Consider the following 71637-nt stretch of genomic DNA (forward strand, 5'->3'; position numbering starts at 1 on the left):
GTCCCAGTCCAGCCCTCTACCATGGGTAGGCTAACTAAGGCCCGGGGGGGCCAGATCCGGCCCAATCGCCTTCTAAATCCAGCCCACAGACAGTCCAGGAATCTGTGTTTTTACATGAATAAAATATGTCCTTTTATTTGAAATTCATCCCTGGGTTACTTGTGGGGCCTGCCTGGTGTTTTTACATGAGTAGAATGTGTGCTTTTATTTAAAATGCATCTCTGGGTGATTTGTGGGGCACAGGAATTTGTTCATTCCTTCCCCAAAATATAGTCCGGCCCCCCACAAGGTCTGAGGGACAGTGGACCGGCCCTCTGTTGAAATAGTTTGCTGACCCCCCTGCGCTAACCACTAGGCCACGCTGGCTGGGAGCTGTAGCCCAAAGCACCAGGAGGGCTCTAGGTTGGCGATGGCGGGGTGACGTCTCCACATTGGGGGGGGGAAGCGGGGGATGGAGGAAAGGGAACGGAGCCCAGGTTTTCCTCCTGTCACCCGAATCGTCCCGTTCTTCCACATCCCCTAGTCGGTGGGCGCTGCCAAGTTCCTTCTGCAAAGAGCAGTCTGGCACCCTGCCCTTCCTTCGACCTTGAAGTAGCCCTGATGGAGAGGCCGCTTTTGCAGGGACAGGAGGAAAACGAGCCTGGTTTTCATTTTATTCCGCCTCGTCTCGTTCTGTTTCTCGCACGCTCGGCCCGCCTTGCAAGGTTGTTGTGTCGAGCTTTTTGGAGGGAAATAATAACCAACAACAACAATTCGTACCCCTGCCCATCTGGCTGGGCAGCTTCCAACATATATAAGAACATCATAAAACTTCCCTATATATATAATTTCTGCAGTTTGCTAAAGTTTGGAGTCGCTTGGGGAGATAAGAACAAGCTTTGTTCCCAAGAGCTAAGCTATGGTGCGATAAATAAGCAATATCATGTCAGAAAAGGCCATTTTGCACGCGAGTGGTCTTATTTTTTATTATAATAATAATAATAATAATAATAATAATAATAATAATAATTTATACCCCGCCCATCTGGCTGAGTCTCCCCAGCCACTCTGGGCGGCTTCCAACAAAGTATTAAAATACAGTGGTCTGTTAAACATTTAAAGCTTCCCTAAACAGGGCTGCCTTCAGGTGTCTTCTGAAGACATCTTATTTAATGTTGTTATTATCGGTGCAAAATGCAAATACAAAAAGAGTCTGGAGGATCCCTAAATATTGCGGTTTTGTGTGTTTTACTGCAGTTAAAGCCCATCTTTTTCTCCAAGGTGTTCAAAGTTGCATTTAAATCCCTAAATAGCGGGTTGCTCTGAGAGAGGCAGCGACTGTCAAGTGGGACATTCGAACCCAGGTCTCTCCCAGGTCCTAGCAAGGCACTCTAACCACCCTGTCACACCAAGGACCACAACGCTTTGTAACACACAGACACACACCCAACTTTTAAAAAAGCAAACAGGCCCTACACAATTCAGACCCCTCTCCCCTTACTCTAAGGTTGCCTGTGGGGCTGGTTTACGCATTCAAAAGCATTTCTGTACAGCTTAATATTAATACACAGTTCTGTGGGTTTGCAACAGGGAGGGAAACTAAGGTGAAAACAGTTAAAAGAGCATTATTCTTTTTTAGCAAAAAGATAAAATAGGAACAGGTTTAAAATGATATCAGAGCTTTAATGAGGGTGAAAGAGGAGAGCGCAAAATATGGTCTGAAGCTCAACGTCAAAAAAACTAAGATCATGGCCACTGGGCCCATCACCTCCTGGCAAATAGAAGGGGAAGAAATGGAGGCAGTGAGAGATTTTACTTTCTTGGGCTCCATGATCACTGCAGATGGTGACAGCAGCCACGAAATTAAAAGACGCCTGCTTCTTGGGAGGAAAGCAATGACAAACCTAGACAGCATCTTAAAAAGTAGAGACATCACCTTGCCAACAAACGTCTGTATAGTTAAAGCTATGGATTTCCTAGTAGTGATGTATGGAAGTGAGAGCTGGACCATAAAGAAGGCTGATCGCCCAAGAATGGATGCTTTTGAATTCTGGTTCTGGAGGAGACTCTTGAGAGTCCCATGGACTGCAAGAAGATCAAACCTCTCCATTCGGAAGGAAATCAGCCCTGAGTGCTCACTGGAAGGACAGATCCTGAAGCTGAGGCTCCAAGACTTTGGCCACCTCATGAGAAAGAAGACTCCCTGGAAAAGACCCTGATGTTGGGAAAGATGGAGGGCACAAGGAGAAGGGGATGACAGAGGACAAGATGGTGGGACAGTGTTCTCAAAGCTACGAAAGTGAGTTTGACCAAACTGCGGGGGGCAGTGGAAGACAGGAGTGCCTGGTGTGCTCTGGTCCAGGGGGTCACGAAGAGGCGGACATGACTAAACGACTCAACAACAACAATTTGCTTTCTGGCCAATTTGCCCCTCTCCCCATCCCCCCAAAGTTGTGCCTCGGATCTTCTCATTGCCCCCCCCCCCCGGAAAAAACAAAAACACCCACCGCCCAGGCTACACTGGAGAAAACAGACGATAGCAGGAGGCAATGGGAGTATTTATAGTCCTGCTATAAATACAGTATGGTGCCTCTCTTTGCAGAGACCACAGGCCAGTGGGAAGGGGGGGCGCTTGAGAGATGCTGTCTAAAGCCCCCCCCTCCCTCCACAAAGGCCAGATAATCCCACCCCACCCCAAGGAAAATCCCATAAGCCGCTGCTCTTCCTCTGTCCTTGTAGAAGGATTAGTCGGGGTTAACGCTTTCAGCCCTGGAAGTTGGGGAGGCTGCACGGGCAGAGAGACATTTTGGGTGGGGTCTTTTTTTGGGGGTAGGGTGGGGGTTTGGGGACATGCGTGGTGGAGCCATGTGCAGCCATGATGTGCCCCTGTGGGTTTGCCTTTGTTACTGGAGAAATCTGAGGGCTCCTTTGGACGAAAAACAAGGACACCAGCCAGGAATACCAGAGCAAAACAGCAGCCAGTAGGCTTGGTCTTTACTGAAGACTGTCATGACAGGACTCCCACCTGCCACCAGGTGGAACAAGATGGAAGCCCCAAACAAAAGAGAACCCAAACTTTTATTAGCTGCTGATCCCCATGTTACACCCCCAAACTACATCACTCATACATCACAGTTACATCATGAAAGGGGAGGTCTGGCGGCAGTAATCTGAGCATCCTGGACCCTGCCCCATGGTTCCCCTTGCCCTCCACCAAACACCCCTCAAGTGTAACAAAAAAAGATCTTTACATTTCCCTGTTTCCCAGCCACGTTAATCACACCCTTTTGTCTTCATCTGGGTTTGTTCTTTCTGGAATGGCTACCTGTCTGGCACTCAGGTATCAGGAGGCCAGGGATTATCTCTCAGGCAGAGGAGCTGCTGAGGATCTGAGCTCACATTTCTATATGAATTTCTGAAGTTTTCCCAGTGAGCCAGTACAGAGATCCATTGATCAGTGAATTCTTACATTTGGTATTCTGCAGCAGAGGCCCTTTGAATAGATAGAAAGAAACTGCGATGAAGTGTTTTGTGGGGACAAATCACAAAAGCGCTAGTGCTGGTTTTGATAGTGGGGTGCACGTGCATGATATCTGATGGAGGAGAAGCCCCCCCCCCAACCTATACATAAATTCCTGCAACACCTTTTTGCAGAGATTTTTTTATTTCATTTAATAACGCACAGAATCAGTGCTCCCCCCCCCAAAAAAAATGTTTAAGAGTACTTTCATTTTCCTGCTCATATTGAAATACTGACCCTCAGTGACATGGGTAGGCAAACTAAGGCCCCGGGGCCGGATCCGGTCCAATCGCCTTCTCAATCCGGCCCACAGACATTCTGGGAATCAGCGTGTTTTTACATGAGTAGAATGTGTCCTTTTATTTAAAATGCATCTCTGGGTTATTTGTGGGGCCTGCCTGGCGTTTTTAAATGAACACATCTCTGGGTTATTTGTGGGGCTTGAGAATTCGTTCATTTCCCCCCCGCAAAATATAGTCTGGCCCCCGACAAGGTCTGAGGGACAGTGGACCGGCCTCCTGCTGAAAAAGTTTGCTCAATGAGGCCAAACTTAGATTCACAAATGTTTGGGGGTATGCGTCCCCCTGCGTCGCCCCCCCCCCGAAAAAAAGCACAGCAGAGAACAGTTATAACAGGTGGAAATTAAGAGATCGTAGCATCAGGTTGCAAGGGGCGACGTGGGTCATCTAGTCTAACCCCCTGAAATGGAGGAAATTTTGTGCTCTACTAACTGAGCTATCCTTCTGGAAAAGCGAAAATGTGAAACAGTTGCTCATGGGTTCATAGAACAAATGTCCCAGGGAATAATATTGGCATTTCTGATCGTCAAATGTAGTTTCACGTTTGCCCGGCTTGTGAGGAGGGCAGTCTGAAAATGATGGTTCTGTTGCTTAAGAAATAATCAATAATCAATCTATAAGGCCACGGCCATTTGGTTTTTTTGTAACTTAGCAACCCACAAACATAGTATTAGGATAATAGAATAGTGCACATATCAACAATACAAATATAAAGGAATGTCCAATCGTATAAAGAGAGAATTATTGTCTTGTCAAATTATTATCTAGTCATGATCTCAAATTATGTGTGATTTTCTCCATTATTGCTCTATACCAGAATGAGTGGCGCCAAGGGCTCGGTGTACGATTTCCAGCTGTTTTGGGTTGAGCTGCAATTATTATTTGAGCCGGCAAGATAAGCGTAATACCATTTATTTTGACAACGCATCAACATTGCCATCGTCCAAAATCTTCAGCGGAATTCATTTTGGACAGCAGACAGACGTTCCTCTGGTAATACTTCTCGCTTTCTGTCAGAATTGAATCCCCAAAATCTCGCGCCGACTTAAAGGTAAAGGTAAAGGGACCCCTGACCATTAGGTCCAGTCGTGGCCGACTCTGGCCGAGGGAGCCGGTGTACAGCTTCCAGGTCATGTGGCCAGCAGGACTAAGCCACTTCTGGCGAACCAGAGCAGCACACGGAAACGCCGTTTACCTTCCTGCCGGAGTGGTACCTATTTATCTACTTGCACTTTGAGGTGCTTTCGAACTGCTAGGTTGGCAGGAGCAGGGACCGAGCGACGGGAGCTCACCCCGGCGCGGGGATTCGAACCACCGACCTTCTGATCGGCAAGTCCTAGGCTCTGCGGTAATATGACTCAATACCTTGAGGAGCAGCAGGGCAGGCATCTATAGCACAGGCGCTGCTTATAACACAGCAGCAGCAATGAGTGTAAGCTCCACCAGGTGAATTTCAGCCTGTTGGTTAGCATCGGAGCAGGAGAGGCGACACCGGTGATAGCCATACTGTTTCTCCGGTGAAAGAGTTGGGAACATTCTGTGCTGAAAGCCTTGACGACACCCCCAGCCACAACCCCCCCCTCCCCGAGCGGTCTTGCTCCTTCCATTCACAAAAGCCTGGCGGTTCCTGGGCCAGGTGCCAGGAGAGAGAGAGAGAAAGAGACTGATTCTGCAAGGATTTTATTTTCATTTACGTGGTGCAAAGGGTGCCATCCCTGTACAGGCAAGGTACCGGGGAGGACGGCACTCCAAGATTTACAGAAGCACAGGAAATATTTAGCGAGGGCTGAGCATGCTCAGCGGGAACAGAATAAGACCCTAACTCTGGGCTGCGTGAAAAAGGACTTTATCTTTTTGTCTGGCCAGAACCCTGCAGTGTTCAGCTTCACTGAATGCCAAGTACAGTGGTACCTCAGGTTAAGAACTAAATTTGTTCTGGAGGTCTATTCTTAACCACCACTTTAGCTAATGAGACCTCCCAATTTCTGTTCTCATCCTGAAGCAAAGTTCTTAACCTGAGGTACTATTTCTGGGTTAGCGGAGTCTGTAACCTGAAGCGTATGTAACCCGAGGTACCACTGTACTGATTATTGGAAAGCCGGGGGGCGGGGAGGACTGGATATCCAGGACAAAGCAAGGGCTGGCTGACAATAATCACCTCATCGCATGCTGCAACATTTTGTTGCAGCTTTTACTTCAGCCTTAACACAATGCCCATTCCCCCTGCACACTCAGACACCCACAGTCTTTCTTCCTTTACTCACCAGAGTGGCGCATGCTCTGGTTATCTTCCGCTTGGACTGCTGCAATGCGCTCTACGTGGGGCTACCTTTGAAGGTGACCCGGAAACTGCAACTAATCCAGAATGCGGCAACTAGACTGGGGACTGGGAGCAGCCGCCGAGACCATATAACACTGGTCTTGAAAGACCTACACTGGCTCCCAGGACAATTCCGAGCACAATTCAAAGTGTTGGTGCTGACCTTGAAAGCCCTAAACGGCCTCAAAGGCCCAGTAGACCTGAAGAAGCGTCTCCACCCCCATCGTTCAGCCCGGACACTGAGGTCCAGCTCCGAGGGCCTTCTGACAGTTCCCTCGCTGCAAGAAGCCAAGTTACAGGGAACCAGGCAGAGGGCCTTCTCGGTGGTGGCACCTGCCCTGTGGAACACCCTCCCACCAGATGTCAAGGAAATAAACAACTATCTGACTTTTAGAAGACATCTGAAGGCAGCCCTGTTTAGGGAAGTTTTTAACGTCTGATGTTTTATTGTATTTTTAATATTTTGTTGGGATCTGCCCAGAGTGGCTGGGGAAACCCAGCCGGATGGGCGGGGTGTAAATAACAAATTATTATTAGTAGTATTACAAAGTGACTTTTCACAGCTGATGCTTTTCTTATCGTGAAATAGGACTCCTCCTTCAGGGAGAAACCCAGAGGAATTAGTTTTGAGTTTTAGCAAGGTCTACACAGGCTAGGGGTGGCTCGGCAGTTTTGAGACAGGTGATTTCCCCCAGCCCTACCTAGGGTGCCCCCTAAACCTCTTCTCGGGATCCATTGCCCTGCAACCCATAACCGCTCCCCTCCATTGAGGTATGGACCACTCACAAGCTTTTAACTTATCTGAATTAATTTCAAGATGTATTTTAATTAATTGATGTCTGTTTTTATGCATATTGTGTTGTTTTTATGATGTTAGCCGTTCTTGGCCGGGGAGGGCGGGATACAAATAAATTATTATTATTATTATTATTATTATTATTATTATTATTATTATTATTAATGCCATCTCCAACTCCACGAAAGATTCCATCAGCGGTGTCTCTGAAAAATTCTACACATCACTTGGGAAGACAGGCGAACTAATACCAGTGTACTGGAAGAAGCAAAGATCACCAGTGTCGAAGCGATGATTCTTCAACGTCAACTTCGTTGGACTGGTCATGTTGTGCGGATGCCTGATTGTCGTCTTCCAAAGCAACTACTCTATTCCAAACTTAAAAATGGAAAGCGTAATGCTGGTGGTCCACAAAAGAGGTTCAAAGACTCTATCAAGGCAAATCTTTAAAAAATGTAGTATAAGCACTGACAACTGGGAAACACTGGCCTGCGAGTGCTCCAGTTGGAGAACAGCCTTGACCAAAGGTGTCATGGGCTTTGAAGACACTCGAACTCAGGACGCAAGGGAGAAACGTGCTAAGAGGAAGGCACGCTTGGCAAATCCACACCGTGATCAACTCCCGCCCGGAAAACAATGTCCCCACTGTGGAAGGACGTGTGGATCCAGAATTGGCCTCCACAGTCACTTACGGACTCATAGTTAAAACCATGTTTATGGAAGACAATCTTACTCGGCTACGAGGGGTCGCCTAAGAATAAATCTGGGCACAATTTTAAGCGCTGGTTGTGACCTACAAATCCCTATGTGGCTTAGGCTCTCTGAAGGACCATATTCTCCCCCATGAATCTGTCCAGGCCCCCAGAAGACGACCCCCTCCCCACCAGGCTGGGCTCCATAGCCGCTAGCGACTCATGCTAGCCAATCGATTGGGTAATTGTTCATGAACGAGAACGCTTTATGTTGGCATCGATCTGCCTCTGGCAGGGGATTTTTTAATTTATTTGTTTTTGCCGCGTTGGGTGGGGCCGGAGTTTTGACTGCGAAGGAGAGGGGGGGTGTCTGATGCAGGAGGGATGTTGGTGGCAGAGATTTGGGCGGACGGACGTGGCAACGGGAGACTAGCAGCAGGGCACAGCGCCAAGCCGAAATGCATTTCATGACTCCGCAGAGCCGAGGGCATGTGAGGCCGCAGCAAAAAGAGAGCTTTTCCCCCTCCTCCTCCTCCTCTTCTCTGCCTTCTCTTTCCCCCAGTCTGGCATCAAGCAGCAACGCGGCTGAGAAGCAGAGGGTGGCAAGGGGCCAGCTGGGCAGTCAGACAAAATGCAGCCTGAAAGCCCCTGGGGAATATAAGCTGCGGGCAGGCGGGGAGGCTGGTTGGTAAAGCGCAAGCCGCATTAAAACACACACACACAAACACACACACACACACACACACACACACACAAGCTGCCTGTCTCTCTCACAATCTGGAAGGTTGCAGGCGAGCCAGGCCTGCAACAAAATGTTGCAGCGCACAGTGGGTGGGGGGCATGCCCGCCCGCCCGCCAGCTCGCCCGCATCCTAGGATTGTAGAATGGCACAGTTTTGGAAGGGGGCACCCGGCAAAGCCGGAAGTTTGGGAAATTCAGGGCAGGTAAAAGAAAGCTCATTTTCGCACAGTGCGGAGTTCGACTGTGGAACTCCCTGCCACAGGAGGCCACCAACCAATGTTTCGTGGAGTTGTAGAGTTGGAAGGTCCTGTCCAACCCTCTACAAAGGTGGGCCGTTGGTCAGATCCAGGTCTCTCATTGCGTCCTAATGAAACCCCAGCCGGCCACTTTTGGGGAAAGTGTAGGGGGAAATAGAAATGAGAGAAATAAAGGCAAAGTAATGTCAATGACACAACAATTAAAATTATAGTAATAAAAATGAATGAAAGGAAGGCCATTTTTGTTTAATGTTTGTTAATATATGCATTGTCTCTTATTCTTTGTTTTTAGTCTTTTTTCTGTGTTGTGATCTGTTGTAATATGCAATAAAATCAATGCAAAAATTTTAAAAAAGGAAAAGGGGGGGGGGAGAAACCTCAGCCGGCCAAAGGAGCGCTGAGCATGCGCAGAATGCGGTCTGTTGCCAATGCAGGAAGAGAGGGGGAAATAGAAAACAGGGGGTGTAATGGAATATCCTGGAAGAGGGTTGGGGGTGTCTTGAACCTGGAGCAGAGGAGACACAGAAGAGCTGGCATACGTCTGGAATTTCAGACATAATCCGGAATACTGCAGTTGGAAGCAGTGTTCATGCGGAAGTTGGCTGAACATCTGTGAAGCTGGCTAAATGTCAGTGTCGTTTTTGCTGATTTTACGTAAAAACTGAAAGAAACTCAACAGCTTTGCGAAGAAAAGCTCCGCAACGGTTGCGTTGAGGTTTTCACTTTGCGAAATACGGCAAATCCTACCTAAGCAGGATCCTACATAAGTGACAAACCTAGACAGCATCTTAAAAAGTAGAGACATCACCTTGCCAACAAAGGTCTGTATAGTTAAAGCCATGGTTTTCCCAGTAGTGATGTATGGAAGTGAGAGCTGGACCATCAAGAAGGCTGATCGTCGAAGAATGGATACTTTTGAATTCTGGTGCTGGAGAAGACTCTTGAGAGTCCCATGGACTGCAAGAAGATCAAACCTCTCCATTCTGAAGGAAATCAGCCCTGAGTGCTCACTGGAAGGACAGATCCTGAAGCTGAGGCTCCAGTACTTTGGCCACCTCATGAGAAGAGAAGACTCCCTGGGAAAGACCCTGATGTTGGGAAAGATGGAGGGCAGAAGGAGAAGGGGACGACAGAGGACAAGATGGTTGAACAGTGTTCTCAAAGCTACGAACATTTGTCTGACCAAACTGCGGGAGGCAGTGGAAGACAGGAGTGCCTGGCGTGCTCTGGTCCACGGGGTCACGAAGAGTCGGACATGACTAAATGACTAAACAACAACAACACCTAAGTGGGGAGAGGATAGCTGCCTTCAGATAGCCGAAGACATGGATGGCGATGAGCAGTCAGAGGGAAAAGTCTGGGGAGACGTCGAAAGCCGAAGAGGTCACAGGGTTCGGGAGAGTTTGTGTTGGAGAGAAGTCCAGAATTGGAGGCAGAAGAACGAAGCAGGAGATGAGGGAGGCAGAGAGGAGTTCGGCTGGGGAAGAGTCGCGAGTATCTCCCCCTCCTGCTGCGACCAACTCCTTTCCCCTCTGGTCTCCCAGAACCAGAAGAGGCATGAAAAGGGCGGAGGAGAGGTTGGCTGCGGGCATGCGCAGTCTCTGAATGCTTGGGGAAACCCTGGAGAGGAGGGGACTGAGATGGCTGTGGGGAGGCAGCGACTTATAATATTGGCAACTGATCCATGGGTTGGGGGCAAGTTCTTGCGCTCATTAGGCCTGACTGCCCATCAAATCTGTGCCGATCCTGTTCTTGATAATAATAATAATAATAATAATAATAATAATAATAATAATAATAATAATAATTTATTTATGCCTCACCCTCTCCAGCCAAGACCGGGCTCAGGGCAGCTAACACCCGATATAAAACAAATTGATTGAAATACAACTTAAAAACAAGATTAAAATAAAACATTAAAACATTCAAATACAGCCTCGTTTCAATGGAAACTCAAATCAAAAACTTTTTGGGGCTAGAAAAAAGCCATGGGCCAGAAAAAAGCCATGGGCCAGAAAAAAGCCAGGGAAGTCCCCAAATACGAGTTCCGTCACAGGAGGAGAAAGGGAAAAAGAAAGAGGGGGAGGGAATCAAATTGATTCCAAGCCGAAGGCCAGGTGGAACAACTTTGTCTTACAGGCCCTGCGGAACAAAGTTAAATCCTGCAGGGCCCTGGTCTCATGAGACAGGACGTTCCACCAGGTCGGAGCCATCACTGAGAAGGCCCTGGCCCTGGTCGAGGCTAATCTGACCTCCTTAGGGCCCGGGACCTCTAGGGTGTTGCCATTTATGGACCTTAAGGTCCTCCGTAGGGCATACCAGGAGAGGCGGTCCCATAGGTCCGAGGGTCCTAGGCCGTGAAGGGCTTGAAAGGTCAAAACCAGCACCTTAAATCTGACCCTGTACTCCACCGGGAGCCAGTGCAGCTGGAAAAGCACTGGGTGAATATGCTCCCATGGCAGAGATCCCGTGAGGAGCCTCGCAGCATTCTGCATCCGCTGGGGTTTCTGGGACAGCTTCAAGGGCAGCCCCGCATAGAGCGCATTATAGTAGTCAAGCCTGGAGGTGACCGTTGCATGGATCACTGCGGCCAGATCAGGGCGGGAAAGGTAAGGGACCAACTGCTTGATTTGGCGAAGGTGAAAAAATAAAGAGTTAACTCAAACTGGCACAGTGAGATTTATTGCGGGCTCACCGCTGTTGGCATGTGTCTGCATATGTATGATGTTTTTAAGCAGATAGTGCTTTGCAGAGGGGCTTGCAGATCCATGCCTAAATAATGTCTAGCTGCTCACACGCCGAACCCTGCAAATCGGGTTTGCTGGGGCTGCAGAGAGTGCCTTCCAGAAGCTGATCGTGCTGGAGACCCGGGATGGAGCTACTGCGTTACTCATGGAGATTAGAGGAATACAATCTGTCTCGTTGCGGCAGCAGCTGATGCAAGACTGGCTGGCGGGGTGGGGAAAGGATTAAGGATGATCCGGCCTTGAGAGGCAGAGGGGGAGATGAGCAAAAGACCAATGATCGGGGGAGAGAGAAGATAAATTAATATAGCCGAAGGGGTGTGTGCAAATATAGGTTACTAGGGGAAAGCGACAGGAGGCTGGCGAAAGATATATTCTCTCCGCCTCCCCCCTTCCACAAAAGCGTCCACTACAGTGCTGAAAGCGATGGATGCAGGTAGATGAGACCGTCGGATAACCCCGCTGCAAGAAAGCTAGCAGCTACAGACCACAGCGCCTGTTTTCCCAGGATGGAAATGGGTGCCGGCAGCTGGGGGGGTGCCTCCTATTGACCCCAGGAAGGGGAGGTTAGGTGTGCAAGGAGGTCGTTTTGCCTTGCCACACCCAATGAGCTTTGTGGCCGAGTAAGGATTTGAACCCTAGTCCAGCGCTCTAACCACTATGCAACACTGGCTCTGTTCTTATGGCACTGGGGGGGGGGGGCGGTACCTGCAGGTCTTTTGTGAAAAACACACAATTTTTTGCTCCCTCTGCAATGAACTGGGAAGCCCTCCTGGTCGCCGCGGCAACCCTCCCTTCTGCAGAGATGCGGCTCCCAGTCGCCATGGTGACCGCATCACTTTGGGGAGCTGTCTCAGGTGCTGTTGCTGCTGCCTCAAGCGGATTCTGCATCGCGTTGCCATCGCCACCAGGCCCCACAGCACAAATTATGGCCTGGGCAGCTGTTCTGTGCGCAGATTAAGGCCAGGCGGGCCCAGAGAGCCACTGCCAGCCAGGGTAGACAAACCTGAGGCCTGACGATGATCCCAATGTTCCTCCTCACCTCTGTAATCCAAAACAAGTAGCGAAAAACAGGTGGTTTAAGGATGTTTTGACTCGGGCAGTGGACCCCCAAGCTCAGTCACTGCTGTGGGCAAATGCACTTTCACCTAGCCTTATCCTTGTCAGCTGGGCCAGAAGCCTGTGGTACTCCCTGCTACAAGATGCGCTGGGGTGGGGGGAAGCAATTTCTGCCCAGCGACCCTCTTGGTCCAGAAAATCTTGAGCCCTGAAGTACATTGTAAAAGCTGCAGCCTGCACCCTACGCAGGAATTCTCAGGAACATTTCATTATTGCTAGTTGTGCTGGGGAAGAGAGATATATTTCATTGCTCTAGCAGTAGCAGAACGAGACTGAGGTTCTAGCCTCCTGGGTTTGCCCTGAGAGAAGCCAGAGGTTTATCGCCAGAATCGTGGACATCCTCGTGTTCAGCCATGGGCTATGTTGCCCAAAATATCCACAGGGCACCAGACTGAGGAAGGCTCCTTCATAGTTTCATTTTGCCCATCCTTTGTCATCCGCAATCGTGCTGATACCAGCCTCATGCCCAGAGATTCCTGTCGCAGTGCTCAGGTCAGTAATGCAGACGCAAAAAAAACTGGCTATGGGTTAGCGAGAGAACCAGGCACAGGGCCTTCTCGGTGGTGGCGCCTGCCCTGTGGAGCGCCCTCCCATCAGATGTCAAGGAAATAAAAAACTATCTGATTTTTAGAAGACATCTGAAGGCAGCCCTGTTTAGGTAAGTTTTGAATGTTTGAAGTTTTACTCTGTTTTTAATGTTCTGTTGGGAGCCGCCCAGAGTGGCTGGAGAAAACCAGCCAGATGGGCAGGGCAGAAATAATAATTTTTTAATTAATTACTATTATTATTATTATTATTATTACAAAGTGACTCTTCATGACTGATGCTTTTCCCATCAATAAATAGGACTCCTTTGGGGGAAACCCAGAGGAATTATTAATTTATTATTATTATTACAAAGTGACTCTTTCTGACTGATGCTTTTCTCATTTTCTCATGACTACTGTAATTCGCTCTATGCGGGGCTGCCCTTGAAGCTGTCCCAGAAACTCCAGCGCGTGCAGAAGGCTGCCGCGAGGCTCCTCACGGGGTCTCTGCCATGGGAGCATATTCACCCAGTGCTTTTCAAGCTGCACTGGCTCCCGGTGGAGTATTGGGTCAGATTTAAGGTGCTGCTTTTGACCTTTAAAGCCCTTCACGGCCTAGGACCCTCGTACCTACGGGACCGCCTCTCCTGGTATGCCCCACGGAGAGCCTCAAGGTCCATAAATAACAACACCCTAGTGGTCCCGGGCCCTAAGGAAGTCAGATTAGCCTCAACCAGAGCCAGGGCCTTTTCAACACTGGCCCCAGCCTGGTGGAACTCTCTGCCTCATGAGACCAGGGCCCTGCAGGATCTGATTTCTTTCCGCAGGGCCTGTAAGACAGAATTGTTCTGCCTGGCCTTTGGCTTGGAGCCAATTTGATTCCCTCCCTCTCTCTCCCCCCCCTTTTTTTTTCTTTTTTCTTTCTTTTCCTTCTCCTCCTGCGATGAGGCTACATTTTAATATTTTAATGTTCCATTATTGTAATGTTGTATTTTATTTTTGTTTTTAAGTTGTAATCATTCATCTTGTTTTTATTATTGCTTGTAAGCCACTCTGAGACCGGCCTTGGCTGGGGAGGGCGGGGTATAAATAATAAAATTATTATTGTTGTTGCTGTTTTTGTTGTTAAATAGGACTCCTTTGGAGGAAACCCAGAGGAATTATTAATAAATAAAATAAATAATAATAATAGGACACATGTACCCATGCATACCCACTCCACAGGTGCCAATTCATGACATATCTGTGCCCCCCCCAGTGGAAAACCCACCGGATATGCATGCATGAGTGTACCAGGATTTTTTTGGGGGGGCAGCCAAATTTGAGCTTTTTTAAGGTAATAATAGCCCATAAATAGCGGGGGTGGGGTGGAGAACCTTAGATAATTGAGTACTTCCAATTCTTTTCAATATTTGTGGATATGGGGGGGGGGCAGTTGCATGCAAACTCCCTTGCGAACATGCAATGGGGGTAGCATAGCATGACTAAAGGCACCCACACTGAAGATCCCCTTGTCTTAGCAAAATGCAGAGGGGTGTCCCCCCAAAAAAACCCCACACTTCCTTCCACTTGCTTTGGTGCACAGAGTTTGTCACAGTCTCGCTTTGCATTGGCAACAGGGGTGCTGCTGTTGATGTTGTCATTTAGTTGTGTCCAGCTCTTTGTGGCCCCCTGGACCAGAGCACGCCAGGCCCTCCTGTCTTCCACTGCCTCCCGCAGTTGCTCAAACGCATGCTGGTAGCTTCGAAAACACTGTCCCACCATCTCGTCCTCCGTCGTCCCCTTCTCCTTGTGCCCTCCATCTTTCCCAACATCAGGGTCTTTTCCAGGGAGTCTTCTCTTCTCATGAGGTGGCCAAATATTGGAGTCTCAGCTTCAGGATCTGTCCTTCCAGTGAGCACTCAGGGCTGATTTCCTTCAGAATGGAGAGGCTGGATCTTCTTGCAGTCCATGGGACTCTCAAGAGTCTCCTCCAGCACCAGAATTCAAAAGCAGCCATTCTTCGGCGATCAGCCTTCTTTATGGTCCAGCTCTCACTTCCATACATCACTACTGGGAAAACCATAGCTTTTACTATACAGACCTTTGTTGGCAAGGTGGTGCCTCTGCTTTTTAAGATGCTATCTAGGTTTGTCATTGCTTTTCTCCCAAGAAGCAGGCGTCTTTTAATTTCGTGGCTGCTGTCACCATCTGCAGTGATCATGGAGCCCAAGAAAGTAAAATCTCTCACTGCCTCCATTTCTTCCCCTTCTATTTGCCAGGAGGTGATGGGACCAGTGGCCATGATCTTCGTTTTTTTTGATGTTGAGCTTAAGGTCATATTTTGCACTCTCCTCTTTCACCCTCATTAAAAGGTTCTTTAATTCCTCCTCACTTTCTGCCATCAAGGTTGTGTCATCTGCATATCTGAGGTTGTTGATATTTCTTCCGGTAATCTTAATTGCAGCTTGGGATTCATCCAGCCCAGCCTTTCCCAGGATGAATTCTGCATGTAAGTTAAGTAAGCAGGGAGACAATATATAGCCTGGTCATACTCCTTTCCCAATTTTGAACCAATCCTTTAAGGCCATACAGCTTTAACTATACGGACCTTTGGCGGCAAGGTGATGTCTCTGCTTTTTAAGATGCTGTCTAGGTTTGCCATTGCTTTTCTCCCAAGAAGCAGGCATCTTTAAATTTTGTGACTGCTGTCACCATTTGCAGTGATCATGGAGCCCAAGAAAGGCCAGTGGCCCCCTCCCTTTCCTCCTCTCCCTGTCAGCTCACTGAAAAGAAAAGAAAAAGGGCTACAGGCAAGGCCTTAATGAAAGCCATTCATTCGGTCTGGCTCAGAGCGAACCAGGGTGCCTCTGCCAACATCTCTCCCCCCCCCCATGACCTGCCAAGTGATTTAGGGGGTGGGATGCCCATCCCTCAAAGGGCAGCCCCAAATTACCAAGCGGCTATTTATTGTGCCACTTCTGGCTTCAACTCAGCCAAATTTTTAAAAAGCTACGCGTTCAATGAAAAAGGACCATCTCTTTTCTTGCTTGCCCCCCCCTCAATGCCCCCCCCCCTATTCAAAAGGGCTGACCTTATTTCATAGAATTACAGCTCTAGTCCAGTCTGCTACAATGCAATATTCTGGATTCCAGTCTGATTTTTCACCAAAAAAAGAGAAAAATCAATCCATCATTTGAAAGATGCTGTCTAGGTTTGTCATTGCTTTTCTCCCAAGAAGCAGGCATCTTTTAATTTCGTGGCCAGGAAAAGGCCAAAATATGGAGCTGCGCATATGCTAATTTCTAAGGAAAGATGCACATTTAGGAAGCAAAGGCTGCGCTTTAATTAAAAGCGCAAAATGCATCTCGGCCTCATTGCGGGGTTAATGCATTTTGGACCTTCAGAGTTTGCTGCCAACTATGGATGGGCAACTTGGAAGGTGAGGCAAGGTGATGTTTGGCGGCTGGAGTGTCAGGCTAGGACCCTGGAGAGACCCGAGTTCAAATCCTGTAGAACTCATTCCATGACCTTGCGGAGCCAACTTGCTCCTCCTCCCGGCCGAACTGACCTTGCAGGGCTGTTGTTAGGCTAAATGGAGAGGAAGGGAGGAATATATGCCTTTTGTGAGCTGCGTAAATGCAAAATAATAGCAACCCCTGAGAAAAAAAAGATAATTTTCCTTCGCCTCCAGGGAGCAGGGAAAAATGCTCCCCACAGCTCCGTTTGACGTATAACGTTTAACGTATCTAAATGCACGGTCAAAAACTCCGACCCAAAAGGCGACCAAAGTTTTTAAAGTTTTTATTTATTTATTTATTTATTTCTCATCTTTACAGTAAATCTGATACAGGCAATTAAATAATTCTGCAAATAAAAACAAAGATAAAAATAAAAGAGTTAAAAAGCCAAAGAATTTTTAAGTTATGTCTTCCATTCATACACGTAATAATCGACTTTGATGCAAGCCTTAAAAGAGGTGAAAGGGGTGAAATTTAATAACTATTGAAAAACAAGAAGCAAGGGAGGTTTTTTTTTATATAAAAAAAACAACACCCATTGCCAAAAATTAAAAGTTCGCTTTCGTTTTAAAACAACGCTTCTGTTCTTCCGACAAATATTAAACGGGAAGTGAGAGATGAGGCAAGCCAGAATCTAAGAGAAAACAAAAATAATAATAATAAAAAAACTCCATCGGTTAATTAAAGTGACTAAAGAGGCATTATTGGGTTCAGTCAATATTTCCCCCTCAACTATGGCAGAACCAGTGGTTTTGTTTTGTTTAAATTTCTTTTCTATCATCATCTTAGTGCAATGTGTGCCACTATTATAACAGATTAAAACAACTGTACACTAAAGGACGAACAGGGTCAGAGTAGATCCTATTTAGAAGAGAGAGAGAGGGAATAAAAGAGGGATGGCAGGATGAGACAATTAAGACTGACAAGCTGCGTTTTTCACAGCCGCCGCGACCGTTTCCTCTGCGAGGGAATCAGAACAGCCGCCATGCCCAAAAGAAGCCTTTTGTCTGCCATTTTTTTTAACAAAAGCTGCTTGCAAGTCAAAGAGAGAGATGGCAAGCTATTGCCACACAAAAGTCAAAAGTAGTAAGGGGGGAGAACGGGGACGCTTCAACCCCTGAAGCCGTTTTGGACGGTTGCCACAGATTCTGCGCTTTCTAAAACCGGGAAGAAGGGTTTACTGATTTAACTGAGAGGACCGGCCAGCAGAAAAATGGCTGCCATCCAAAAACAGAGCGGCGGCCATTTTGTCCATCATGCAGAACTAAGAAAGTGCAGCCATTTCGCTCGGTGGCCAACACTCTGAGGGAATAATTGGGTTTAATCCTTCGTTAAGTGTATTTAGAGAGCGCAGCAATACACACCCTCAAAAAAACCCCACGTTTAACGCATATTTTGGCGTTCTTCCGCGCAGTCACGGCTGCCGGAAGCTTCTGAGACAAAATGGCTTCCCAACGGTCAACAGTCGGAGGCCCCAAACCACAGCAATTCCCCCCAAATTAGGAACCAAGATGGCCCACCGCTAACCCCCATAGGGCCAAGGAGCCCCACCATAGCCATTTTCATAACAAGGGTTTTGTGGCAGGAGCGAAACTGGTAGAAAAGATGTCGAGGGTGAGAGGAGGGAGAAGGAAAAGAGCTCTGGAAAAGGATGAAAATACGGAGGACTCAGCAGTACCTTAATTTTTAATATATATAAAAAATATCTATATACATTTATTATTATATTAGGAAATATCTCCGGGATGGGAAAGGGGTGGTGGTGGTGGGACCTGGGCTTGGGGGGGGGATCACAGCCTCTGAGCTCCCCACATATGTGGGGCGAGAAGGGGGAGAAAAAATGTCGTTAGAACGAGCCAAAAGCAGCATTCCCAAATATTTCGAGAGAGGTAAAGGGGGCAAATGCGGGCCAGATGAAGGGGTGCAGGTGGAAGAAGCAAAGCCGTCGATTTCGGGGTTCGGGGATTGTCTAACAGCAACGGTTAAGGATGTGCAGAAGTGGGGTTTCCCCCTGCACCCCATAACCGCCTTGCTCCTCCTTCAACATCAATGCGCCACCCTCTTCTGAGCATGGAAGAAAAAAGTTAGCTTTCTTTCTTTCTTTTTTTAGGGTGCTGGGGTGCAAGGGGATGGGGCGGAGGGGAGGACGGACCGAGGATTTTTTGGGGGGGACACTATCATTCTTTGTTGACCCGGATCTTGAAAGCCACGCGGCCAGCAAACTTGTCCCGCTCGTCGTTCGTGTTGACGTTGGCAGCGTTGACCCTGCACTCGATGTGGTGGTCATAGTTGAACGTCAGGTTGAGGAATTTGACGGCCACGACGGGCTGTGTGTAGTTCACCTGTGGAAGTGGGGGAGACCGAGGGGCAAAAAATCAGCCGGGGAACCAACCCACGGATCTCGTCTCGAGCCCTCCAAATCTCTTGCTCTTCCTCCGAAAACACTAAGGCAGCGTTTGCGCTCGGATTAAAGCGGCAGCCCGAAATGTCCTTGCAAAAGTTAAGAGGTCCGACTCGCGAGCGGCTTCCAAATCTACCGGAAATTTCAGCGCCAAAAGAAACCTAGCTAGCTAAACCACAAACCAATTTTTTTTTTAAAAAAAACTGAATTCATCTCGATTTTTATTTCTTGCCTAGCTGCTAAATACTGGAGAGACTGGTCAGCAAACTTTTTCAGCAGGGGGCTGGTCCACTGTCCCTCACACCTTATGGGGGCCAGACTATATTTTCGGAAAAAAATATGAACGAATTCCTATGTCCCACAAATAACTCAGGGATGCATTTTAAATAAAAACACACATTCTACTCATGTAAAAACACCAGGCAGGCCCCACAAATAACCCAGAGATGCATTTTAAATAAAAGGACACATTCTACGCATGTAAAAACACGCTGATTCCCGGACCATCCACAGGCCGGATTTAGAAGGCGATTGGGCCAGATAGTTTGCCTACCCATGCCTTTAGCACTTTAACTTTGCTCCCATTTCGTTTTTAATTTTTACACAGCCTTTCTGTACCGCTATTTACGAAACGGTTTACGGGCCACAGGAACGGCAAAACATACAATGGAAATCATACATCCCACAACAACGTGAGCTGGAGCAATTGAGTCAAAACGGTATGTAGGACTATAGAAATAAACAATGCAATATGCGACAGTCCATCTGAAATATAATATTGCAAACGGACTGTTGAATATGATGGCCGAATACTTGGAGTGCTTCCTATTTTGGGGTTTAATGCTTTTCCACTTTCTACTTCGGAACAATAAATGTTTAGTCCAAGCCCGCGACACACCTTTCTCCTTCCACCCAATCTTTGTACATCCCTTTCGCAAAAGATGGCAGGACGCGGGTGGCTGTGGTCTAAACCACAGAGCCTAGGACTTGCTGATCAGAAGGTTGGCGGTTCGAATCCCCGCGACGGGGTGAGCTCCCATTGCTCGGTCCCTGCTCCTGCCAACCTAGCAGTTCAAAAGCACATCAAAGTGCAAGTAGATAAATAGGTACCACTCTGGTGGGAAGGTAAACGGTGTTTCCATGCGCTGCTCTGGTTTCACCAGAAGCGGCTTAGTCCTGCTGGCCACATGACCCGGAAAAACTGTCTTCGGACAAACACCTGCTCTCTCGGCCAGTAAAGCGAGATGAGCGCCGCAACCCCAGAGTCATTTGCGACTGGACATAACTGTCAGGGGTCCTTTACCTTCACACTTTTGAATTGAAGAGGAGGAGGAAAGAAAAGTATAGGGGAGTGTGCAATACTTACATGGATTTTTTTGCCGTAATAAGGAAAGTACATTAGGTCAATGTTTCCATTGGGAGGGAACATTGCTATCTCCCCCAGTTTCTGGGCATCCTCCTCTTTCTGTGGGAGGAGAAAAGACGGGTGTCAAAACATATTTTATCCCTCCCCCCCTCCCTGACATGCGGCTAGCAACATGCCACCCCCATTCACCTTAATGCTCACTATTCCAAACTCACTTTCACTAACTGTGATATCTCCCTTTCCTATTGGCTGGCTACGCCAATGATCATTCTGCCCCCCACTCCCGGTGCTCGCTCGCTGCCCCATTCAACTCTTCTGCCATCCGCTATGTGCATTCAATTATCAAAAATCTCCCCTCCCACTAAGACACAGCCTCCAAGGCCGCCACCCCCCCTGGCCCCGCTTTTCCCAAACCGCATCCAGCGTTGTCCTTACTATGAGATCTTCCTTAGGGTTTTTTTTCTTCTGAAGACAGAAACGTAGAAGAAGAAGACAGAGTGAACGCGTGGAGAGACAAAGAAGAAAATAAAGTGAACAAAGGAAAGGCTAAATGAACAGAGGAGGGAGACAGCCATTTTTACAAAAAACGGAAGAGGAACGAACAAAACCAAGGACTATCAAGACTGTATTTTACACGACTGTGATCCTTTTCTTACACTATCTCTCTACAGCCATACCTCATGTTACGTTCTTTCAGGCTACGTCCCACAGCGACCCGGAAGTACCGGAAAATGTTACTTTTGGGTTTCGCCACTTGCGCATGTGCACAAGCGCTAAATCGCGCATGCACACGAGCACCAAATCGCGCTGCGCACCTGTGCTGATACGGTGCTTCAGGTTGCGCTCTTTTCATGTTGCGAACGGATGCCGTTCGCAACCAGAGGTACCACTGTATTACCTTACGATGACGGGACAACTTCAAGTTTTGTTAGGGAAGGTGGGAGGGGAGTAAGAGGGAAACCAAATGATATTGTTGGTGTAAATTTCTTCTCTTTTTGAAAAATTAGCAAAACAGTGTGTGTGTGTGTTTTAGAAAAAAATACTGTGATCTAGCACCACCCGGAAATCTGAATCGTACACTCAAACCAAAGAACATCTGGAAGCTCCAGCTTTCATAAATTCAACAAGAGGCTGTGAAGATGAACCTGAATGCAAATCTGGTGACAAATCTCAGAAGCTGGGCGCTTGGGGCTGGGCCATGATTTGACAGAGAAAAGGAAAAGGTACTCAGAGCCCGGACTACCTCTCCGCCTCTTCCTCGTATTGCAAAAACAAGGAATTCGTTCGACATTGCTTAACGTAAAGGAGCGGCAAATTTCAACATCCCTCGGTGCAAGAGTTTGAACTGGTTTTTCAGAAGGGTATGTGCTGCCTTGATTACTCACAAAGGGAAAAAACTACTGCAGGAGGCAAGAGGCAAAGGAAGTGAAGTGGCTGAGTGGGAGAGAATCTACTTTGCATACAAAAATACAAAATCGAACTCGATTTCTGACAAGATCTGCAGGTAGAGCTGGGGGAAAGGCCCTTTTCCGAAACCTCAGGGGGGCCACTGCCAGCACTGAACCAGATGGACTCATTCTCTGATTGAGTACAAGGCAGTTCTTAACTTCATGACAAGCAGTATTTAAATGCATCGTCAAAGCTGTTAAATATCGCTCTGGTGGGGTTTTTTGAGCCATCCCTTGGTAGGCTAACTATCCCGATGTCTATCGGGATACCAAATGATGGAACCGACCTGGAGAAATGTTTACACGTGATTTTGTGACCCCTATATAGCAATGTTCAATGAATTTAGAGGCTAACAAATCCACATTTTAAGATAACCCCCCAGCCCTAACAAACTAGAGCGGCTGGGGGAACCCAGTCGCATGGGCATGGTACAAGAAATTATTATGATTACAATTATTATTTTTAGTATTCTTCTTTCACAGGAGGCTGTGAAGTGTCCTTGGAGAAATTTTCAAAAAAATATATAATCCCAGTCAATATGGATTTACTCCTGCTAAATATGAAAAAGGGGACACCCCAACAGAATAATACAATATTCATAGCTAGTGCCAGGGGAGAATGTCTCCCCTTTTGATATTAATACTTTTGTGGGATATTCACATTTCAACGAAGAGGTTCGAGTTGGGGGATATAAGACAAAATTGCTGCATCAGGCCTGTGGCCCTAGATCTAGTCCATTATCCTGTTCTGACAGTGGCCACCTAGATGCCCATTAGGGGATGCCTGGAAGCAGGATTCGAATGCAAGATCCTCCCCCCACGTTTTCCAGCAACTGGTATTCAGAAGCAAGCCTGCCTCCGATTGTGATGGGAGAACATCGCCACCTTGGCTGGGAGCCATCCATAGCCCTCTCCTCCTCCAGGAACCTGCCTGATCCTCTTTGAAAGCCATCCAATTTTGCGGCCATCCCTGCTCTATCCAGTGGCAGGGAGTTCCACAGGTTAACTCTGCTCTTCTTCCTTTTACCCAGCCTGAAACTTCCAGCAAGGTATTGCGGGACAGGAAGGTTTGGAGCAACTTCTTCCAAGCACAAAGTGTTTTGCGCAAAAGGCAGCGACTGGGAATCTAGCCAGGAATGTGGACTGCTGGGTTATTTCAAAGGGCAAGGCTACTTTTGCGGGCCAGAGGCGATCGGCCCCCTATATGGGTTCTCTACCCCTATATCCCAAAGCGTTGCAGGAAGAGCAGAAAGCAAAAGCCGTTGGGTTCTAGGATCCACTAAAGGACATCTGCCTATACGGTTCTAGATTTATCTTCTAATGCTTTGGCAAGACCTTACCTCGTGCTTAGAGCGGGGTCTCTGAATGCACAGAATAATTAATTTTTTTGAAAGAGACAAGGAGGAGGAGGAGACGGGAAAGTGGAGCGTTAATGAAATGGAATGAGAAAGAACAAGAAAGAAAAAATCAAGGAAGAAGAGAAGGAGGAGAGAGAGGCAGTGGCAGTGGCAGATCAGAGGCTTTTACCTTTGCCAAGCAAGAGACGTTGATGGGCTTGCCGTCTCCCGCGTAGAACTTGATGACCTGCCGAGACACAAAATGGGGGGGAGAAAAGAGTTCAGGACCTCCAAGTGGCTCTCACTCTGCCCTCCCCACCCCACAAAAAATTAACTGAGCTGGGCAGGGGGGGAAACGACACCACCATCTGCAAAAAGACGGGGTAGAATTTGCCCTACTGTGGGAAAGGCTGATGCTTCTGCTTTCAAAACACCTGCCTTCACCGACTTGGTGCCGTTCGGTGGTTCTGCGCTACAACTCCCATGGGAGTTATAGTTCAAAACCACCAGGTCGGCGAAGGCTGCAATTCAACAGAATCGGCAACAGAATTCCTCCCATCTCCGCAGAAGGAAAGGTTAGGCAGCCGGAGGTTTTTCTGTGCTCCTGCGACCTATCCTTCTAATCCTCGGATGTGGGGATGGAGGGCTCGCAAGTCTCAAATCTTGCCTGGGCTGCCCCCTTCCGAGGGAGTCCGTTCCACTGTCTCCCAAATATTTAGTTCTCCTTTCTTGCCATTTGGATCCATTGGTTCAGGCCTGCCCGCGGGAAGCAGGAGGAAATAATGAAAACTCAAGTCTTTTATTGCATTTTTTATATTCTGTTGGGAGCTGCCCAGAGTGGCTGGGGAGGCCCGACCAGATCAGTGGGGTATAGGTAATAAATTATAAGATAAAGGTAAAGGGGATCCCTGACCATTAGGTCCAGTCCTAGCTGACTCTGGGATTGCGGCGCTCATCTGGCTTTATTGGCCAAGGGAGCCGGCGTACAGCTTCCGGGTCATGTGGCCAGCAGGACTAAGCCGCTTCTGGCGAACCAGAGCAGCGCACGGAAATGCCGTTTACCTTCCCGCCGGAGTGGTACCTATTTATCTACTTCCACTTTGACGTGCTTTCGAACTGCTAGCTTGGCAGGAGCAGGGACCGAGCAACGGGAGCTCAGCGCATCGCGGGGATTCGAACCGCCGACCATCTGATCGGCAAGTCCTAGGCTCTGTGGGTTAACCCACAGCGCCACCCGCGTCCCAATAAATTATTATAAACTGTTATTATTCCCTTCTGCAGACTGAACAGACCCTCAACCGACAAGAGAGGAGTCAGGGCTTCTTAGCCTACCCGGTTCATCTTGACGAGGATACAGGGGCGCCCGTCCCGGTACCCATAAGTGGTGTCGTTGAGGCCCGAGCAGTCGCCCAACATGGTGCGGTTGAACTGGCACGCCGTCTTCGGGTAATTCAACACCCCGTTGTCTACCTGCTCGTTGTACTGCCCGGGGATACAGTCCCGGTTGCTGGCCACCTGTTTGGCATTGTCATAAGCTAGAAGAGAAGGAGGAATCGTAAGGGTTCGAAAAGGAACCCCGGGAGTCATTTAGTCCAACCCCCGGCGATGCAGCAGGAGGAAAACGTAGCTCTGCAACAGAACATCTCCTTGACCCAGTCTCAGGGAGTTCCAGGGTAGGGAAAGAGCCTTTTGATTATGTTTTTTCATGGCAAAACTTTATTAGTTTAAAATACAGATACAGATGATCATTTACAATGAAGGTAAATGTAAAAGAGAGAAATAGAGAAAGAAAAATCAAGACAAAAGAAAAAGATAAAAAGAAAAAGCCAAAAATTTATACCAAAGCATATCCGTCAAATAAAAACTTATGCTTAAAACTTCCAATCGTTCTCATTATACTGTTTATATAGCCATGGTTTTATCGCACAGCTTTGCATTATAGCCTTTTTCATATATTCCAAAGGGAAAGACCCTTTTGAGACTCCACAGAGGACAATTCTGGCGCAACAACCGAGCGAGGGTACTTAAAAAACAACCTGTTTTGTTTATTTTTACGTTTGATCTCGCTTTTCCTCCAAGGAGCCCTGTTTTATGCTTCACAACAACCCTGTGAGGTTAGGCCAAGAGCTGAGTGGCAGGCCCAAGCTTCTTTTAAAGCTCATATACCCAAAGCCCCCTAATCCTGGGAAACGTAGTTCTCTGAGGGGTAAACCACAGTTCCCATGGTTTTCATTTTATTAGTGCAAATGTAGGCCATTGTTGTTATTGAATTTATTTAATATTTTCCCTCCAACCCCCTTTTAAAAACACATCCAAGACAGGGCCCGCTGCCTCCACATCTCCCCATGTAAAAAATGTTTTGTAGGAAGAGGCGAATAAATAAAGGCTGGCCGCAAAATATCATCTGGAAGGACTGCAGGTCCACCACCGTACACGGAATAAAACGAAATTTAAAAACCATGATGGGACAGATCAAATAGCCCAGGTTGAATCTTAATGAGGTTCGGTGGGGGCTATTTGTGGTGCAGAAACCGTGTCTTTGAAGCCGTTCCCCATCCACTAAGAAGTGGGAATCGACAGAAGCACAGATCAAAAAAGGCTAAATAATGCTTGCAGCACCAGCTCCCAAAAGCACACTGCGTTTTTATAGCAAGACCCTTTTTAAAAAGCAGCGTGCGCACACGTCTAAATTATGCAGCTGTAATCCCGATTAATGACCCCCCAGAGGAGGTTAGTATTGTCCTTGCATTGCTCTGGCATACAGATCTAATGGAGAAAATGACACACAATTTGAGATTTCGACAAGGGCTGCAACCTCCAGACACCTTTTAATAAGATTTGGCATTCTTTTATTAGATATACAGAGGAACCGTCCTTTTCAAGACATGCCTGGCAAAATCTGGAACTAGACTTGATAATAAGATAGCCTTTTACTTGGGACTTTGCTATTTTAAACTACTTGCAAATGCACTTATTCTATGCGGCTGTTTTATGGTTTGGTTTCTCGTCTGAAACCTGGAAAGCTGCTGGCAGTCAGTGTAGACAGCACTGGCCTAGATGGACACTGTCTTGGAGTTCAGGGCAGTTTCCTGCACTGCTCAGATCTTTGGAAATCTGCCGCCTCTTCCCCACATAGCGTCAGGCAGACACCCCCGTCTCCAATTAACAATCCGCAAAGGATTCCGGTATATTTTCAATTCCGTCTGATTTTACAAGAGAGTGGAAAGCCCCTTGGAGGAAAGCGAAGGCAAGTGATTATATAGATCTATGCAACCTGGCTTAAAGGGCATCGTGGAGTTTCACCCAGCAAGGAGTTCCGCTGGTGAACGCGCCCAGCTAGTTTTTCACACCTGCCACCTCTAGGGGGCCTCAGCTGCGCACGCTTGCCCCAGCCCCTCTGAAACTTGGGTTCCCGGGTGGTGTTGGACTACAACTCCCATCATCCATTCCTTCCCAGGACCCTGGATGATGGAAGTTGTAGTCCAACAACTTCCGGCGACGAGAAAGGGAATGTTGCAGAAGCTTGGGAAAAGGGGGCGTGCGGCCGTTCCTTCCCTAATTAAGTGGTTAATTAGCATCATTGGCAGAAATGCCGGGGGGGGGGGAGAGAAAGGTGTTATGCCTTCCCCCATTTTACTTACCCTCCAAAAACTTATTTAGCATCCTCACGTATTCCTCCCAGGATTCAGTCTGGCTCATGTTGTAAGTGATGTCCAGCGCGTCCGTCTTGGGCCGAATCATCACGCCTGCAAGGCAGGGAGGGAGAAAAAGAGAGAAATGGTTGAGTTTCAGAGCTCTGCCTGCCCACACTCCTCCCTGAGGACCAGAAACTTGCCTGGTCTGCCCCGGAGAGGACCTTAAGGTCCATGAATAATCATAGTTTAGAGGTCCTGGGCCCTAAGGAAGTCAGATTATCCTCCACCAGGGCCAGGGCCTTCTCAGTGATGGCTCCGACCTGGTGGAATGCTCTGTCCCACGAGACCAGGGCCCTGCAGGATTTAACCTCCTTCCGCAGGGCCTGTAAGACAGAGCTATTCTGCCTGGCTTTCAACTTGAACTTAGCCTGATCTTTTATTCCCCTTCCCATTTTATAAAGATTATCCGCTCTGGGATCCCACAGCTAATTCTCCCCTGGTCTCCATGCTGGCCCAAATAGGACTAACTTAGCCAGCTAGCCCTGGTGATCATCTATTGTTTATTGGATGGATTTCCCCCCTAAATTGATTTTTGAATTCTGAATTTATTGTTATTCACGTTTTATACTGTATTTTATGCTGTTTTCGTTGCATCAATTAAGTGCTTTAAATTTGTTGCTAGCTGCCCTGAGCCTGGTTTTCTGAACCGGGAAGGGTGGAGTATAAATAAAAATTATTTATTATTATTATTATTATTATTATTAGTTCTATCCTTGGAGAAACTGGCTATTTGGCGAGGAGGCAAAGGTTGGATAAAGTGTTGCTAACACCAGGGTGCCTCCTCTTCAAGCCACCTGCGGTCTACTAAGCCACCTCGTGGTGTTCTCGACTTCAACTCCTGTCCGGTGGGCAAAATCCTGGGTCAGACTAGATGGCCCCAGCAAGCCCCTCATCTGTGACAAAGACCAGTGGGGAGCTCCTAATTTGAGCCAGTTTAGCAAGCAGCTAGGCATATCCACACTGGGTTTACACATTCCTGTACACGGCCAGGGCTTGCCCCAAAGGATCCTGGGGGTTGTAGTTTGTGAGTGTGCCAAGAATAGCCCGTTTAACAGCTTTAACCTCCCCTCCCAGGGCTCCATGCAAGAGGGAGCGACTTGCATGTCTGAAGTGTTAGCCTTCTTTTCTATTTTGGTGGTACCGTTGGGGCGGCAGGGGGACATTTCCCCTGAGAACACCCACGTCTCTGAGCATGTACAGAGTTCAATGAACGGCCCTAGCCAGATTCTGCACATCAGTGCAGTTCCTAGTGCAAGCTGGCTGGCCATCTGCCATGGGTGCTTAAGCTGAGATTCCTACATTGCAGCGGGTTGGACTAGATGATCGCAGGGGCCCCTTCCAACTCTACGATTCTTCGAAGGCCAGGCACTTCTTTAGACACCAGTGCCTCATGCAAAACCACTTAAACATGCCCCTGTCCACACAGCACCACTTATGTGAAAACCACATAGTTGTCAAGCGTCCCTTATTTGGCGGGACAGTCCCTTATCCCAGCGCCATGTCCCGCTGCGGTCCCTTATTGATGATGTCTCTTAAATAAGCTACTGAAGGTAATGGGGCCTTTTCTAAGTCCAGCTGTGCTTTGTCAACAACAAATTGTTGCTGTTTTTTGTGTTGAATATATGCTCTATGGTAATTTATGGACCTCATAGGTATCTAAAGCCATTTGCACGCAACAAAATATGTATTTTATCAAAGTAATTGTTGATCCCTTATTTTGGCTGCTGATCCCTTATTTTCGAGGCTGCTGGTCCCTTATTTTCAAATCTGTAAGTTGACAGCTACGGAAAACCACCCCTCAAGCAGAAAGCTAACACCTCAGGGAGAACGCCAGGCTGGACCTGCTTGTTGCACCTGCTTTCTGCCTGCGGGGACTTTGCGCGCGATCTGCACGCAAGGTTGGAAGCCAAGGCCTCACCTGGGATGGAGAGGCGGTCCTGGTATTTGGGGTTGAACTGGTCCACCGTCTGCAGCATCACCCACATCGTGAGGGTGAAGAGGGCCGTGAGGAAGCCGTAGAAGACAAGGTAGAACAGCAGGATCAGAGCTGGAAGGGGCAGGGAAAAAAATAGATTAAATTGAGGAAAGAGTCAGGCAGTGAGGTCCAAAAACTGTAGCCATTAGAACTGACCCCCATTCTGTTTTCTTATTAGCCCCCACCCAGCGGCGTAGCGTGGGTTGTCAGCACCCGGGGCAAGGCAAGTAACTTGCGCCCCCTACCCCCTAACCATGGTCATTAATACTGACGGCTCTACTCTGGGGCAAACTCCGTGGTGACTACTGCCCTCCGTGGTGTTGTTTTTGCAATTAAAGGACCCCTGCCTCAAATAAAGCATCTTGGGGATTGGGGACTGGGATTTGCCAAGGGAGTTGGGAATTGCAGTTCAGTGGCGGCTCAGGGGGAGAGGGTCCCTTCCGCGTCTGGGTGCCGCGGGCCCCTTTGCGCCAAGACGCGCGTCTTTGGGCGTCGCGGCGCAGCCTTCTCGGTCTCCCTCCCCGGCCCGGCTAGCCCCGACGCGGCTTCTTTCTGGCGCGGGGAGGGGCGGCTCTGGGGCCAGTGCGTCGGCCGGCCTCCGGCGCGGGTGGGTGGGCCCCGTCGGGGCGGGTGGGCGGTCTTGGCGCGCAGGCACTAGAGCGCAGGTGGCTCCGGCTGGGCGCTGCATTCGCCGCCGGTGGCGCGTTTGGTGGGCTGCGCGCATCCAGACAGCGAGCCAAGCCTGGGCGCCGTGGCGCTTGGTGCCGGAGCCTCCGCCCGCAGCGCCCCGTCGGGAGACCCGGCCGGAAGGAGCCTCGAGCTGGCTGTCGGACGCGGCTGAAGCAGCCAGGGCGGCAATGCAGGCAGCGGCTCCTCGGCGACTCCGGAGGCAGCAAGCGCGCCCCCCCCCAGAAGTTGCGCCCGGTGCGGCCGGCCCCCCTTGCACCCCCCACGCTACGCCACTGCCCCCACCTCATGCTCCCCCCTGCCAGAGGGGATGCTGTTCTTAGACAGGCCTGCAAATGAATATTGTAGAACAGCCTTTGCCAACGACTATTGGGACTCATCAGCCTCCCAGAACTGCCATTTTGGGACCATGACAGCGTTAGAAACTCAGGTATATAGGCTAATCGCAAACCTTAAAGCTGGGTGTCAGTTGCCACAGCTAGTTATCTCAAGGAATATTTATTATAATTATTATTATTATTATTATTATTATTATTATTATTATTATTATTATTATTATATTTCATTTCCATACTGCTTTATATTTTAAAGAACAAGTCTCCGGAGATGACTGGCAGAATCCGAGACCTGGGAGAAGAAAGGATTGAAGAAGATTGGAAGAAATTTAAGATTTATTTACAAAATTATTGTAATTTGGTTGAATGTTAAGAAGGATGCTTGATCATAAATAATTGGCCACCACTAAACTAGATTGGAATTTGATGATAAGTGAGATTAAGGAAAACATAAACCCTTCGGAGAATTGCTAGACTATACTTAAATGAGTGGATATAAGATTGCAAATAAGATGATAATTTGCTTGAAAAAATTTTTTAACGATGTAAGTGGGAGCAGGAGACGTGAGGAAGTCCAAACAAGTTATGAAATTTTGTTATGGTATAAGTAATGTTGTTTATTATCTATGTAGTTCTTTTATAAAAAAAATCTTAATAAATATTTATTAAAAAATATATATATTTTAAAGAACAAGTCTCAAAACGGTTTACAACACACACAAACGTGACATAACACAATCCAGATTAAAGCAACTTCATATGAAGTCGATTATGAAAAGCATTCCCCCCCTTTGTTTCTTTCTTTTATCTTTTGTCTTTCTTTTCTAGTCTGCATTCTGGAAAACTGTGTAGATGAAAGGTTTTTATGTATGGTTATGTATCGTTTCTATTTTTTCTATTCATTTTTTTGTAACATTTAATAAAATAAAATAGGGGGAAAAAACAACAACTTCAAGTGAAATATTTCAAATCCTCTTCTAAAAGACATTTTGCAGTCGCCAGCCGGCGGTCGCAATTGGACCCACGCCAGTCGCAAAACACGCCTAGCTCATTTCTATACCCGACTACGGCTCCCACCAGCCCCCCGCTAAACAGGGCGATTTCGGACTACAACTCCCATAAGGAGCGCCGGTTCGACAACAGTGAGAGCCTGCAAATTGCTACCGCCTTATGTCTGCCCTGCCTTTGAAACGCCTACGAAACCGTAACGTCTTTGGCCCATCCCGAAATTTCCCTCTCCAGCACCTGCCTGCCTCGCTAGGGCGTTGTGCCAATTTAATTAGATGATTGACGAAGCAAAGGAAACCAGAGATGCCCTTCCTCCACTTCGGCACAGTCGCCAGATATCCCACAAAGTTCAGCAAGAGGGCAGCTAGGCTATCCATGGCAAGCAGACTTTAGGGCAGGGAATTAAAAGGGGGGTCTGCACTGAACCCCAACCCCCCCAAACCTTTGATACCCCTTTAGCATGTTTTAACACTCCTTTAGTGTGTTGCATGCTAAAGGGCCAGGGTACAGCGTCTGCAAGAGGTCCCAGGATCAGTCCTTGACAGTTTGGCTGGTAGAGCAAGAGATTCTTAATCTCAGCGTTGTGGATTCGAGCCCCACGTTGGACAAAAGACTCCTGCACGGCGGGGAATTGGGCTAGATGACCCTCAGGGATCCCAATTCTACGATAAACTCCCGGTCCGGCTAGGAGATACCCTCCCCGCCCGAAACTCCAAAAATGAAGATTTTAATTTGGTCGCAAGTGGCCGATGGGCACCTTTCGAACACTTCCCAGGCCCTGACCTCCGTTTCTAAATCCCAGATTCGAGTAAATGTGGTATATTTTTGGTTGAAAAGTCCCAGCGCTGGCCAAAGCAGACCTGCCCCTAATATCATCCCCTTCCTCTCTAAATGGCACTCTCCTCTACTGCTAGGCAAACCTACCATCCTCAAACTCAGTCCTCCAGATGTTTCCCATGATCCCTAGCTAGCAGGACCAGTGGTCAGGGATGATGGGAATTGTAGTCTCAAAACATCTGGAGGGTTTGAGTTGGAGGAAGCCTGTACTACAGCCCCAGTTGCTCTCCCTCAGTGGTACCTTTCTGCTTAATGTGGATTATGAACCCATCTGTGTTTCCTTTAATTCACCCTCGTTCTCCTCCCTCCTGCTTCCCTGCACTTTCACCTCCCTAAATTCCCAGTGCGATGCTATTCGGTTTTTCAAATCTTTGGGATTCCTCCACTTTAGGGAGGAGAAAGTGTGGGAAGAACCACTCAAATTTGAGGAGGCACAAGGAGCTTGCAATGGGCAGGGCCCTTAATATCACGGTTCATAGTTGAACTATGGAACTCCCTGCCACAAGATGGCCAACAACTTTGGGGGGGGGGTGCTTCAAAAGGGGATGCATGGAGGAAGAGGGGGGAATATTCATAATCAGTTGGAAGCCCCCGAAAAGTGCAAAAGGTGGTCAACTTTACAGCCACTCTGCTAATTTGTAATTGACTAAAATACTGCTGGCAACATGGTGGAACATTCAAGTAACCGGGTGGTTGTTTTTTTTAATCCCCCAGGAGCCAATGATTAGGGTTTTTTATTTATTATTAACTTCCAACTATTCCTTATCTCATTGTTTAAGACAAGGAGAGTCTCCCAAAACATTCAGCGAAGGAAAAAAGCCCAGAGTCCAGGCTGTGGGCTTGCAAACTGAAGCCTTTGGCCTGACATATAAAACCAGGTGGGATCCAAGCTGTTCTCTAGACTTGCACGGGATTTACTCAAAGTTTACACCTAGGTCTCCTAAAACGTCCGAGCACAGCCCCTTTGTAGAAATAAACAGTTGTATTAATCCCAAAGATGATTCTGAGCTCAGGTCAGCGGAGCTCTCCGTTTACTGTGTAATTTACTGAAGTGGGTCGCTGGTGCCATTTCACAGATCGGGGAACTGAGGCCAAGAGGAAGTGACTAGCTAGAGACTCCACCCAGCGAGAGAATCTGACCCACAAGAATCCCAGATCTAGGTTGCAACACCTTCATTCAATGTAGGCCACGCAGCTGGAATAAGTAGGCTATCAGAAGGAACCATCACGGGCCAAAGGCGAGAGACACAATTCGGCACAAGTCAGAAAGTAAACAGAGGCTGGGAGGGACAGAAACATTGTGTGTTTGTGTGCAGGAGCCTCAAACTTGTGTACGAAAATATGGAGACAATTAGGATAATATCAGAGCTGCCCAATGGTTTGTTTAAAATACATCCCTGTATGTTTGAAATTCGCCAGGCAATTCAAAGAAACACACTCAGCAAATCTCAGGGCAAATTTTTATCCAGCTGCCCCCCCCCAGGAACCCACAGCACAACCTGCCCCCCAGCCGAGTGTTAAAATAAGCAACTCCTGGCAGCGGGGTCTAGAGGTCACCGTCGCACAAATCCTGCAGCGTTTTTTCAACGCACGGAGACAAGGCAGAGCAAAGCTCACATCCAGGGTTTAGTAAAGTAAAGGGACCCCTGACCATTAGGTCCAGTCGTGGCCGACTCTGGGGTTGCGGCGCTCATCTCGCTTTATTGGCCGAGGGAGCCGGCGTCCAGCTTCCGGGTCATGTGGCCAGCAGGACTAAGCCGCTTCTGGCGAACCAGAGCAGCGCACAGAAACGCCGTTTACCTTCCTGCCGGAGTGGTACCTATTTATCTACTTGCACTTCATGCTTTTGAACTGCTAGGTTGGCAGGAGCAGGGACCGAGCAACGGGAGCTCGCCCTGTCACGGGGATTCGAACCGCCGACCTTCTGATCGGCAAGCCTGCGTCCCAGGGTGTTAGCAAATGCTTAAAGTTACTCAAGAGTCAAGCCTGGAATTGGATATCCCATCGCTTCCACAGGCACCAAGTAGTGCGGTGTAGTGGTTAGAGAGTCGGACTACTCAAGAGCAGGGTTCAGATCCTGTTCAGCCACCTTGGGCCAGTCACTGTCGTTCTGGGCCCAGCCTACCTGGCAGGGATGTTGTGGAATTGAATGAGGATAGGGGAAAATCGATGAGCTCTCTGGAGGAAGAAAAAAAAAAAGGAGAGCTGGAATGCCAGTGCAATAAATAAGTAATAAAGTGCATTTCTGAAGCACCCTCTCCAATGACACACAGAGATAGACAGCAAAGCTGGAAAACTTGCAAGACATTAACCCCAGAACCTCTGGGCCTTGCAAGGCCAAAGCTGAGCTGACAGACAAGAGATAATCCTGTTTGCTGTGTCTGGAGTTCTTGCTGTCTCTCCAAAGCACACACACATTTATAGCAAAAGAAATATGGGCATCCACAGAGAGGGCGCAAGGGGGCAGCCCCCCCCCGTCCCCCCAAAAAACACACACAACCCCCAGATCCCCAGCCTTTTAATTTTTTTTAATGCATTTATAGCATTTGTAGAACCCAGGATATAAGGCAGAACGTGGATGCCCCATTCCTGGCCGTTTTTGTGAGAAATGTGTCTGCTCCTCCTTTCGGCGTTTGGCTTTGCCTGCCACCCAAAAAACTCCCACCCCCTCAAAAAAATAAATTCCTGTACTGTATATTCCCCACAAGAAGAAATGAGATTACAAAATTACAATTAGATTACAAAAATGATGGAGTTTTTCACTCCCTCGAAGAATCCACAGTCTCTTCCCCCACCCTCTAAATTATTCATTTTTTTTCCAGGCAGCCCCCCAATGTAAAAGCTGCCCCCTTTTACCCCCTTCCTTCACATTCTCTCTCTCTCTTTGCTACATTTTTTAAGCACCTGCCTTGTCCTCCCCCTGCTTGGCCAAATCCTGCCCCCACTGCCCTTCTTTTCGTTCCAGAAATGTCCAGCCCTCAGATCAGGCCTCCTACTGTCCCCGCAAGATCCCTTTCACCCCGAAAAACACTCACAACTGGACACCTCAGATTAAAATCCTGAGCACCCATTGCTTGTTGTGTGGGTCTCTCTCTCTCCCTCACCCAAAGCTGAAACATCAGGCCCCATTTCCACCCTAGAGAAGACCCCATAACTCTTCCAGGCTCCCCCATCCCTGCTCTTTTGCCTTAGGAGAAACCAGATATTAGGGGGGTGTCCAATATTGACTGCCTGCATTCTGCACCAAAACCCATTTTCCTGCTGCTGTTTCCTCCACTTCCTGGCACCAGTGGGTACCATTCCTCCCCCCCCACAGACATGGCATGGGATGGGGGGGGGCACATATCTGTGACTGATGAGGTTCCTGAACCCTCAGCTTATTATGGAAACGACTGCTTCTTTCCCCTAGAAGAAACCCCGCAGGCAAAGCTTCCATCCTTTCACCTGCCCCTAAAATGCTTTTTCCAAAGAAGTACTTGAGAATGGTGCGCCCCCCCCCCACAAGACTGCCTTTTGCCCCATGGAGAAATCGAGGCAGCAATGTATTAGGGCGAAAGGCTGCGCCAACTCTCTCTTCTCCACACCGCTTGCCAACGTCTTCGCTCCGCAGTGCCAAAGGCAACTGAACCCCGAGCCAAGCCTAGATGGAAACCACCACCCCCCCACAAAAAAAGTGCTGTCAGATCTTGGCCTGGTTTCCTTCCTCCCCCCCCCCCCCACGCCGGATCAGGATCAGCTACTGCAGTGGGGGTGAGGTGCCATCAGCTTTCTGCAGTGAAATGCAAGCCAGGATCCGGGGGGGCGGTCTTCTTGTTCCCCTAAAACCGCTCCGCACGTCGCCGGGTCTCCAGAGCGCACAAAAGCAGAGAGTCGTAAATTGCAATAAATTGGTGGGGGGGATGGAGGGGGAACCAGATTATCAACGCAGCTTTGGTTGGTTCGCAATCAAAGGGGATGACCCCCCCCCCAAAAAATAAACAGAGCAGGAAAAAGGCTGCTGTTTGAACCAGATGCTGCAATTTTCTGGCAAGGAAAATTGCAAGAGATTGAGTTTAGGAGAGTGGGAGACTTGTGGGATTTGACAAAAGCAGGGAGGAGGGAGGGGGCAGATTTGTGGGGAGGGGGGGTTGCAAGGAGGGGGCCAGAGCCTGACAGAGAGGTTGCAAGCTTTGGGGAAAGGAATTTTCCCACAGGCAAACAAGGTTTCCAAGGGAGAAGGAGAGCTTGCCAGGTTCCTCAGGAGTTGCAATGCGACAGACCCAAAGGTTGGACTTCTGTCGAACGGGGGAGGCAAGTCCTTCTCTACCCCCCCCCAAAAAAATTTCTTCCCTCTCACCCTCCAGAAATTATTCAGGTGCCCCATTCCCAGTTGGAACCACCAGCTAGTTTCCCAGCCATCTACATATTGTTGCAATCCCATCCCCTCCAATAAGGCGACTTGGGGATGCCAGTAAGGTGGGTACAATTGGGGGGGGGGGAACCAAGAGGTACACAGACTTGGGGGGGGAGGGTAGAAAGTCTGGAAAGGGGAGAATTCAAGAATCTGCAGTGGGAGATCTAGAAAGGCCCGGCCACATTTACATGGGTGGTTTGAAGAAGGAATCTCATAATGTCAGCTTCCTGGGGGGGGGGGGGCAGGGAGATAGAGAGATCTATAAATCAACTGTCTCGCAGATCAAGGGGATCACCATTGGAAGGTAGGGTTCATTGCTCAAAGCAGATCTAGATACGCATCTAGTTTTTATGGAGGGGGGGGGCGCAACACAGAAAGGATGGGAAGCAAGGAGGTTTGCCAGCAAACTAGCATTTTGCCAAGGGGGGGGGGAGCATTTTAATCAACTGTTTTGCAAGCCTGATTATTTTTCGAAGCAGGACAAAGCGACAGAGGCTGTGGTGAAGCCCCCTCCTCTCCTCTCTGGTGCCAGGAGACTGGGGGGGGGGGCGAGCTTGTTGACAGACTGGGCAGGCGGTGTGGGGGGGGGAGAGAGGGGGGGGCCTCGCAAGCCAACTCCACAGAAGGAAAATAATGACCTACTTTTCCTGCTGCTCTGGCCTCTACTGTTGCCTACAGCACCTTCTTCCCTGCATCAATCAATATCAAAAATTGGGGGGGGGGAGAGCCCACCGTCAACTCCCCCCAAGAAACAAGGAAACAGAAAGCCCCATACAATCTCTGCCCTTTGGGGGGGGGGGACAGACCCTATACAGGACCTGATCGCTGGGACCATAAGGCCCCCCCCCACAAAAATATATATATTTTTCAGACCTATTCCGCTCTATCATTACTGCCACATTTCCCACACACATTTAATATCGCCTCTCATCCTGAGCAAATGATTGCCCCCCCAATCTTCAGGGATGCAGTGACTCCCTAGGCACCCCACTTCTTCCCCCACCCCCACCCCAAACACAGCAAATGCTCCCCCCAATTTTTTTTCTTCAAAGCATATAATGATTTTGCTTCCTGGGGAGCCTCCATGCTCTGATCTGTTCTTTCAAACTGGGGTCTTTTTAGCTCTGTCAAATATACACACACACATTCCCCCCCCCCAAAATCTGCTTTCTCCAAGGGGTGCTGTCCCCCCCTCCCAATTCGCAAAGACTGCAGCGAGATCTTCAACATTAATTCTCTTCTGCGCCTACATTCATGACCGGTGCATGTCTAATAGTCTCGTATCTCTCCATTTTGTAGGTTGTGTGTGTGTGTGTGTATGTGTGTTTTGGGGGGGTTGAGGTCAATCTTAGACCAAAGAACCAGATACACCCCCCTCCCCTGTTTATCAACCTGCCTTCTAGAACATTGCAAAGGCAAGATTCTTCCTCCATTCCATTCTACCCCACAAATGCAGAACAGGATCCCAGGGGAAATCCAGTTTTATCCATCTTCAAATTTCACTTCATGGCCTGGGTGGTGATGGGTTTATTTTTTTTTGGGGGGGGGGGTTCTATGCCCAGGGTGTAAATAACACAATGTGGTTTTTTTTTCCCTTTCCTTTTTGGGGTACAGCCTTGGCTGCTATTCAAGGATTTAGATCATCTCACCCCCCCCCCTCCTTCAAATTCAAAAATTGAGAATTATTTTAGAAGTGGGGCCCTGTTTTAATTCCAGTCTCCCTGCTTTTCTTCCACCCTAAATAGTAATCTATAACATATATAGATATTTTTTTAACGTAGACACCCCTGAAATTTCTTATAAGGGCCCTTGCCATATTAACCACCCTCCCCAAAGAAAATCCACATGAAACCCAATTTCCCCCTTGCATTTCCTATTTACTCAAGATCTGCAGTTTCCCTTTTGGGGGGGCACCCCAGCAGTCCGCCATATCTGCATGCCCCCCCCTTCCAGGATCGCATCACCCATCACAACCCCTCCTTTTTTTCTAGTCCCCCCCACCAAAGGACTCTGAGATCTATTAAATAAATTTTCCATTTTCCCCTCCAGAAAGACCGCCCCCCATCACAAAACTCCCCCTTACATAACCCTCCCCAAAGCACCCCCCTCTTTCAAAAACCAAGGTTAGAAAATCTCATGGGCGATGCCCCCTTTTATTAAAGAAACAAAATAAGGGGGAGAAATGAGAATATTCAGAATCTTGTTCCCAAGGAAGGGGACCCCGATTTTCAGCCAAAGCTTTGCTTTTGGCTCTTATAGCCCCCCCCCCATCCCTAAAATAATCCCTTTCGTGGCCCTGTTCTCTGTCTCCCCCCCCCCCATCTCCACTAATCTCCCCCTTTAAATAATCTCCCTTGGCTAGGAGTCCTTGAACTATCTTGTCATTAAATCCTGCCCTGCGGAAGGAGGAGGCGGAGGAGGAGGAGGCGAGCAGCCTCAAGATGCAGGATCTGGCCCCCCACACTCCCTGCCTGCGTGCGCCCCCCCCCAAAAAAACCCCCCAGACAAGACAGGCTCACCCCAGCTGCTCCCGGTGCGCCCCATAAACTGATGCGTGCGCGGGTTCCAGATAAATTCCTTCCACTCCGTCATCACTTGCCCGCAGGTCTTCTTCTCCTTCTCGACGGCCATGGTGGCTTCAAAGGGGGGGGGTCAGATCCTGGCAAGGGGCAGAGGGAGGAAATAAGAGGGCTGGGTCTTCGGAGGTCTCCCCCCAAAACAAGGATGCCCAGGGAGAAGGAAGCAGGAGAGCGAGAGAGAGAGATGGATGCAGGCGCAAAAACTAAGCTGTCCTCTTTTGCAAGGATGCTCAGAGCACCTCCTGCTCTGGTGCAAAGGGAAAGAGGCTGGAGGAGAGGGAGGGCTCCTATTTATTGCCCTCGCCCCGCCCCCTCCTGCCCTCGCCCCGCCCCTGCTCATGAATATGTACGACAGACGCCCCCGCCCCCTTTTCCCCATTCAGGATTTTCCCATCGGGGCTGGGCGGTTTTCTTGAAAGAGATGTTGGGCTGAGCCCCATTTGGAGAGGGAGGGGTGTTTGGGGAGGCGGAGGGGTGGGGAGGAGGGGGGGAGGAGAGTCCCCCCCTCAGGTTTCTCAGGTCTGCTAGGTTTTGGTCAACCCCCAGTTAGAGAGGGAGGTGGGAAAATGCGCTTTTTTTATTTGCATTGCGTGGAATTTGCTGCCTTGGCATTGCATGGAGTTTATTGCCTTCGCCTGGGCTTGGCATTGCCTGCCACCTTCCCGAACTGCTGTCGGCAAACTCATTTCCACTTTGCCGTCTCCTTGTCTTTTTATATATATATTATTAAAAAAAATATTAGTGTTTTTTTTTAACATACCATTTTCAATAGTGATTAAACATATTTTTACATCCTATTCAATTTTTTTCTGACTTCCATCAGTCCTGTCTGAAAATGTTCCCATCTAATCTCTTAGTATACATTTCTTATTTTCCCTGTTACGTTTAAAACCCATAACCAATATTTCTATTCTTTATCTACTTTATATATTCTTACAAAACTTCTTGCAGTCCTACTGGCGTAATTTGTTGGTTACAATTGCTCTTCAAATAGTTCATATACTTCTTCCAATCTTCTGTGAATCTCTGGTCCCTCAGGTTTTGAATCCTTCCTCTCATTTTGTCCAATTCTGCACAGTCCATTATTTTCTTCTGCCATTCTTCTTCCGTTGGAATTTCTTCTTGTTTCCATTTCTGGGCTAACAATACTCTTGCCGCAGTTGTTGCATATAAAAACAATTAAACATCTTGCCTGCTTTGCCGTCTCCTTGTCATGCAGGGCAGGAGCCTGGGGTACTCCCTGCCACATGATGCGCCGGAAAAACGAAACAAAAAAAAAAGATTTCTCCCTTCTGCCCAGCAAACGTGCTTGGTCCAACATTAGCAACCTAACTCTCTGAGCCCTGAAGCAGATTGCAAATGCTTCGCCCTGCACTGCAAAGCAGGAATGTCGCTGACATTTTTATAGTTTTTTGTTGCATTTATATCCTCCTGTCCTACATGCTTCTCCCCTGTCCTCATTTAGTTCCCGCAACAACCCTGTGAGGCAGGTCAGGCTGAGAGGAGCCATAACTGGCGCAAGGTCACCCAGAAAGGTTTGTGTCTGAGTAGGGGATCTGAACCCATGTCTTTGCCAGGTCTGACACTCTAACCACTGCACCACACTGCTTTATATACCGCTTGGTTGTAAGGGTGGGGAAACCCCCAATAAGAGATAAAACAATGAAATTATCAATAAAAGGCCATCGCCTAAAACTTTCCAAAATAATAAAAATAAAAATAGGTTCACACTCAGCTTTCTAAACATCTGGGTAGGCTTGTCCAGATTTTTTAGCAGGCGTCGAAAAGAGTGTGTTGAAGACGTCTTCCTGATAATCAATTGGCGGGGAGTTCCAAAGTGTAACTTTTGCTGAAAGACCGAGTTCTGGCAAATAGGAAATCTGTACGATGCGGCCTTGGGAAGATGACTTTTCTTTACCACTCGGTTTTTGCTAACCTGGAGCTGCTGGTTATATTTTTTTAACTGAACATTATCATTGTAAGATTATGGGTTGCTGTTGTTTTAAATGTCATATTCCACCTTGTTATTTTTTATTTATGAAGTGCAGTTTATTAATATTTAAATGAATGCATAATGGGCTTTGATGCTTTGCAAAAGGGCAAACGATCCCAGGGATGGATGGATGGAGAGACGCTCTGCTGGGAGAAAATCTGGCTGCGTTGGGGTCTTTTGGGTTTAGACAAAAGAACAGGAAGAGGCAACATGGTAGAAGCTTATAAAAATGACGCCTGGCACGAGGCAAGTGGAGACAGAAAAGTTTTTCTCTCCCTCTGTTGTAATGAGCATTCACTGTCACAGAACGTGGGAAGATTTGGGACGGAGGAAAGAAAGCAGGGTTGGACTGTGGAACTCCCTGCCACAGGGATGGCCATGAAATAGAGGGCTTTGAAAAATGAGACAAATTCAAAAGGCTCTCGGTGGCTACTAGCCTCAGCAGCCACACTCTGCCTCTGCAGTTGGAGGCAGCAATATTTGTGAACACCAGTTTCTGGAAACCACAGGAGGGGAGAGCGCTGCTTTCGCACTTGGGTCCTGCTTGCAGGGTTTTCCGGAAGAGGCATACGGTCGCCGGCCCCTATGAGAACAGGATGCTGGAATTGACGGGCCGCTGGCCTGGTCCTTTGAGGCTAATATTATGTGCTTGGAGCTTTTATATTGAGAGAAAGGGTCTCCTGAGCATACACAGAGGGCCTTCCTCAGGTGGCACAACCAGCAGAGGAAGTGTGGGTCCTGTAAGCATCTTGGGACTGAACAACCGCGATATACCGTATTTTTTGCTCTATAAGACTCACTTTTTCCCTCCTAAAAAGTAAGGGGAAATGTGTGTGCGTCTTACGGAGCGAATGCAGGCTGCGCAGCTATCCCAGGAGCCAGAACGGCAAGAGGGATTGCCGCTTTCACTGCGCAGCGATCCCTCTTGCTGTTCTGGCTTCTGAGATTCAGAATATTATTTTTTTTCTTGTTTTTCTCCTCCAAAAACTAGGTGCATCTTATGGTCTGGTGCGTCTGATAGAGCGAAAAATACGGTAATTATCTCCGGTGTAATGAAGTAATAAACCTGCTCTCTCGCACAGCCTACACTCACCTAGGAGGAAACGGGAGATTTTTGTAAGCAGGAAAGTCAATTCATCCTTCCTTGTATCCTTTGATGAACTTGACGGGTTTCCCTTCTCTCTCAACTCCCTTTACTTCCTGCCGTTGGAAGTCCTTATATAATGTGTGCAATAGCTGCCCTGGTTGCCAACTTACCACATGGCCATTTTCAATGAGTGTATAAAGCCCTTAACGTCTTGGGATCATTTTACCGCAGAATTGCCTCACCCCCCAAAATGCAATTTGACCTGCGGAACTGGCCCTGTTCCAGGTCCATACCCATTTGGCATTTTTAAAGGAATCGATTGTTTTTCCTACGGAACTCCCTGCCAATTGATACCAAGCCGGCGCCTTCAAAGCACTCGTTTCGGAGCTTGCTGTTCTGGTTTGACAAGCCGACCCAGAAATGTACAGTGCTGATGTGTGTTTTCATCTCTCTTTTTATTTTTATTTTCTTAACTAATCTTTATTAATTTAAATTACAAAGAATTTACAAACAGTACAATGAGAATGATTGGAAGACTCGTTTTGGCAGAATACTTTTTTATTTAAGTGTTTAATTAAGTATTAATCAGGAAGATTAAGTGTTTTGTTATGTACGTAAATTTGCTTTCTCTTCTTTCTATATTTTCTTTTCTTTTCTCTTAATTTTTTTTTCTTTAATTTTCCTTTCGTAGTAGGAGATTGTAAATTCTTTGTCAATCTCTCTCTCTCTCTCTTTAAAGTTTATTGTTGATTTTATTTTATTTTTCCATCGGGGCTGTTCTGACGGATAATTTCATCGTAACAAAGGCAGATGTTTTAGAGCACCGCTCTGGTTGGAGAGCGCCAGGTTGGCCGAATCTGCTCTGCGCAGACACAAATTTCCCTGTGGCTGGCTTCTGAGTTTCTGCGCATAGGAACATGTCCTGAAAGCTTCTGATGGCTATCAGGAAGTTGACATCCATCAAGCAGAGAGGTCAACGGTCTGTTGCTGTCGGGGTGGAGGCCCATTCATCCGGGCTCCGGGCGTGAACCAAGAGTTTCAGGGATGAATGCTAGATTGCAACATCCCTGATCTCTGATTTCTTGTTACAGATAGGTAGCCGTGTTGGTCTGCCATAGTCAAAACAAAATAAAAAAATTCCTTCCAGTAGCACCTTAAAGACCAATTAAGTTAGTTCTAGGTATGAGCTTTCGTGTGCATGCACACTTCTTCAGATACACTGAAACAGAAGTCACCAGACCCTTCTATATAGTGAGAAGGTGGGGAGGGGTATTACTCAGAAGGGTGGTGGGAATGGGTGATTGGCAGATAGCTGTGATGAGCCTGTTGACGACTCTTAACGACTGCAATGGGTCTTAAAGGAAAAAGCAAGGGCTGAGAAGGTGAAAAATGGCTTTGTCATGTATAATGAGATAAGAATCCAATGTCTTTGTTCAGACCAGGTCTCTCCATGGTTTTAAGTTTGGTAATAAGTTGCAATTCAGCAGCTTCTCTTTCCAGTCTATTTCTGAAATTCCTTTGTAATAGAACAGCTACTTTGAGATCTTGTATAGAATGTCCTGGGAGATTGAAGTGTTCTCCTACTGGTTTCTCTGTCTTGTGATTCCTGATGTCAGATTTATGTCCGTTTATCCTTTGGCGTAAGGTTTGTCGTGTTTGTCCAATATAGAGAGCTCTATATATCTATCTATCTCTGATTTCTTCACGGTCTCGATCCAGGTGGATCCTCAACGGTCTGAGACGCATAGCTCAACTTCCTGCAGCCTGGGGTGCCCTGTATTGAAATACCGTATTTTTTGCTCTATAAGACTCACTTTTTCCCTCCTAAAAAGTAAGGGGAAATGTGTGTGTGTGTTATGGAGCGAATGCAGGCTGCGCAGCTACCCCAGAAGCCAGAACAGCAAGAGGGATTACTGCTTTCACTGTGCAGCGATCCCTCTTGCTGTTCTGGCTTCTGAGATTCAGAATTTTTTTTTTCTTGTTTTCCTCCTCCAAAAACTAGGTGCGTCTTGTGGTCTGGTGTGTCTTATAGAGCGAAAAATACGGTACGTGCCCATCAGACCCCATTCCCCAGCCAAAACATCTGGAGGGCCGCAGGCTGGTTTTCTCCTGCTCCGGAGGGTAGGACTTGAACCCATGGCTTTGAGTTACAGTGGGAGGGGAGGAAGTATTCGATCCCCTGCTAAATTTGCCCCCTGACGAAGAAATGACCAGTCCATCATTTTAACGGTAGGTTTATCATAGCTGTGAGAGACGGAAGAACGATAAGGAAAACCCCCAAAAAACCCAGAAGACCAAAGTCAGAGATGGATGTGCGTTATAACGAGTGAAAGAAGTATTTGATCCCTTTGCCAAAGATGACTTAGTACTTGGTGGCAAAACCACCAGGTTTGCACACATCTCAGGAGGTATTTTGTCCCACTGTCTCACCAGAGTGGTGCATGCTCTGGTTATCTCTCGCTTGGACTACTGCAACACAATCTACGTGGGGCTACCTTTGAAGGTGATCCGGAAACTACAACTAATCCAGAATGCGGCAGCTAGACTGGTGACTGGGAGCGGCCGCCGGGACCACATAACACCGGTCTTGAAAGACCTACATTGGCTCCCAGTACATTTCCGAGCGCAATCCAAAGTGTTGGTGCTGAGCTTGAAAGCCCTAAATGGCCTCAAAGGCCCAGTATACCTGAAGGAGCGTCTCCAACCCCATCATTCTGCCCGGACACTGAGGTCCAGCTCCGAAGGCCTTCTGGCGGTTCCCTCATTGCGAGAAGTGAGGTTACAGGGAACCAGACAGAGGGCCTTCTCAGTGGTGGCGCCCTCCCTGTGGAACACCCTCCCTTCAGATGTGAAGGAAATAAATAGCTATCCTATTTACAAAAGAAATCTGAAGGCAGCCCTGTTCAGGGAAGCTTTTAACATTTAACGCTGTATTGTTTTAAATACTTGATTGGGAGCCACCCAGAGTGCTGGGGAAACTCAGCCAGATGGGCGGGGTATAAATAATATATTATTATTATTATTGTTGTTGTTGTTGTTGTTGTTGTTGTTGTTGTTGTTGTTGTTATACAGTGAGGGGGGAAAGTATTTCATCTCCTGCTAAATTTGCCCATTTGCCCTCTAACGAAGAAATGACCAGTCCATAATTTTTATGGTAGGTTTATTGTGGCCTGTTTCTTGGTAGAAAAGCAATGACAAACCTAGACAGCATCTTAAAAAGCAGAGACATCACCTTGCCAACAAAGGTCTGTATAGTTAAAGCTCTGGTTTTCCCAGTAGTGATGTATGGAAGTGAGAGCTGGACCATCAAGAAGGCTGATCGCCGAAGAATTGATGCTTTTGAATTCTGGTGCTGGAGGAGACTCTTGAGAGTCCCATGGACTGCAAGAAGATCAAACCTCTCCATTCTGAAGGAAATCAGCCCTGAGTGCTCACTGGAAGGACAGATCCTGAAGCTGAGGCTCCAATACTTTGGCCACCTCATGAGAAGAGAAGACTCCCTGGAAAAGTCCCTGATGTTGGGAAAGATGGAGGGCGCAAGGAGAAGGGGACGACAGAGGACGAGATGATGGGACAGTGTTCTCGAAGCGACCAGCATGAGTTTGACCAAACTGCGGGAGGCAGTGGAAGACAGGAGTGCCTGGCGTGCTCTGGTCCGGATGGTCACGAAAAGTCGGACACGACTAAACGACAACAACAACAGCAGCAGGTGCCCTGAGCATGTGCAGAGTGCCTTCAGCCATCCTACTGCCGCCTCCAGGCACCTCAGGTTTAAAAGTAAGGCTTCCAGGTGAGAGAGGTGGTCCTTTTCCAAACACCCCCAAATCCCTGCCATGTCTGATGGAGGAAAACTCACTGGTGCTAACTTCCCCATAGAGTTGCAAAGTAAAATACAGTGGTACCTCAGGTTACATACGCTTCAGGTTACATACGCTTCAGGTTACAGACTCCGCTAACCCAGAAATAGTGCTTCAGGTTAAGAACTTTGCTTCAGGATGAGAACAGAAATCGTGCTACAGTGGCAGCAGGAGGCCCCATTAGCTAAAGTGGTGCTTCAGGTTATGAACAGTTTCAGGTTAAGAACGGACCTCTGGAACAAATTAAGTACTTAACCCGAGGTACCACTGTAATAATAATATGGCAAGTGGTACAGTTCTTTCGGGACTGAACCATGTATGGAAATCGAGGCCACTTCTTCCCTGCCTTGAAGGAGAAACTCCGCCCGTTCTTCCGGCTTATGCCATCGGCACGGGGACGAGAGATTTATATAATGGCCTCCCACACACTCCTTTCCGGATTTCTTAGGTTATCTTTGAACAAAGACGATGAGCAAGACCTGGGAAGCTGGCAGCCGGGCACCGAGGTCTCTGCCAAGACAGACCTGGAGAGGTTGGGTGGCAGGATGACAAGGCAAATCAAGATGCCAACCATTTCACCAGCCCACTAAAAGCCTGTGGTGTAGATAAGGGGAAGGGGTAGCCGAGAAGGCTGGGGCCCCAGCCCTGGCTCAGCTGGTTCTGGAGGCAGGGACTCCTGTGCAGGCTGGGATTCCTCAGGTTCAGCCTCTGATTCCCAGGCCATCATAACTTTTTCATTCTGGCTTTTTTTTTAAGTAATGCAATGTCAAACAACTTCCAGCCGCAAAAATTATAGAATCCTAGAGTTGGAAGAGACCACCAGGGCCATCGAGTCCAACCCCCTGCCAAGCAGGAAACCCCATCAGAGCACTCCTGACATCTGGTTGTCAAGCCTCTGCTTAAAGACCTCCCAAGAAGGAGACTCCACCACACTCCTGGGCAGCAAATTCCACTGTCAAACAGCTCTCACTGTCAGGAAGTTCTTCCTAATGTTTAGGTGGAATCTTCTTTCTTGTAGTTTGGATCCATTGCTCCGTGTCCGCTTCTCTGGAGCAGCAGAAAACAACCTTTCTCCCTCCTCTATGTGACATCCTTTTATATATTTGAACATGGCTATCATATCACCCCTTAACCTCCTCTTCTCCAGGCTAAACATGCCCAGCTCCCTTAGCCGTTCCTCATAAGGCATCGTTTCCAGGCCTTTGACCATTTTGGTTGCCCTCCTCTGGACACGTTCCAGTTTGTCAGTGTCCTTCTTGAACTGTGGTGCCCAGAACTGGACACAGTACTCCAGGTGAGGTCTGACCAGAGCAGAATACAGTGGCACTATTACTATGGTCCATGGCCAGATGAATCAATACCCTCCATTAAAGGCAGAGAAGGGGCCTTCGCTGATGTCTTTACCTGTTTATAGAATCACAGAACTTTAGGGTTCCAAGGGTCATCCAGTCCAACCCCCTGCCAATGTCATTCCCTGGTTCCTTTCCACCCGGCTTTCCTGGTTTCCACACACCCACGGTCTCCTAATAATAATAATAATTTATTATTTATAGCCCACCCATCTGGCTGGGTTTCCCCAGCCACTCTAGGAGGCTCCCAACACAATATTAAAATACAGTAATGCCTCAAACATTAAAAGATTCCCTAAACAGGGCTGCCTTCAGAAGTCTGGTAGTTGTTGTTCTCTTTGACATCTGATGGGAGGGCGTTCCACAGGGAGGGAGCCACCACCGAGAAGGCCCTCTGCCTGGTTCCCTGCAACCTCACTTCTCGCAGGGAGGGAACCGCCAGAAGACCCTCAGAGCTGGACCTCAGTCTCTGGGCTGAACAATGGGGGTGGAGACGCTCCTTCAGGTATCCTGGGTCTTTGAGGCCGTTTAGGGCTTTAAAGGTCAGCACCAACACTTTGGATTGCGCTCGGAAATGTACTGGGAGCCAGTGTAGGTCTTTCAAGACCGGTGTTATGTGGTCCCGACGGCCGCTCCCAGTCACCAGTCTAGCTGTCACATTCTGGATTAGTTGTAGTTTCCAGGTCACCTTCAAAGGTAGCCCCACGTAGAGCGCATGGCACTAGTCCAAGCGGGAGATAACCAGAGCATGCACCACTCTGGAGAGACAGTCTGAGGGCAGGGAGGGTCTCATCCTGCGCACCAGATGGAGCTAGTAAACAGGTGCCCTGGACACAGAACTGACCTGCGCCTCCATGGACAGCGGTGAGTCCAAAATGACTCCCAGGCTGCGCACCTGGTCCTTCAGGGGCACAGCTGCCCCATTCAGGGTTATATGTGTTGAGAAATCAGAGAGAGGAATTGAGGGAAGTCTGGGGGTGGAGGAGGGAGGGTGGGAGGGGGAGGGCGAAATAATGAATAGGATATGTTTTGATATTTTGATATGTTGAAATTGTTAATAAAAAAAACTTTATTTAAAAAAGAAAGAGCAAAAAAACAAAGGCACCCTCTCTCTTCGCCTTCGAAGAGAAAGGTGTTGCGGACAGAAAGTCACCTGGGGGGGGGGGCTGAGGGCAAGGCGCATGCAGAGATTTGCACGTGGCCAAGCCTTCAAAGCTGGCAGGGTTGACCCGGGCTGTGCAACTGATCTGCCCTCCCCTCGCCCTTGAAGATAAGGGGAGCGACCCCCTGAAGGGGAGCTCTGAGGCTCACCTGGAGCCTCCAGGTCGTCTTTAATGGGCAGGTGTGGAAAGACAGGCCCGATAACAGCCCGGAGGGGACTGTCCGCTCTCAGCCGCACAGAGAGGGTATTTAGCCCTGAAGGACTAGTCAGACAGGATCTGTCCTCACCAGCCCCCACCCTTCCATGGTGGAAAAAAAATGAATTTACTCCCTCGTCCAGAGGCTAAAGTTCTGGCGGATAACAGAGCAGGGCTCTGACTGCAACTGCCTGGGGGGAGATTCGCATCGGTGTCCACCTCGGGCGTTGCACTGGATGATGGGCATTGTAGTCCGAAATGTCCTTAGGGGTATCCAAGAGCCCATATAGAGTCCTTACATAGGTTCCCTATTGGTAGGAGAAAATAACAGAGGCCAACCAGAGAATATTGAGAAGCAAAGCAGCTAGTAAGCCTGATTTTTATTGATCTGTTGCAACAGGGTGCTCCCCTCACACGCAGGAAAGGAGGAGGACTCAGAACCCAGGTGTGCCCACCCTTATATAGACATTGCCACCCTGTAGATCAAGACCACCCCTCCATACATCATACATACATCACAGGAAGGGGTGGAACCCAAGAGACACACACCCGATACATCATACCTACATCACAGAAAAGGCGGTCTACAGCAGAAATCTGAGTGCTTTGTTTATCTCGTCTGATAGGTTACCTGTTAATGTTCACTTGATTGGATACCCTGGCCAGTCTTTTGTAATGATACATACTTAGTTCCTGAGCCAGGTCACAGGCTCACCCTATTCAAATACCCTCAAGACAGGATTTGTGAAGGAAAAGAAAGTGGGGAGGCTTTTCCATTTTCCTTTGACCTTGCAGAGAAAACATTTGGTCAGTTTGGGAATCAAAAATGGTTTCAGGTTGGTCTTCCTGTGCTGATCTATGTAGGTGCTTGATTGGTACATTTATGAACATTTATTATATATCTAAGGCTTTAAAATTCTTATCACATCTGCAGGGCACAAGAACCCTTTTCACTGTCCGGCGGTTCCCAGAAACTAGGCTCCAGAAAAATTGCAGCCTCCGACTGTGGCATCCTGGCTAGTAGCTGCCAATAGCCCTGTCCTCTATAAATTTTGCCCAATTCTCTTTTTAAAGTCATCTAGGTTGGTGGCCTCATGTGGCAGGGAGTTCCATAGTCCAACTCCACACTGCTTGAGAATGGAGCCTTCTCTCTCTCTTTTTTTAATTTAAAAAATTATTCAATTTTACAGCATACATTTGAATTCAAACAATAAACATGTAGGATTTCCTGAATCTTTAGACTCTCCTCCAACCCTCTATGGCTTCCATTATCAAGCTTTTTCTCCATCTTTCTTTAAAAAATCCCTTTTTACCAGGAGAATTTGATTCTTCTGTTATTTGTTTGTTTGATTGTATGTTTGTTTATTTGTATGTACATCTGTTTTTTCATAAATGTATTTATTTTAAATTAATAAAGATATTTTTTTTTAAAATCCCTTTTTACCTTAGTCTTTAATACATTACAAGTGTTGCTATAATCCTGCCAAAGTTTTCAGATGTTCACAGTCTGCTCTTAGGCAACTTAAATTTCACCCCCATTCCTTATTAAAGTTTCCATCCTTTTGGTTTCTGATTTTCCCGGTCATTTTCGCCATTTCGGCATCAAACATCTTCATCAACCATTCGTCTTCGGTTTGGACTTTTATCTTCTTTGCATCTCTGGGTCGGTAGCATCCGTGCTGCTGTCGCCGCCTGCATAAATAAACATTTCTGCTCCTTTGGCATTTCTGCACCTAGAGTTCCTAATAAAAAAGCTTCTGTTCCCCACCACCATCGCAAACGTTATTATAAATGTGTGGGGTTTTTTCCAAATCATCATATATCATTTCCCAGAATGCTTTTGTAATTTTGCACGTCCACCACACACGGTAGACAGAGCGGGGCCTTCTCGGTGGTGGCTCCCCTGCTGTGGCACGCTTTCCCCAGGGAGGTGGCACGGTCGCTATCAACCTTTAGGCGCCCGGTGAAGATGTTCTGATTCACCCAGGGGTTTCGCTCGCAGTAGGTCTCCCTCTTTTGGTCGAGTGGGCCAGGACGTGTCCTTTTTTTATGTCAGTACAGGATGAGAACCATCCTCTAATAATGCTTTTAAACCTCGCACTGCGTTTTCATTTGGCGTCGTTTCCTTCCTCCTTTTCTTCTTTTAAATTGCAAGCGGCGATCTCGAGCGATCGGCGACAAATAAAACAAAATAATGAAATTACAAACGAGAACCGCCGCCTTGCGGTTCCTTGAGCATGCTTTGAATTGTGGAAAGGGGGCATACAGATAAAATTATATGTGTATTCACATATAAAAGAGGGACTTGACATCTTTCCACAGGGCCTGCAAGACAGAGCTGTTCCGCCTGGCCTTTGGTTTGGACTCAGTCTGACCCTTATGTTTCCCTCACCTTATGGTCTTGATTTATCGGCTACTTTTAAAATGAGGCTGCATTTTAAATTGCATTTTAACCTGTATTTTAAATTGGTATTTTTGGGCTTTTTCCTCTATTATGTTTTTACTGTGATTTTATTGGTGTTAGCCACCCTGAGCCCGACTCTGGCCGGGGAGGGCGGGGTATAAATAAAATTTATTTTCATTATTATTAAAGAGACCCTCCAACTTGAGATGCGTTCCAAAGACACAGAAACATTTTTATTTTATTTTAAGAATATTTTTTATTAAAGATTTCCCTTGTTTACAAAAGAACACAAGTTTTTTTCCTCTTTTTTCCACAGATCGGCTACATTTGTTGTGAGACATTGGTAAAAGCATTTTTATTTTATTTTTTGAAAGGCTGAATGTTTGGCCTGCCTTGATAGCCTTGGTATCATCTCTAGGATACCATGAAAGGAAATTAGCATTGCAAATGTTTTCAACAACCTGTTGCTTTCCTTGCAACATAATCCTGAGCGCTTAGTTTCCACACAAACCCTCCATCTGAAATCGAACCCAATCCCAGGTGCCCTGGGAAGAGGAAGAAGGGAAATTCATAGAATCGTGGAACTGTAGACTTGGAAGGGACCCCCAAAGCCATCTAGTCCAGCCCCGTGAAACGCAGGAATATTATCTAAAGCATCCATGATGGAGGGCCACCCACCCTCTGATTGTTGTTGTTGTTTAGTTGTTTAGTCGTGTCCGACTCTTCGTGACCCCCTGGACCAGAGCATGCCAGGCACTCCTGTCTTCCACTGCCTCCTGCAGTTTGGTCAAACTCATGCTGGTAGCTTCAAGATCACTGTCCCACCATCTCGTCCTCTGTCGTCCCCTTCTCCTTGTGCTCTCCATCTTTCCCAACATCAGGGTCTTTTCCAGGGAGTCTCCTCTTCTCATGAGGTGGCCAAAGTCTTGGAGCCTCAGCTTGAGGATCTGTCCTTCCATTGAGCACTCAGGGCTGATTTCCTTCAGAATGGAGAGGTTTGATCTTCTTGCAGTCCATGGGACTCTCAAGAGTCTCCTCCAGCACCAGAATTCAAAAGCATCCATTCTTCGGCCATCAGCCTTCTTTATGGTCCAGCTCTCACTTCCATAAATCACTACTGGGAAAACCAGAGCTCTAACTATACGGACCTTTGTTGGCAAGGTGATGTCTCTACTTTTTAGGATGCTGTCTAGGTTTGTCATTGCTTTTCTCCCAAGAAGCAGGCGTCTTTTAATTGTGTGGCTGCTGTCACCATCTGCAGTGATCATGGAGCCCAAGAAAGTCAAATCTCTCACTGCCTCCATTTCTTCCCCTTCTGTTTGCCAGGAGGTGATGGGACCCCCAAAAAGGAGAATCCACAGCCTGCCAAGGGTGACTGTTCCACTGCCCATCGCTTGCCTGAGGGCAGGGTCCAATCCTGCTGGAATGTGCTTTGCCTGAGGTTTAAAAGAGGGTCTGTTTGCAGAAGGGCTTTGAAGTCCCCATTTAGCCCTGGGGTTAAATGATTAGGATCTGGCATAGCTTGGCATATTGCTATCAGAATGCAAAATCTGGGAATCTTGCCCTTTACCCTCCCATTTTTACAATACCCCACCCTAGAAGTAGGAATGTCGCTTTTTTAGGAACACAGAGCGCTTTCTCAGGCTGAAACCATTTCTGAAGAGTCCCATGAAGCTGAAAAGCTTGCGAAATTTGCCTCTCTCGTTTTTCGGGACCAATATGATCTGCTGGCATCTGAAGGCAGCCCTGTTTAGGGAAGCTTTTAATGTTTGATGTATTAGGGTATTTTAATCTTTTTTTGGAAGCCGCCCAGAGTGTCTGGGTGTCTATTATTATTATTATTATTATTATTATTATTATTATTATTATTACTGGCAGTTGCAGATTTGCATATAAGCTAAACAAGCTATAGTTTAGGGCCCCACTCCCTTGGGGGCCCCAAAAAAATGTAAAGGGGAAAAAAACACACATGGATGTACATTTCCAAAATATAAGATAAAAAACAAATGAAATATAACCTACCTACAGCAATAGTGTTTTGTGTTGTGTTCTGTAGGCTCCTAGGATGTAGGTCACGGGCCCCGCCTGCTCGCCTGCTCCCTAAAATATCACAGGTTTTTTCCTTTCTATATATAGGGTGTCTACATTCTGCATGGACTGATTGCATGGCAACATGGGCAAATGGCTTGAGATACCTTTCAGACATTACAGATTGTGGATAAAGTGAACTGTTTCAAGAAGTGGCAGAAAGATATATCTAAATTTGTCTGGCAGGGCAAAAAGCCCAGAATAAAATTTAAGATATTAACTGATGCAAAAGACAGAGGAGGGTTTGCCCTGCCGGACTTAAGACTGTATTATGAATCGGCAGCTTTCTGCTGGTTGAAGGATTGGCTACTTCTTGAGAATACAGACATTTTGGATTTGGAAGGATTTGATATTAGATTCGGTTGGCATGCATATATTTGGTATGACAAGGTAAAAATTCATAAAGGATTTAAAAACCATATTGTTAGGAAAGCATTGTATAATGTTTGGATTCGATATAAGGATTTGTTGGAAAATAAAACTCCTAGGTGGTTGTCACCAATCGAAGCTAAGGAAGTGAAAAGATCTAATATGGAATCTAAATGGCCAAAATATTGTGAAATTCTAGAGCAAGAGAGTGGAAAAATTAAATTACAGAGTTTTGAGAAACTAAAGCCCAAAGTACGAGATTGGCTTCATTATCATCAAATAATGGAGGTGTTTAAACAAGACAGGAAAATTGGCTTCCAGATGGAGAGATCAAAATTAGAAACAGAGTTGTTAGAACCCAATACTAAGAACTTATCAAGAATGTATGACTTGCTGTTGAAATGGAATACATTGGATGAGACAGTTAAATCAGCTTTGATTAAATGGGCACAAGACTTTGGTCATGACATTATGTTTGCGGATTGGGAACAGTTATGGACCACCGGTATAAAATTTACGGCATGTAATGCCTTAAGAGAAAATATTATGAAAATGATTTATAGGTGGTACATGACCCCAACCAAGCTCGCAAAAATGTATCATTTGCCCAATAATAAATGCTGGAAATGTGATGAGATGGAAGGAACCTTTTATCACCTTTGGTGGACCTGCCCAAAGATTAAAGCCTTTTGGGAAATGATTTATAATGAAATTAAGAAGGTACTTAAATGTACTTTTCATAAGAAACCGGAGGCATTTCTCTTGGGCATGGTCGGCCAACTGGTGCCAAAGAAGGATAGGACATTTTTTATGTATGCTACCACAGCGGCAAGGATCCTTTTAGCAAAGTATTGGAAGACACAAGAACTACCCACACTGGAAGAATGGCAGACAAAGGTGATCGACTATATGGGACTAGCGGAGATGACTGGCAGAATCCGTGACCAAGAAAAAGAGACGGTGGAAGAAGACTGGACGAAATTTAAAGTATATTTGAGAAATTGTTGTAAAATTGATGAATGCTGAAATGTCAAGGGGAAGGAAAATATAGAATTACAGCTGTAATTGATTAAGTGTTAGAAGAAACTTAAAGAGAAAATAAGTAATTAATTAATTGGTGTGAAGAGTTGCTGAAAAAATTTTAAAACAGAGATGCAGAAAAGTGGAGGTAAGGGGAAGTCCGAGAAGTAAGGTTATGAAAATATGTCCTCTTGAAATTATACATGTTTGTATGTTTTTGATTTGTTTATGTGTGTGTATTGTTTTGTTCTTTTTTGTGTTGGAAAAATTAATAAAAATTATTGTTAAAAAAAAAAGAGATACCTATTAGGTCTATCAATGACCATATAGCATATATTCAACAAAAAAAAAAAAAACAGTGACAATTTGTTGTTGACAAAAGAACAGCGGAACATATAAAGGGCCCCATTACCTTCAGTAGCTTAAAAGGTAAAGGTAAAGGGACCCCTGACCATTAGGTCCAGTCGTGACCGACTCTGGGGTTGCGGCGCTCATCTCAATTTATTGGCCGAGGGAGCCGGCGTACAGCTTCCTGGTCATGTGGCCAGCAGGACTAAGCCGTTTCTGGCGAACCAGAGCAGCGCACAGAAACGCCGTTTACCTTCCCGCCGGAGCGGTACCTATTTATCTACTTGCACTTTGAGGTGCTTTCGAACTGCTAGGTGGGCAGGAGCAGGGACTGAGCAACGGGAGCTCACCCCGTTGCGGGGATTCGAACCGCCGACCTTCTGAACGGCAAGTCCTAGGCTATGTGGTTTAACCCACAGCGCCACCTGCGTCCCTTTCAGTAGCTTAGGGCCTCATCAAACCTAAATCCGGCCCTGTCTGCTGGACAAAACAGGCACGGACGGTTGTTGAACAAGGAGCAGCTTCTGTCGGTGGAGAAATGTGCAAGCTTTTGGGTCACACCAGCGAGCGAGATGGAAGGCATGTTCCCAAAATGATCTGCTATGACTTATCCTAAGAAGAAATCTGTGTGAGATACACTTTGACATAAGTAACTCCCTTCCTAGAACTGGAAAGGACCCGGGAATTTTGGCGATTGTTCTGCCCCCTGCATTTTCCAGCCTTCATTTTTCCTGGAGCTAGTCAGAAGCTCAGGGATTAGAAGGATTCCAGGTGTGTGGTTGTTATTTCCAATTAAGTGTTGAGCCATCGTACCTGCATCATTTTTTCCAATACAAAGCCAGTTCGACTGGTCCTTGCTATTAACTGTGACCCAAGTTACAGTTTTGGGCACCCCAGTTTCAAGGCTTCCATTCCCTCCCTCTTATTTCCTGGTCTCTTGGAATCACAGGCTTGGAAGAAGAAGAAGATGATGAAAAAAACACCAGAGGTCATCCAGTCCAACCCCAGATCCGCAACAGACACCCTGCAAAGGGTTATCCACAAAATATGCCTAGCCCTCAAAAAAAGGATATTGTAAAGGTGCAGGCAATATGATCCCAGAGGCTGGAGCTCCCGTATGAATAATCTGTAGGGTTTTTGTTTTTTATAGTTTTGAAAAACAGCAGTTCGTAAAATTGTATCGTGTGTAGAGAAAGCAGACAGAGAGAACTCCCCCCCTTCCCTCATGAGACTAAAGCCAACGGAAGCCGAATGCTGGGAGATTCAGGACGGTGTTTCTTCACTCGGCGCAGTTAAACTGCGGAACTCCTTGCCACAAGAGGAAGTGACGGCTGCTGCCCATTTAGATGGCTCCGAAAGGGAATTAGACAATGGTGCTTGGGGGCTTCCCTTGGGGGCTTCTGGGTCACCGGGAGAGCAAGGATGCTGGGCTTAGATGGGCCCCCTTTGGCCAGATCCGGCAGCCAGGCTATGCTGACGTCCTTGGTTGCTTACAGACCCCAGGCCACGGGCGAGGGAAGTTTCTGACACCCACTGCCCAATGCGTGGCAGATGCGCCCTGAAATGTCTCTGGTCCGGTTAGGAGTGGACTGGCAATGAGCAAAAGGCACTCAGATCATTCCCTTCCACAATAGAACCTTGACTTTACTCACTGCTGTCCATGGAGGCGCAGGTCAGTTCTGTGTCCAGGGCAGCTGTCTACCAGCTCCATCTGGTATGCAGGATGAGACCCTCCCTGCCCGCTGTCTGTCTCGCCAGAGTGCTGCATGCTCTGGTTATCTCTCGCTTGGACTACTGCAATGCGCCCTTTGAAGGTGACCCGGAAACTGCAACTAATCCAGAATGTGGCAGCTAGACTGGGGACTGGGAGCGGCCACCGAGACCACATAACACCGGTCTTGAAAGACCTACATTGGCTTCCAGGACGTTTCCGAGCACAATTCAAAGTGTTGGTGCTGACCTTTAAAGCCCTAAACAGCCTTGGTCCAGTATACCTGAAGGAGCGTCTCCACCCCCATTGTTCTGCCAGGCGGAGGGCCTTCTCGGTGGTGGCACCCTCCCTGTGGAACGCCCTCCCAGCAGATGTCAAAGAGAAGAACAACTACCAGACTTTTAGAAGAAATCTGAAGGCAGCCCTCTTTAGGGAAGCTTTTAATGTTTACTAGACTATTGTATTTTAGTATTTTGTTGGAAGCCACCCCAGATGGGTGGGGTATAAATAAATTATTATTATTATTATTATTATTATTATTATTATTATTATTATTATTATTCAGTGGTACCTCGGGTTACATACGCTTCAGTTTACAGACTCCACTAACCCAGAAATAGTACCTCGGGTTAAGAACTTTGCTTCAGGATGAGAACAGAAATTGTGTTCCGGCGGCGCGGCAGCAGCAGGGGGCCCCATTAGCTAAAGTGGTGTCTCAGGTTAAGAACAGTTTCAGGTTAAGAACGGACCTCCGGAACGAATTAAGTACTTAACCCGAGGTACCACTGTATCATTATTAAATATATATATAATTCTGACACTGGGATTCCTCCACGAAAGGGGGTTGGGCTGGATGACCTTCAGGGGTCCCTCACAACTCTACAATCCTACGATTCTGTGGCCTCAGAAGCTGGTGGCCTCTCCTTCACTGGAGGTTTCAAAAGTGAGATTCGATGGCCATCTGTCTGGGTGTTGTTTTTTTAGCCATGATTCTTGCACTGCAGACAGGATGAGTTTGGGGGATCCTGCCCAAACTGCCCCAATTCTATGACTCTAAGTGTGTCTGGAAAATGCTGTTAAAAAAAAGATCAAAACAAAGTGCAGAGATTTATATGCCCATTTCATTCCATTAAAAGGCGGAGGTGGGTATTTTCAAATTTATTATGTTGTTTCTCATTCCGGCTAGGAAAATTGCAAGCTTATTCCGCCTGCAGGTCTTTCCTCCAGGAGTCAATTTCACACCTTACGATACGATATCTTTATTGTCATTGTCGCACACAGAACAATGAAATTGAAAAATCTACATAAAACAGATTTTTGGAGGGGACGTTGATAGATTAGGGAGATAGGCAGATGGATATTCCAATGGCCAAAGTTATTTTGCCAATGAAACAGTGGAATGCTGGTCAGCTGGGTCTGAATCCTTTCTGGGTTACGGGCGAGGTGTTTTTTGTTTAAAAGAATAATTTCATTTTAACAGGTGTTCCCCTTGTGAAAGGATTCCTCAGAGGCAGGTGAGTCAGTGCCCAGGCGTGTGTTTCCGAACCCTCAATTGTGTCGCCCTCACCTAGAAACTGTGCTTCAACCAGGTCAGGCCACTGGGCCAGACGCCTTGAGTCGTCATCTCTGTGCCGCCTACATAATTCCTTAGGACCCATTTCGCAGGTGGGGAAAAGAGAGGCAAGAGGCCAGCTGGAAAAACTGATTAGGGGTTAGGCAGAGAGGAGAGACTGGCTCAGTTCCTCTCCTTACATGCCTGTTTGGTTCACCTATTAAAGAGTACAGGAGACTTGGTAGGGTGTTGGTTGGAGTGGAGGCAGTGTGGCGCAGTGGTTAGAGCTGCCTTTCCCACCTTAGGGTCTTCAGATGTCTTTGTACTACTCGCTTTTCTCTTCTGAACCGCCAGGGAATTTTTCGATAAATCAAATATGTTTTATTTAAAAAATCAGCGCTTTTTTCTTTTAAAAAACGTTTTTAATCTCATTTTCCTACTCATGTTGAAATACTGCCCCTCAGTGAGGCCAAACTTAAGATTCACAAAATGTTTAGGGGTTTGCGTTGTCTCCACAGAAAAAAGCACTGGTGGATGTGCCCAAGGATTAAGGCTTTCTGGGAGATGATCTCTAATGAAATGAAAAAGGTATTTAAATATACCTTCCTGAAGAAACCAGAGGCCTTTCTCCTGGGCATGGTCAGCCAATTGGTGCTAAAGAAGGATAGAACTTTTTTGATGTATGCAACAACAGCAGCAAGAATACTTATCGCAAAGTATTGGAAGACACAAGATTTACCCACCCGGGAAGAATGGCAGATGAAGGTGATGGAGTACATGGAACTGGCGGAAATGACTGACAGAATCCGAAACCAGGGAGAAGAGTCGGTAGAAGAAGATTGGAATAAATTTAAAGACTATTTACAGAAACACTGTAAAATTAAGGAATGTTAGAAGGATGCTGGAATGAAGTTATGTGGTTTTAGCAGTAATGTTACAAAGGGGTATGTAAAAATGGATTGTTAACAGGTGAGAATGTAAAGCTACAATATATTAAGATGAATTATTAAGATAAAAGCAAAAACGGAAAGGATTTTCCTGAAATAACCAATTGAACTAGAATACAAAAAAGGGAGGTGTGAGGAGGTCAGGGAAACAAGTAAATGAAAGACAAAATATGGAAAGATTGATTTGTTTTTTAACCGAGAGATTAGATTGGAAAATTTTCAGACAGGATTGATGGAAGTCAAAAAACTGCATAAGATGTAAAAATATGTATAATTACTGTTGAGAATGATATGTTAAAAAACTAATTAAAAAATTATATAAAAGTGTTCAATGTTTTGTGGCGCAAGGCAGTCAGGAGGACTTACCCAGATCCTGCCTGCCGACATGCCTAGGCAAGGAATCTGAACCCAGGCATCCGAGGCCGGAATTTGGGTTTCTGAACCACGCCGGCCGTCTTGCAAAAAAGCCTATAGGTTCCCGGGGTTTGTTTTCACAAAGGCCTTTGGAGCTGAGCAATGGCTTTGGGTGCCTGGAGCGATGCTGCATTTAGTGCACAGGGTGACCCACATTCAGCCAGGCTCACCGGTTACGTGGAGGGAAAGAGCTTCCTTCCTTCCCCAGGAATCTGGATCAAGCGTTTTTTGCAAAACTGGGTCCCTCCCTCCTCTCCCTGGGGGTGGGGAGGGGAGCCAGGATTGGAACCCAGAGCTCTCCAAGGCCACCTCCTCGACTTTAACCCTTCAGGTCCCACACCCTTGTAAGGTTGAGCTGTGATGATGTTAACGGAGAAATCTGAGGGCTCCCTTGGACAAAAAACAAGGACACCAGCCAGGAATAACAGAGCAAAACAGCAACCAGTAGGCTTGGTCTTGATTGAAGACTGTCGCGCGACAGGACTCCCACCTGCCACCAGGTGGAACAAGATGGAAGCCCCGAACAAAAGAGCCGCCCCGAACAAAAGAGCCCCCAAACTTTTATTAGCTGCTAATCCCCATGTTACACACCCCCAAACTACATCACGGTTACATCATGAAAGGGGAGGTCTGGTGGCCGTAATCTGAGCATCCTGGACCCTGCCCCATGGTTCTCCTTGCCCTCCACCAAACACCCATCAAGTGGAACAAAAGAGATATTTACATTTCCCTGTTTCCCAGCCAAGTTAATCCCACCCTTTTGTCTTCATCTGGGTTTGTTCTTTCTGGAATGGCTACCTGTCTGGCACTCAGGTATCAGGAGGCCAGGGATTATCACTCAGGCAGAGGGGCTGCTGAGGAGCTGAGCTCACCTGTCTAGATGAATTTCTGAAATTTTCCCAGTGAGCCAGTACAGAGATAACATTGATCACTGAATTCTTACATTTGGTATGGTGCAGCAGATGTCCTTTGAATAGAGAGGAAGAAACTGTGATGAAGTGTTTTGTGGGGACAAATCACCAAAGTCACAAAAGCGACTGTGCTGGTTTTGGTAGTGGGCTGCATTTGCATGATATCTGCTGAAGGGGCAACCCCCCCCCCCCAACCTATACATAAATTCCTGCAACAATGAGAAACATTTTGCAGAGTTGGAAGGGTCCCACAGAGTCATCTAGTCCCACCCCCTGCAATGCAGGAATTTGTGGGGATGTGTTGTTTTTGTTTAGTCGTTTAGTCATGTCCGACTCTTCGTGACCCCATGGACCAGAGCACGCCAGGCACTTCTGTGGGGATGTACAAACCCATCCCCTACGATTTCCTCAGATTTAGGAAACTCAGAGGAGTCAAAACCAGGCTATATGCTTTGGGATGAGGCAAAACTGTTCCCTCGTCTGATTCTTTAAAGTTGGGAAACACAGTTTTCATCAATTCTGCCATAAAATGTTCGAAAGTCTTTTGTTTGTTTGTTTTAAAATTGCCATATATTTATTTATAAAGTGACAAGCATAATAACAGACGCCAAGTGAGATGACAGTAGACAGTAGAGTGGTACCTCAGGTTACATACACTTCAGGTTACATACGCTTCAGGTTACAGACTCCGCTAACCCAGAAATAGTGCTTCAGGTTAAGAACTTTGCTTCAGGATGAGAACAGAAATCGTGCTCTGGCAGCGCGGTGGCAGCAAGAGGCCCCATTACCTGAAGTGGTGCTTCAGGTTAAGAACAGTTTCAGGTTAAGAACCAAACACAGCAAATGAACACCACAAGGTTCCGTTTAACACAAATGGGTTGACATTAGCCTGTCCCTTATTCTTGCGCTACGTTATAAAAGAAACTCCATTTCTTTATAAAGACTCTATCTTCTGAAGGCAGCCCTGTTTAGGGAATCTTTTAATGTTTGATGTATTACGGTATTTTAATATTTTGTTGGAAGCCGCCCAGAGTGGCTGGGGAAGCCCAGCCAGATGGGCGGGGTATAAATAAATTATTATTATTATTATTATTATTATTATTATTATTATTATTATTATTATTTTGTCAGCCCTCTCTGCTTCTCACCATATATGTAAGCGTAGCTCCGCACTTGGGGGAGAGCCTGTGCTGGTTTTGCACATCCCACTACGAAGGAGTATCTGCGAAGACAACATATTTTGGGCCTGCTTCCCTCTCTCTCCCTAAGAGATCCCCATTTCTCCTTTCAGATCCTGCCTAGAAGCTTCTCTCCCTGCAGCCCCAACTCAGAGTAAACAAGTCCGGCCTCAATAAACGGGTGGCCGTTGCAAAGTTCAAGAGGGGGGTCTCAAAGGGAAGAAGGCTCCTCGGGTCAAAGTCTACACGATCTGCTTGGAGACTGGGGAGCCGGGGTGGAGAGGTCAAGAGACCAGCTCCTGGCTAAAGGATAAACAGCCATGGAGAGAACGGATGGGTGCAAATTTTCTTGCTAAGTCTTAAAAGGAGATGCCGGCCGCAGGAGTTCAAAGGTGACCTAGCCGTGGAGCCAGCTTAAGGGGGGTCAACGTCCAGCAACAGATTTTCCTGCCTAGTACCCCCTCGATAAAGGGACACGGGTGGCGCTGTGGGTTAAACCACAGAGCCTAGGACTTGCTGATCAGAAGGTCGGTGGTTCGAATCCCCTGACGGGGTGAGCTCCCGTTGCTCGGTCCCTGCTCCTGCCAACCTAGCAGTACGAAAGCTTGTCAAAGTAGATAAATAGGTACTGCTCCGGCGGGAAGGTAAACGGCGTTTCCGTGCACTGCTCTGGTTCGCCAGAAGCGGCTTAGTCCTGCTGGCCACATGACTCGGAATCTGGACTCTGGCTCCCTTGGCCAATAAAGCGAGATGAGCGCCGCAACCCCAGAGTCGGCCACGACTGGACCTAATGGTCAGGGGTCCCTTTACCTTTACTTTACCCCTCGATAGCTCTCTCCTCCTCCATGAATCTGTCCAATCCTCTTTTAAAGCCTACTGCAGCAGGGCGTTCCACTGTTTAACCCAGGCATAGGCAAACTCGGCCCTCCACATGTTTTGGGACTACAACTCCCATCATCCCTGACCATTGGTACTGTGAGCTAGGGATGATGGGAGTTGTAGTCCCAAAAAATCTGGAGGGCCGAGTTTGCCTATGCCTGATTTAACTCATGAAGGAGTATTATCCACCCTCAATCTCCCAACATTTTTTAAAAAGATGATCTTTATTGGTTTTTTATAATTACATACTATACATACACTTATTATATTACATTTTACATTTGTTCCTGCTCTCAAGAGCTGACTTCTCTCCTTCTGGCTTTTTTGTGTTGTCTTTAACTTTCCGCGTTGTCTTTATCCATTTTGTATATAGTTGTTCCTCTTCAATTTTTGTCCGGGAAATGTCCGTAAACAAATAAACCTTTCTATATATACCATTCTTGTTGTCTGTCTGTATTCATGTACAAATACTGTTCAACCTTGGTCATAATATACATTTTTAATTCATTTTGATATTATTGTCCAGTAAATTTCTTTGTATTTTCCCGTTATGAGGTTTATTCCTGTTCTAGTGGTTTCCCTATTTCACATCATCTTCTCTATATACAGTGGTACCTCAGGTTAAGTACTTAATTCGTTCCGGAGGTCCGTACTTAACCTGAAACTGTTCTTAACCTGAAGCACCACTTTAGCTAATGGGGCCTCCTGCTGCCGCTGCGCCGCCGGAGCACGATTTCTGTTCTCATCCTGAAGCAAAGTTCTTAACCTGAAGCACTATTTCTGGGTTAGCCGAGTCTGTAACCCGAAGCGTATGTAACCTGAAGCGTACCACTGTATAACATAAATTTCCCCCATTCTTTTTGATAGGTTTCATCATCCTGATGTCGAATTTTTGCTGTTAGCTTGCCTATTTCTGGAGAGGGTGCCGGGTTTGCCAAAGGCCGGTTTTGCGTCTTGGGCCCAGCCCCTAAAATGAAAATCGGCCCAATGGACTACATGGAACTGGCGGAAATGACTGGCAGAATCCGAGACCAGGGAGAAGAGTTGGTGGAAGAAGATTGGAAGAAATTTAAAATCTACTTACAGAAATATTGTAAAATTTTTTGAATGTTGATGACATTGAAATGAAATGAAGGGGTTCTAGTAATAAGGCAAAATGTAAGATTGGAGTGATAATAGATGAAAATTTGAAGCTATAATATGTGAGGAAAAATAATTAAGGATAAACTAACAGGATATGAATTTGCTGAACAAATTTTTAATTGGAATACAAAAAAGGGAGGCGTGAGGAAGTCAGGAAAATAAGTTAACTAAAGAGGAGAAATCAAAAAGAGGGATTTTTGTTTTTTTTTGTTTTTCTTTTTCCTATGTTAAATGTTTGTATGTTTTGTATTTTTGTGTTTATGTATTTCTCTTGTGTGTGTTTTTTATTTGTTGTTTTATAACCTTGTTATTGTTAAAACTTAATAAAATATCATTTAAAAAAATATGAAAATCAGCCCAAAGGACAGGAGAGGGATGTTGATAGATCAACACATTTCCCAGAAGTCTCCCCAGGAAAAGCAAAGCAAAGCGCTGCTGCCACCTTGCAAGGTTATTACACAACATGATGGAGCCTTGCCCAGAGTTTTCGATTCATCTGAGGATTGCTGCCAGGCTGGTTTTGGGGCAGCCGACCTCAGAAATGCATCTGAAAGAGGAGTGGAGGAGAGAAAGATCGAGGCATGGAGAAATCTCTCTTTCTTTCTCTGGTTCCGTCTCCTTCCCTCGTTCTTCCGAGATTGAGGACAACACAGCTTCGAAGTGCGGGCTGTTGTTTCTGTGACTGGGCCTGAGCCCCTCACATGGGAACAGGGAGAAAAATTGAGAGCTGTTGTAAATAAAAAATATGCCCTTTTCCCTTATGGGGTATTCAAGAGCCCATAGAGTCCTTACATAGGTTCCCTATTGGTAGGAGAAAATAACAGAGGCCAACCAGAGAATATTGAGAAGCAAAGCAGCTAGTAAGCTTGATCTTTCTTGATCTGTTGCAACAGGGTGCTCCCCTCACCCGCAGGAGAGAGGAGGGACCCCGAAAAATGGCGTGCAAGGCCTTATAAAGACTTTTGAAATTGCCACCCCCAGAAACATCATACATACATCACAGAAGGGGTGTAACCTAAGACCACCCCTCAGATACATCACACCTACATCACAGAAAAGGTGGTGTAAAACAGAACATTTGAATGTTGTTTATCTCCTGTCTGGCAGGTTACTTGATCGGATTTCCTGGGTAGCCTGGCCAGTCTTTTGTAGTGTAGCAGGAACCCCCCCACCCCAATCATTCTGTTTGTATAAACTTCACACTCACACACTACATACGCCACATTTCTGTTATAAATTCATAGAAAATCAACCATACATTGGATTTGCACTGTTCCATTTTTATTTTACTCCCAATGACAAGAACTAACAAAGGGGGGTGACTTAGTCAGCCATAATCCCTTCACTGTCTCAGCACATACACTGGAGCCCTGCCCATGCCAACCCTGATGATCCCAGACAGAAGACAATCAAGATCACAAAGAACCTGCATATGGGAGTGGATTCAAACGAAGGACACTGATCAGATCTTCCCTCAGGGGGCAGGAAACTGCAAAATCCCCTTTGTCTCCTAGAAATTCCTGGAAGGGGAGGGGGGAAGGAGGAACCAGCCAGGTGACAAGACACTCAAGTTACCACCAACTCCTCCCTCAGCCCCTCCTTTCTGTAATGTATGCCTCCCACAACCCCTCCTTTCTGTAATGTATGCCTCCCACAACCCCTCCTTTCTGTAATGTATGCCTCCCTCAGCACCTCCTTTCTGTAATGTATGCCTCCCTCAACCCCTCCTTTCTGGGGGTGGGCTAGACCTAGAGGAGGGGAATTTCAAAAGTTTTTATAAGACCTTGCACACTATTCTTCGGGGTCTTTCCTCTCTCCTGCACGTGAGGGGAATACCCTGTTGCAACAGTTCAATAAAGACCAAGCCTACAGGCTGCTGTTTTGCTCCAAGTTATCCTGGTTGGTGTCTTTGTTTTGTCCAAGGGAGCCCTCGGATTTTTCCTGTAACAGTTTTTGGCGACCGTGCTCAGGGACACTTGGTTCTCCTGCAAAGGTGAGAGGGGAGATAGAGGGGATCGGGCGCCACTGGGCAACCTTAGCCCAGGGATCCTTCTTCCTCTCCCTGTCTCCTCTTTGCGGGCGGTAATCAATCGTCACCAAAAGCCCAACCAGGGGGAGCAAAGGCGAGGTCAAGCCGGCTAAAAAAGAAAAAGGATCCCGGGATCCGCGGGGGACATCTTCAAACGTGAGTATGGTTTGAAGTAAATACATTGGGAGGGGGGTGGAGAAGCAGTGTCCCCACGACAGCCAGACTTTCCTTCTTTCATTTCTGGCGTAGCCCCTCGGAGTCGGCCGGGTACGCTTTAACTCTGCCCTTTTCTACCCCGATTCTCCCCTTCGGAAAGTGGCCAGGAGATCGCGGAACTTTACTGTCTGGCGTTACCTCTCGGAGTCGTCTGGGTACGCCAAAACCTTTCTCTTTCTCTCCCCTCAATTTCTTACGCGGAGTGTGACCGGGGAAATTGTGGCACCTTTTACTGTTTTCCGGCGTTACCTCTCGGAGTCGTCTGGGTATGCCAAACCCTTTCTCTTTCTCTCCCCCCAATTTCTTACGCGGAACAGGTCTGGGGAAATTGTGGTACTTTTACTGTTTTCCGGCGTTACCTCTCGGAGTCGTCTAGGGACGCCTTAATCTCTCTATCCCTTTTCTCCCCCGTTTTCCGTCTTGGAATTGAGTCCGGGAAAGCGTGGCTCTTAGTTATTTCTCTGACGTTCCTCCCTCGGAGTCGTCTGGAGGCGTCCTTCAAAGAAAAATTCTCCTCCTATCCTTTTCTCCCCCGTTTTCCGTCTTGGAATTGAGTCCGGGAAAGCGCGGCTCTTTACTGTTTTTCTCTGACGTCCCTCTCTCGGAGTCGTCTAGAGGCGTCCATCCAAGCTTTTTCTCTCTCTCTCTCTCTCTCTTTTCTTGTCTATTATGCAAACAAAGCCGCCCCTGCTGCCTGGCGACCTTTGTTAGGGATGACCCGGGTACGTCAGAACGCAAGGTTGTTTGTTTCCTTTCCAAACCTTCATTTTCTCGGGCCTTAATCTGGCATTGCACTGCGCAAGCGTCCAGTAGGGGTTCCGAACTTAGTCTCAAAGGCTAGGCAGGAGGCTGTCGTGGAGGGTAGAGGGGGGAATTGGGGCCCCACACTAGGGTTAGTCTTGTAAGCAGCGCTGAGGTAAAGGAATTCCGGGTAGAGAGACCCGTGGTTTGAGGTTCCGGGCAGAGAGACCCGTGATTTGAGGTTCCGGGCAGAGACCCGTGGTTTTGTTTCAGGTTCAGGTTTGAGATTTCCAGAAATTAATTCGTGGTTTATTGATAAGTAGGAATTGTGTTAGTCAAGGGTACTTTGAGTACTGAAAGGATCCTTTTCTGTCCCCCCTTTCTTTCCCATTGCCCCTCCTCCCTTGTGTGTGTGCGTCCACTCTTTCTGTCTTTAGCGTACTTCGTTAATGAAAAGAAAAGAAAAAAGCCTAATAATAACATATGAGAGAATGGGAGCTCACTAAACACCCTAACTGGACTCCTCCTGGCGATAAGGCTTCCATGAAGCCTTTTGCCCCAGAGAGGATTCTAATATGCCCCTCCAGCTTGTCATTTCCAATTAAAATAAATAAATAAAATAAAAATAAAGGGGCAAAATGGTCTTTCCAAGTACAAAGTACGAGACCATTGTAACTTTTAGTGGGTGGATTAGGCCCACCACCTGGAACCCAGGGCACAGTGGCCACCCCAGGAATCCTTCAACAAAATCAGGGTTTGAACCCTTAGGGAGAGCTGAACACATCAAATTTGTGGTGTTGAACTATAACCTAAAGCTAGAACATGAAACCGTAAATTTAATGGTGCTCAGAAGGCAGTAGATATAATAACAGCCCAGCCTGAGAGCCCACACATTAGAGATCTTAGTTTCTCTTGGGAAAAAAAAAAAAAGGATAAGAGATGTACTCAAAGATTTGGAAATATTAAAAGGGTTTGTGTTTACATTGGCTCCGGCATCCACAGACTGTTCTTAAAATGCACATAGTTTTTAAATTGCAAGCTTGCTTCAAAAATTTTAAATCTAAGGAAGCCATGTTGGGCCTTATCAATCTTAAACAAGACAAAAAAAAAATTGAGAATGAAGTGTGCAAATGTTTATTTGAGAGAGGCTCCAAGGAGTCTTCCTCCAAGTAGCTTGAGTGAGGAGTATGATTTTAAGTTGATGGTAGATAATGTTATGTTGCAACGTTTGAGTTTATGAGTTTATATCCGTGTTCCCGTATTTTTTTCCCAGTATTTTGAAATGTGCTGTGAAGAAACAAATGTTTCTGCTGCAAAAGCCTAGTAGAGCCAACTGCTCTCAAGCTAAAATGCAGTATATGTATTTCATTAAGCATCTGCCTATTAAAAAATGTGTTCTTTCTAAGAAAAAAATTGGTATTAAAATTGGTATTAAATGTAGAGACTTCCATAGCCAGCAAAATTGTCTATCTGAGTCCAGTCCTGATATCGGTCTTCCTGGCCTCTTTTCTTAAAAAATGCCCCTTTGTTTCATTTTGTCTCTTTCAGGGTTTTCCCCCCCTTCTCCTTCTTACTTCTGTGCCAGGTAAATTTACTCCCAAGTAAGCTTCCTGTAAAGGAAACTGCAAGGGGGGGGGCATAGATTAGGCTTACTATTCCTCTGCAAATTCAGGAAAAACTCACTTTTGTATTCCTTTTAAATCAAATCTATGGCTGCTTTAACTATGCTTTATAAGAGATCCTCTCCCTCTTAGGAAAAATGTTCACTTCAATCTTCCTTTAAAGATAATTTCTCTAGGAACTTGAAGGAAGCAAACTCACTCAAACTATCTCAAGATCTGCTAAAACGGTTCTGTGTAAAGTTGGCTACTTTTCTTTTCCTCTTCCTTAGTACATGATAGGAACAGATGTTTCCTTTCCCAGTTGAAAATCTGTACTTAAATGTATATGTCCTTTTGGTAGTGCAAATCTTGCTTTGAAATCTTGCTATGAACACTGTATTTAGGGTTGGACTAGATGACCCAAGGGTCCCTTTTAGCTCTCCCAATTTGTGGCTGTGTGGAGAGCCATGTGTCTGCAAGCATGTGATGAGTTGAAATTCAGACCAACTTTGCTCTTTGTTTTTCTTTAAAAAAAAAAAAAAAAGGTGAGAGATAAAATCCGTGATGTTTTGAAGCAGAACTGGTAATTTCAAGCATTTGATTGATTACAGTGTTTATCATTTTCTCTACTATTAAAAAAAAAAATAATCAAACTTCAAAGTCAATTCAAAGTTTAAGCACATAAAATACATATGAGTCTTGACCATTTATCCTGTAAATAAAGGGCAGCAAAATTTGTCTGCAAATGGTAAGGCTGAAATGACCGAGAATGTTAAAAAAATAAAATAAAATAAATCCTATAAATTCTGACTTTCTGGCCATTTTTCCCATATATAAGGGCGTGGCATTGTTCCGCGGATGGCCAGAGGGATATTAGCCCTTTCCTGTAAATAAAGGAAAAACTCCCTTGCTTGGGCTGCATGAAACATGATCCCTTAGAAAACTTCTTGCCTTGGTAAATGCTTGAATTGCGGAGTTTATTGTTTTGCTTTAAATCTATACCCTTCATTCCCTTTATTCAAATGGTAATTTAGCCAAAGGTTTCAACATTTTCAATAGTATAAAACGTTTGCTGAGACATGAACTCTGCACATGCACAGAGGCTAGATCAGCAACAAAGGGGGGAGAGAGATAGAGAGAGGAAGGAGGGGGAACTGTAGGGAGTGAGAGGAGCTTGGGCTGAAGGGGGAAATTTATCCTAATTTCCTTATGTAAAACTTGGAGCCACGGAGGGAAATCACCCTTAATGTGTCCTTTGCTCCAGGGGCTTTGCAAGACAAAAGGTGTGCCAAGTTTCAAATCTTAACATGATTAACATGCCAAATTCTTTTCACAGGTAAATTTCAAAGCACTCCCCCCCCCAAAGGGATTTAAATCACAGACTTTGTGTGCATTTTAGGAACAGCATTTCCTGACAGGCTTCTCACATGAAATAATTTTTCCCTTTTAACAGGATATGTGAACCCCGATAACAAAGTGTTTGTCCCTTCTTTTCTCCCACAGCAACTTTCTTTCCTGTTCTGTGGAGCAAGTCAACAAGTCTGAATCCCTGACACTTTAAGTGACAAATAATCTCTTTTCATTTATTTGATCAGTTTTTCCATGATGTCTATGAAATTAATCGAAGCACAACCAAATATTGTTTGTGGAATGGTATTTGTTTACACTTTGCCTGATCATTTCTTATTAATTCTGTCATTTTGGCTAGTTCAAGGTACTTGCACAACTTTAAATTGCCATTCATTTTCTTGGTATTAAGTCATTTCCCAGTATTTTGCTATTAACATTCTAACTGATGTTGTCACATCAAGAAACACTCCTTTATTTTCATTTGGGATTCCTTGAAATTGTGTGTCTTAGCATTTATTTATTTTTCGTTCCTCATAGGTCATTGTGTGTGCGTGTGTGTGTTTTATTATTATTTTGACCTTGTATTTTTTTTTACAGTGAAGGAAAGCAAACAAACTTAGCAGATAATAACAGTAATTATATGAAAATGTGATAATAAGATTGAGATGAGTAGAATGCTTAACATGCTAAGATTTTATTATTTGCAGCTAATAACTCAAGGAGATTTTCTTGGGGAGGGGGTTTTTGCTCTAACTCAAGGAGATTTTCTTGGGGAGGGGGTTTTTGCTCTTCCCTTTTCTAACTGTCTTTTTAAGTCCCTAAAAAAAAAACCAAAAAAAAAAAAACCTAACCCCTTGCAGGATATCACTTCTACAGATGTGCAATAATGAAAAAGCAGCAACAACCCCCCAACTCAGTTCTTCGCCATCACAAGACCTGCGACAACAGAAGACACCAAAGTTTACAAAGTGGCCACAGCTATCTCTTTCAAAAGATATAGACTGCCGGGGGAGTGGGGCTGACAAAGGGGGGTGGAGTTGAATTGCAAGGACATTTTCTGACTTTTGAACCTCAAGATACATGCGTAAAAATATCCCAATTGTCTCAAGATATGCAACTGATATTTGATTAGTTTGTTTTGTATTGTGTGTTATTATGTGGGAGTGTTGAAATGTGTCTGACGGTGTGTTATTTCCACAAAAGGGGAGGGGGCTATTTTTGTGACTATTTTTGTGTGTAATTGGTTTTGTGTTTTATGTCTTGTTGCTTACACCCCAGTGGAGGATTCTCATGCATTTTATGCTTTTTCTACAGATCAGGCTATTATGTAGTCCAATGTTTAGAATTAGATAAATTTATAACCACATTTAGTTATTTCACCTGGCACTCTGCCAACTTCCCTACCCATTTTAAAAATGTGCTAAACTCACTTTACCAAGGAGACGCTTCTAAGATACATGAAGGTGGATATGCTTTGGTTTAGCAGGAATGATCCCTTATAGAGTTAAATTGACTTATTTGGACAAGTGCCCTTTTAAGAATGGTTTTCTTTTAACAGATTGGTTTGAAGAGCTGAGAACCATGGGGCAAGATAAATTCAAATTGGACTCACTTTGAATTGGGCAAGTGTATCCAGGCTGCAAGTAGCTTTTTGGTCCTTAAAGTGCAAGTGAGCAACTTCCCATGACTGCAAGACGAATAATAAAACTCCATAGGAAGCCAAGGTAAGGACATTTCCCTCAGGACGTGTCCAAACCTGTGGCAGCTGTGGTGAGTGCCAGGCAACATGGTTAATATGAAAGCCCTAAGGGGATTCACCAGGGATTGCTACTACTGTTACACCAGGCCGTGTGAGACCACAGAAGAGCTACCTTGACACCTGGGGGGGCAAAGCAAACTGCATTTTCAGTCATCAGTGGACCTTCCTGCTAAATGTAAAGCATATGCCACTATTGAGAGAAATATTCCTTCCAAGGTACTAGAATACCACAAGTAACTGAGCAACAAAATATTAATTTTACATGATATCCTATGTCTAACTATGTGCACTGTTACACCATTATATTTCTATACAAATATGCTTAAGAAACATGACATCCAAGTCCCTTTCAACTTCACATGGACACACGCATCTGGGACGGAGAAAAGCAGGTTAATATTTACCACCTTAAATTGTGCGGAGAAAAGGATTGCAAAGTAACCACCTTTGCAATCTTATCTCCGAAGGGGGGAACTGTAGCAGGAACCCCCCCACCCCAATCATTCTGTTTGTATAAACTTCACACTCACACACTACATACGCCACATTTCTGTTATAAATTCATAGAAAATCAACCATACATTGGATTTGCACTGTTCCATTTTTATTTTACTCCCAATGACAAGAACTAACAAAGGGGGGTGACTTAGTCAGCCATAATCCCTTCACTGTCTCAGCACATACACTGGAGCCCTGCCCATGCCAACCCTGATGATCCCAGACAGAAGACAATCAAGATCACAAAGAACCTGCATATGGGAGTGGATTCAAACGAAGG

At 46.5% G+C, this 71637-nt stretch overlaps 1 protein-coding gene across 1 annotated transcript; it reads right to left on the bottom strand.

The window, feature by feature from the left end:
- Positions 1 to 18660: 18660 nt before the first annotated feature.
- Positions 18661 to 38822, bottom strand: ATP1B2 (ATPase Na+/K+ transporting subunit beta 2). The gene is made up of 7 exons (XM_083707105.1): positions 38496 to 38822; positions 28660 to 28788; positions 26688 to 26792; positions 24379 to 24581; positions 23237 to 23293; positions 20262 to 20360; positions 18661 to 18836 (listed from the first exon to the last, which is right to left on the bottom strand). Exons 1-7 carry the CDS (start codon positions 38605 to 38607, stop codon positions 18672 to 18674), a joined length of 870 nt encoding a protein of 289 aa, XP_083563231.1. The 5' UTR covers positions 38608 to 38822; the 3' UTR covers positions 18661 to 18671.
- Between the last annotated feature and the right edge of the window lie 32815 nt (positions 38823 to 71637).

This window comes from Podarcis gaigeae (genome assembly GCF_964106915.1).
Source record: "Podarcis gaigeae genome assembly, chromosome: 13".
NCBI lineage: Eukaryota > Metazoa > Chordata > Lepidosauria > Squamata > Lacertidae > Podarcis > Podarcis gaigeae.

Excerpts from the sequence above, each read along its gene's own strand:
- ATP1B2 (XM_083707105.1), bottom strand. The coding sequence starts at position 38,607 with ATGGCCGTCGAGAAGGAGAAGAAGACCTGCGGGCAAGTGATGACGGAG. Across the intron at positions 24,582-26,687 it reads GCTAAATAAGTTTTTGGAGG|CTTATGACAATGCCAAACAG; the intron begins GTAAGTAAAATG and ends CTTCTCTTCTAG. Across the intron at positions 18,837-20,261 it reads ATTACGGCAAAAAAATCCAT|GTGAACTACACACAGCCCGT; the intron begins GTAAGTATTGCA and ends CCACTTCCACAG.